At 42.7% G+C, this 72,089-nt stretch overlaps 3 protein-coding genes and 1 pseudogene across 5 annotated transcripts in view; 3 read left to right on the forward strand and 1 right to left on the reverse strand.

Moving 5' to 3' along the window:
• Positions 1-7,780: 7,780 nt before the first annotated feature.
• LOC133909940 (uncharacterized) lies at positions 7,781-10,235 on the forward strand. The gene is made up of 2 exons (XM_062352466.1): positions 7,781-8,757; positions 9,875-10,235. Exon 1 carries the CDS (start codon positions 7,899-7,901, stop codon positions 8,751-8,753), a length of 855 nt encoding a protein of 284 aa, XP_062208450.1. The 5' UTR covers positions 7,781-7,898; the 3' UTR covers positions 8,754-8,757; positions 9,875-10,235.
• An 8,677-nt stretch (positions 10,236-18,912) lies between these two features.
• Positions 18,913-19,913, reverse strand: LOC133903809 (uncharacterized; annotated as a pseudogene).
• Positions 19,914-36,662: 16,749 nt separating this feature from the next.
• On the forward strand, positions 36,663-37,445 carry LOC133903819 (uncharacterized). The gene has a single exon (XM_062345281.1). The coding sequence runs from the start codon at positions 36,663-36,665 to the stop codon at positions 37,443-37,445; it is 783 nt and encodes a 260-aa protein (XP_062201265.1).
• Positions 37,446-68,385: 30,940 nt separating this feature from the next.
• LOC133903485 (protein IQ-DOMAIN 2-like) overlaps positions 68,386-72,089 on the forward strand; it is a 4,639-nt gene continuing 935 nt past the window's right edge. The window contains exons 1-6 of one of the 3 annotated variants that reach the window (XM_062344896.1): positions 68,386-68,593; positions 68,652-68,786; positions 69,152-69,439; positions 71,510-71,725; positions 71,816-71,935; positions 72,032-72,089. The exon at positions 72,032-72,089 is cut by the window's right edge and continues 935 nt beyond it. In XM_062344896.1, coding sequence (XP_062200880.1) covers positions 68,712-68,786; positions 69,152-69,439; positions 71,510-71,725; positions 71,816-71,935; positions 72,032-72,089 — 757 coding nt within the window. In that variant the 5' untranslated portion in view covers positions 68,386-68,593; positions 68,652-68,711. Of the gene's footprint in view, positions 68,787-69,151; positions 69,440-71,509; positions 71,726-71,815; positions 71,936-72,031 lie in introns of all 3 variants that reach the window. The other 2 variants (XM_062344905.1, XM_062344888.1) reach the window with 2 other exon arrangements.

A 72,089-nucleotide genomic window follows, 5' to 3' on the forward strand; every position in this document is an offset into this window, starting at 1 on the left:
ATTCTCCAACACCGGCTTCTATGACCACTTTGAGTTGGCGGCAGTCATCTTCGCATCACCTCCTACTAGTTCAGAGATCACATTCGGAACAATCATATTGCTGGGATGATCAAGGTGAACTGATCCATACCAGTATCATCAAGTCCAGCCCATTGGACACATACTGCGAGGTGGGACACCTCGAGTGGGATCCCAAGGAGTCTAATGTTCTTCAGTTAATGGACACTGACAATGAAGGTGGAAGTGAGGACAGTGATGACGACGATGACTCCATTGATAGCCAGAACAGCCGAACATATCGATTCATGTTTATGGATAGAACCAACGGCACATCCATCGAGCAAAACTTGGAGGATCCATACGCCATGATGAATGATGGTGATAAAATCCCCGAGGACCCAGTAGCAGCAGCTGGGGTTCTGTAGGCCCCCAATACCACCCATCATCAACGGGTGGAGGAAAATTATGGAAACCATGATATTAGACATCAACTTGACCTGGGAACACCTAGTATTCAGGTGGTGCCCCCACCCGCAACGATTCCAAGATCGAGGAATGAACTCCCTCAACATAGCAAATTTGGAGCAACATCGTCTCGACCACATCTAAGTTTGGGCAGTTGTGTTTTTAGTCTTGGAAGCTAACGTCAAGGGTGCTCAGATGATTCTAAGGTCCTTCCTCGAGTTGGATTTGACGAGTCAACTAACCTCGATGGTCAATCAGCTTAAGACTCTGCTTGATGTGACTCAGATATAGGCGACTTGAGTGAATAACCATAGTGCCTCTAGGCACCCAGCTAGTAAGGCATTGGTTCAAGGAGTCATAGACACGGATATCCCCATGTCATGGGATCCCAAACATGAAGCTCAGGTGGTCGAGCTTGAGCACAGTTTTGTAGGCTAGACTGTAACTGCCCCATCCATATGCGCATAAACCAAGAAGACCTAAGGAACTGCATCCCTCACGATAGGCATGACCTATGGAGAGTGATAGATAACTTTCATGAGGAACGCCGTGACGACGGCCATCGTTATAACGATTGTAGACCTCCGAGATGAGACAGTCGATATGAGTCCCCCATTCGAAGGAACAGGTGTAACAGTCATCCTCTGTCTCCTCCTAAAGAATTCGATGGAGGATGTGAAGCCTTCGCACCCGAGCTCTGGTTGAAACGATGGTCCAAAAAGTTCAAGGCAGGTCTGATCCAGAAGTACGACGGGAAGCTCAACTCCAATGAGTGGTTATAGATATACAACACTGTTATTCGAGCGGCCGGTGGTGATAATAGGTTAATGGCCAATTAGCTACTAACCGCCCTTGATGCACCTGCAAGGTCCTGGTTACTGAACCTGCTGCCTAACTCAATCTGATCACAGGTCGAGCTGAGGGCTCAGTTCATCACCAACTTTGAAGGAATGTTCGAGCGCCCAGGAATGAAAGATGATCTCCATCAACTGAACCAAGGTAAGGACAAGTCTCTTTGGGACTTCATTCACAAGTTCAGTGATAGGCGTAATACGATTCTAGACATCTTTGACAGCTCGGTCATCATCACCTTCAAGCGAGGTATCAAGGACAAAGATCTGGTCAGGAAGCTTGCTACCCAGAAGATCAATATGGTGAAAGAACTCTTTGAGCTAGCCGATAAGTACACAAAGCATGCAGAAGACCAGGCACATGCCAATAATCCTCAGTCTAGAAAGGACAAGTCCGAGTCCTCAAAGATTGAGGGGAAGTAGAACACACCTGGTGACAAGTGCAAGGGTCTGGACACAACCTTGGCTGCGGTCAATAGGAGCAAGTTGTGCAGCACTGAGGATAATGAGGGCCTGAGCTGTGGAGGCAGAAAATGGTGTCTCGTCCATTGGACCAACCAGCACAACTTGATGAATGTCACGTTATAAAAAAGAAGCTCGATAACAAGCTTAATGTTGCTATTGTTGAGTACCAAACTAAACAGACCAAGCCATACGCCAAAGATGATGAGCTCGAATTCCATGGGGCAAACCAGAGCTTGGCGCACATTTTCGGAGGATCCGCCTCATACGAGTCTAAGATGCAGTGCAAGGCGGTCGAAAGGGAGATCAACGTGCGGTGGTCAAGTGCGACAAGTAGAGCCTGGATATGGTCGAACATTTTGGTCAAGCGGCAACTACCTCGAGAGGCACGGAGTCTAAGCACCAGAAGCACCACGCTTCCCTCAAGGTCAAGGATTCCAAGCTCTTAAACCTTGCTAATACCTCCAGATTTGACGACACCACCAAAGGTGAGAACAATGACAGTGCTAAGGACAGGAAGGCAGGTGGTGGCATCAAGGCAGTGCCCCTCAACCCATCTGAACCATCCAAGATGGTCAAGATAGGGGTTGACCTTGATCCCAAATAGGAACTCAAGGTCATCGCTTTTCTCCAAGAAAACCAGGACGTGTTTGCATGGCAACCGTCTGACATTCACAGGGTCCCTAGGGAAGTGATCGAGTATCGACTAGCTGTGAAACTCGGCGCCAAACCTGAGGAGCAGAAGCAGCAAAGATTTATGGAGGATAGAAAACAAGCCATCCAAAAGGAGATCGGCAAACTCCTTGAAGCAGGCTTCATCCGAGAGGTTTTTCATCCTACATGACATGCTAATCACATCCTTATGAAGAAAGCCAATAGCAAATGGAGAATGTATGTTGATTTTACTGACCTAAACAAAGTCATGTCTACTCGGGGGCGCCAGGTCTTGGCAGGTCGGGTCGGGACACTGTGGGTCGGCCTCCTCCAAACCGGCACCACTCGCAGAGCCGCTACCCGCAATCGCCTCCTGACCCCCAGTAGATGGGTCGCTTCCCCGACCTAATGGGTTGGGGTCGCTACCAGGTCGATGGGTGTCCAGGGCAGCAATATGCGAAGGCGAGGGCTAGCGACCCTCACGTTCAATCTCCCGGAAGGCCTCCTCGATCTCGTCGACTATCAGCCACAGGACATCTACCTCGGGGAGATGCTGGAAATAATTCAAGCCATGAGACCATGACCTAGGAAAAGGCTCGAGCAGAAAATTTTGAAGAAGTGCTAAACATACCAGTCTTATTCGAGCCCTCTCTGGCAAGGGGAGCTCACACAGGGGGACATATGGAGGGACACCCTTCCTGGCGGCTGCCATCATCAACGACCTGACCCGTAGATTGACGATCTCGTCGGGAAGATCTGATCAAAGGGAATAAGACACTGCTTGACTAACAGACAATGACAGAAGGACGACTGTGATGTTACTTGCGGAGCTCTCTCGGGTGTCATCATCCCTCCCAATATACAGATATGCTAGATGGTCTCTCCACCACAAGGGACACAGCCGGCACTTGATGAAGTCACGAACGACGTCCGACCCCAACAGGCTGGCTTCCGCAAGCGTCTTGACCCGGCCGGTAAGGAGCAGCAGTTCGGCGATTAGCTTGGGGGAGCTCCCACAACTCTCTGTAAGACATTCCAACGCCTCTGGCACGCGGAGGTTGTCTAGGGAATCATCTGTCGTGAGGTAGAACCATTCATCCCTCCAGGCTGACCACGAAGATTTGAGGTTCATCTGTAGATAAGAGCTCGCGACACTGTCACAGAGATGAAAGCCGCATCTCCTAGTGGCCGGCCCAAGCTGTGCCTGGACCGTGTAGAAAAACCGGAAGAGATCAAGGCATGGCTCAATCCCTATGAAGTTTTCACACATGTGAGCAAAGATGCTCATCATGATGATGGAGTTGGGATTGAGGTGGAGGTGGTAGATGTCGTAGAAGGAGATGACGGTGAGGAAGAACTCAGAGAAGGAGGGGACGAGACCCACCAGGAAGAACGAGGTGAAGATCACGATCTCCCCTTGGTGGGGAGCAGGGACATCCCCCCTAGGGCGATATCCAGAAGATAGGCGGCGCGAAAGGAGGCGATTCTCGTACATCTGCTTCAGCTTCACGGCGGTGCACTTTGACTTGGGAAGTCAGGCTCCTTTCCAGTGCGTGGCACCATGGGAGCTCAACGGTGGTTTTCGCAGGAAAGACGGGATGTAGTTGGAGGCGATAGGCTTTGGCGCAGAAGCTTGGAGTGCGAAGGGGTTTCCGGGGTTTCTGCCTTTCGATTTATAAGATCAGCTCGGTCTCACCGCCACGGAAACCGACAGCCATCAAGGTTTCTCTCCCCCACGATCTCTCTCTCTCTCTCTCTCCCCCACAGTTAACCTCCCCTCGGGATGTGGTTTACCAAGCCAGACACGGTGGTGGGCCATATCACCGACCACTCCCTGGGCAGAGCTCTTGTCCACCCAGGGCCCGAGTGGTACGACTAGGCCCGACCTCAACATGACAAAAAATAGCTCAGATCATCATATCCGTGAGGGAGATTGGGGGCTACTGTCGATGTAAAGAATATAGAGGTCCCCCACCGGGATGACCCGCAACGGTCAGCTTGGGCAATGCCCACTTTTGTTCTTTGACCCATGACCCCCGCACGACCAGTCAACACCAGCGCGACCATGGTTGACGCAAAGTCCTTACTGGTCGCGGGGCAGGTACTCATCTAGGCTAGTCAAACCTCATTTAATGCTTCTACTCACGTCGTTTCCCTTCCCCAGGCAGTCCACTCCACCTGAAGCGGCATGGTTGATGCTAAGTTACCTTATCCCATCCCACAGACATTAATTGTTGTGGGACGGGCACGCAGACGAGACAGGGGGTGCAATAGGCGCGTGTGGGAAGCCTGCGACAGGACAGGGCAGGCCGGGCGCTTTAGGCGAGACAAACGGGGGTACAACCGATGGACGGGACGACCGCCGCAGCGACCCAGGGCAGGCACAACGAATGTAGGATTGTAATGATTGCTTATATCGTTTCTCTAGGACAGGCATGGATCTTCTTGTTGGGCCCACTTGTAAGACTTCATCCTTTTGAAATATAAAGGGGGATATCTTCTATAAAAAAGAGGATGGATGAAGAAGAATACACGGGATGTAGGGCTATTACCTCACGAGGGGCCTAAACCTGGATAACTTTGGTGTTCTTGAGCAGCAAACACACACATATTCTGTAGGCACATCCGGAGCGTCGATTACGCACCCACTGTCCAACATACCCCAGAATCATTGTCAGGGATTTACCCTCGACAAAGACACTAAGAAAAAACAATATTTTAAATTGTAGAATAGACTAAGAAAGTTATATCTAGACATTAACCAGTATCACCTACATTTATAGGTATGTTGTTACACTGAGTTAACCAATAATACATCCTTTTTTCGTAGTGAGCAAGAATTGTCCTCTTGGGGCCAAATTCCGGATTTATCATTATCCGCTCTCATTACTAGCTGGGCACAACACAATTGACAGAAAAGCTATGTGAAAGAAGCAAAATTTCCCCTTCCTTTCCCTCTCGAAAACCCATTGCAGCATCTTAACTACCACCCTCAATGGACAAAGCACTGCTTTTTTGTCACTAAAGAAGCTAATGGAGCGATTTGTAACACAAAAACTCTAAAGCAATTGCTCAAGAAGAGGGAAACTTTTTCTTACTACACTCTACAACTTATTAACTGAATCAACATCCATCCTTACTACACTCTAATGCTTATTATCCAGCACCCATAGTTATGCCAATTCAATCAGACGCAGGAAACAATAGCATACAAGGAATTAAGGCTTACTTCTCGGCATAGTGGAGGAGATAGAGGTAGACAAGCTTCTTCATCTCCAGCGATTGCGATGCCACGTTCTTGAACACCTAACGATAAACCACATTCTTAGCCCGGACAAACTGAGCACGAGCCCAACATGAATCCTGAAGGAACAACAAAGAAGCCAATGAATCAGGGGAGGGGAGGGGAGGCGACAGGTGACCTACGGGAAGAGGTGGGAGACATCGACGCTTTGGGTGAGGAGGGCGAGGAGGTGCTTGAGTGGCGTCGTGGGCAGCAGCGATGGGGTTGAGGAGCCACCCACATAAGAAGAAGAGGCCAACAGCGGCATCGGTCATCTTCCTCCTCGGTGTGGCGGCAATGCGGGGCATCGATGGAGGAGGTGTGGCTCGACGGGGTGGAGGCGTGTGGTTGAGGGCAGAGGGTGACGACATGGGGGAGGGGGTGGCGAAGACCGGTGGCCTGGTGCTCGAAGGAAGCTGGAGGTGGTGGCGCTAGTTAAGGCTAAGATTTAGGCAAAATGACACGGGAAGGACTAGGACTTAGCCTATATAATGGTCATAGGTGACGAGTGAAGACTGTCACCTGTCACCTATGATAACCACCCGTCACTTATAATAAATCATAGGTGACGGGTGAAGAGTATTACCTGTCACCTCTGACTTGTAAATGACAGGTGAAGAGTATCACCTGTCACGTATAGTCATACACTTTTGACTTAGGTTGTACGTTGATTGCAAGTAACCACCTAGCTGCAGGGCCTGATATACATATATCACTTTGAAAGAAATCTTCCAAATTCAAATTCATAACTTGTTATGTGAAATTTTACACTTCATTCAAATTCAAAATCATCTAACTTGTTATATGTAAGCAAACACTTAATATATGGAATTTGACACTTAATTCAAATAACTTGAAACCTAAAATTTCTCAAATTCAAATTCATTACTTTTTATATGTAATTTGACACTTAATTCAAATTCAAATTGAACATGGATATTACAAATTTGACATTAATATTATAAATTTAGCACTCAAATTAAAATTCGTTATTTTCGTGCTTTCTTGACAGGATCTTTTCGTTATGATTAGAGCGAAACTGAAGAAAATCATCAGAAGTTGACGCCACGGTCGCGCTCTATAACTGCTAGGCGCGCAATAGCTAACAGAGCTGAGTCATCAGTGACAGATTATAATAGTACACATCACTTATGACTTGTTATCAGTGACGGATCCTTATATAACCCGTCAATTATGACTAGCCAAGAAGACCCATCACTAATACCAGATCATAAGTGATAGATCGTAATATAACCCGTCACTGATGACTGATCCAAGAAGATTCATCACTAATGTATTATACATTAGTGACGAGTGTAGTTACGCTTCGTCACTAATGTCATCAGTGACGGTTAACTTTATAACCCATCACTGATAACTATTATCTGTGACGAGTCATGATCCGATCTTGATTCAAAGCTACATAAATAACGGATCGTAGAAAAAACCTGTCGCTAATTTTTTGTCTCGTTTCAGGTAGTGTCTGCAACACAACTCCAGCCTTGATTCAAATGCACACAAGGCACCATGAACATTGCATTTGTGCTATTGTGTTGGCGGGTGCTAGCTGCTACTTACACGATTTCTTCCCGTTTATGAACTGCTATTGAGATTTTGACACCTCAAGGTCACACAGCGCGTCGCGCAAATACTCCATAGTTTTCACCTTCGGATCCTTCAGATTATTCTTCGTACTGCCAATAATATAAAACCGTAAAAACATAGTTTGTGCACTCATGGAGACCACATAATCCATACTCTTTGAAATGAGTTATTACATGGACATGGGCACTTCTGGGAGACTGGGACTATGGTCGTTCCATGCCTTTTTACCATATGGCACAGCTGATTTTTTAAAAAATTGTTTTACAAGTTCACATATTCTAGAAATTTCTCTTCTTTCTTTTCACACGGGCAACAATTGGGAATAAAACAGACCATGATCTGCGTTACTGAGATTTTTTTTTTAAATGCATAGGAGAATAAAGCAGGTGCATTTTGCACTGACGTTCACAATATCCACGCTCAATTCCGTCAACTCATTCGGTTTCGGCCGTCAGGCCCCAACACAGTTTGCGTGCGCGCGCACGCCAAATACTCCGGCCCCACCCTGCTGAAGCCAAAGCCGCGAAACAAGGAGACAACTCCAACCACTTCGTCTCCGCTTGCTCCGGGCTCCGACCATGTCGCGCTTCCTCCGCCGCGCCGCCCTCGCCTCCGCAGCGGCTGGGGGCCTGTCCTCGGCAGTATCATGGAATTTCTCCTTCCCCTTCGCCCCTCTCCGTCTCTCGGCTTTCCCCTCCTCTTCTCCGTCGGCTCACGACCCCAACGCCGCAACCGGCCACATCGCCCTCGTCCGCGCGCACCCTGGCCTCCGCGAGCTCAACGCGATGCTCAGCCCGGCCGCCTTCCTCGTCGACGCCACCCAGGCGCTCCTCGCAGGCGCGCTCCGCTGCGCGCCCATCTACCCGGGGACGCTCCGCCAGGCCCGCGACTTCCTCACCGCACAGATCCTATCCGCGGAGTCGGAGGGCGACGCCGCAGCGCAGCAGGCGGCGTCGGCCCGGATCAACATAGCCCTCCTCGACGCGCGCGACGGCCGCCTCGAGGACGCGCTCGACGCCCTCGCGCGCCTCGCCGCGGAGCGCCCCGGCGACACCGCCCCTCGCCTCTACGCCGCTGCGCTCAGCCACGTGCTCGGCCGGCGCGAGGAGGGGGCCCGATGGCTCAGCGACGCCGTGCCCGACCTCTCCCGTCTCGAGGACAAGATGCCGTTCGTCGAGGCCGTTCTTGTTGCCACGCTCGGTTGCGCACCACGCGCCGTGGCGGGCTCCGAGGAGCTGGTCTTGGCCACGACGCTCGGGCTGGTCGAGATGTCGATGTGGTCCGCGTTCAAGGACGGCGACCTGCCGGAGAGGCTCCAGGTGTTGGCGTTGATGACATTCTTGCGGGGCGTCGTGGCGAGAAAGTTACACAATGATGATGCACCAGCACCACTGGAGGGATCTCAGGGCGCCACGCCACCCCAAGCTACATAGCTAGGTGAGATGAATTAAGTCAAGAATTTCACTCAGATACTTCGATTCATTTGTATCATATGATTTGGATACCAGTACAACCAATCATGTGGATTCGCATTTTTCCATGGAATTTGCCAATTTGGTGTGCTTCTAATTTGTGTTTGCTTGTTGAGACCATGATCATTGTCCATGTTTGAAACAATCAGCGTTGTGGATCCATAGACCTCGATATGTTGCTACAGTGTTCCATTGTAGTGATAACTGATGAAAAGGTTCGGTGAAAGATGTATGCTCTTTGGGCCGAAGAATTTGTAATAGCGTTAAGAGTTAAGACGAATCGATTTTAGGTACTATGACAAAGCAGCTCTATGTCAATTTACCATTTCCGGCACATCTGTTCTATTCCTCTATGTAAACCATGACACCTTGTATATGCGCCTTTTGGCAACAACTACAATTTTAATTGAGTGACATTGAGCTTGATGGTAGAGGTGACTGATTGAACACTAAGTAGTTGCATAGAGATGAATTCAGGAAACTTATGTTAAATGCATTTTCTACTCAAGAGCAATTGTTCATTGTTTCATATTTCCTTGGTAATAGACAAATGAAACTATATAATTCTTGTGTGTATTTGAGATCTGACGGTAGATACAGCACCATGTACTTGATAATTGATATTGTGTTGGTAATCAAAAGGCCAATGACAAAAGATATCTCACAATGCAATGTTCCCTTTTCTGTTCACTGTTAAGGACTGATGGAAGATCCATACAAACCTGAAGTTTTGCCATATTTGCTATGCAGTGTGCAGATTAGCTGGAAATAAGTAGCTAATCATCTGTTCCTTCTGTTTTTAGAACGCTGAGTGCACATTAAATACATGTATTACATACATGTATAAACGGATTGGAAAGTCATGATGTTCCTATATTTCCTTTTCTTGCTAGCTTGTGTGGACGCTGACATGTCTACCAGAAATTATGTACTGAGAAACTTTTACGATCAAATTGTGTTTCAGTGCCTTTTCTTCATTATATGTTAATCTGATGTTCTGAAGATATGTATATTGTGATCCAGTTTGCCCCTTTTCTTTAATTAAGGTGGACTAAAGCAACAGAGTATTGTTGTTTGTGCAGGTGATTATCGTCAGAAGCCCATTCGGATCCAGGTGACCTACTTTCAGAAGATTCCATGGTGAAGACTGAAGATTCGCACTGAATGGCTAGTCACTAGCTATTTTGGAACTGTTGTTCGGCGTTTTGAATTAAAATCAACAATCGATAGTCTATTGCAAGTTTACTCTTTAACCTTACGTCCTTACCTTTCAGTCAAAAAAGCCTTACGTCGTTACCACATTTACTTTGATCTTGATGCTATCAAAACATGAGTGATAAACTGATGCAAAAATACTGGTCATTCTGATTCCCCGATCGAGTAGTGAACACCAATATGGCGGCTGTATGACATGCTGAATTTGCAATTGTTTTTCTGCTCGGATATGCTGTGAGAATGTTACTCTTATATCTTTTAGTATTATAAATATAGTATTGATATTTGGCAGTTTTAAATATTTTTAAATAAGTATGACTCTGTTATGGTATGCAAACTGAACTTCACTGTGTGCTCTTCGTCTCAAATTTCTTGGTCATTTTTCTTTGTTTTATATTAACTTGCTGTGATTTTGAATTAGGAAGCTGTACCCAACATCTTGGTGATTATTAGATGTTTTTGAATGCATATGTTTGAGTGGACTAGTTCTGATTCCAATGGCTCTTTTTTCTCTTAGTGTCAATAAATCCTTTTTTTTAGCTTGGTACCACAACTAATGTTCATAGCAAAGTATAGAATTTATTGAAATTCCAAACAACATGAGGTGTTCCAACTTCTACCACCGAGATAGGGATTTCAGCTATAGATCCTGCTCCGTCCCTTTAGGAGTAATAACAAATACAGTGACATTTATGTATATTGCCAAATTGCGATTTGCAAATCAAGTTGCATTGACTTATGCTAGTAGTAAAGCTAAAAGACTGACCACACGCTTTCCTCAATGAAGTACATCAATAGATTCAGGTGCAGTTCATATAGCGACCGATAGATTCCTCCTCCTTCGTCCCACCAACCCTTCTTCCTAGCGACACTCTACTAAGTGCTTCGGGTGTTCAACACAAGTTCCACGAACATCTCCCCTTCAAGGCGCCTCTCCATGCCCATTGCCTCTCACGATATGACCCTCAGTCTAAGCATCTCTTCAGGTTTCCATCCAGTCTCCACTGCCGCTAGTCGCGACCTCCCATAGCTCTATTGACACAACAACGTTCATCACCTACAGGCTACAGCAGCCTAGTGAACACAACATGAGCTTCACCAGCTGATTGAAGCCCCGGATATATTTGCCATGGCATCGTGAGTTTCCCCTCCATGGGATCCTTTTCAGCTACGTACGTCGCTGCGGCTTTTCCTCCTGGCTGCTGCAAAAGTGAGTTGGCAATTGTTGCACACATCTTTTTCAACAGTTCGACGATCATTTGTTTTTTGTAAGAAGTACGTGTACTCTGCATATGATCTTGTTGCAAGTGTTTCTCTGTCAAAAATCCAAAATAAACAATATATGTGACTGTATTTATAAGAAATAGATAATATATCATCGTATTTACAGTTTTAATATCCATATTCGGCACTTCATTTACCAAAAACTGACTTTTGGTATACCATATGCCGAAAAAATACGAGCCCGATCATATTCGGCATACGAGGTGCCGAATATGGCACTGTAGCCCATATTTGTGTGCCGAATATGGCATGGCTCGGCTGCCGCCACTTTGATGCTGTTATTTTATGCCAAGAAGTGCCGTGTCATATAATACTTCGTGTTTGTTATTTTATGCCGGGACAGGCTGCATCACGTAACGTTCGCCGACAGAGACAGAAAGAGGCGTGTTGCGATTTCATATTTTAAGCTCTGTTATGTGGTCACTTTGTGTCTAAAGATAGAGTCAGGATAGAGGTGTTATCATTTTATGCTTAAAGCTCTGGTCACTTCTTATCTAAAGGCTGAGTCAAAACATAGGTATGAACATATATCGATCATGGTTTGAGGCTAAGCACATTAATGTTACCAATTACCAAGTATCGATAAAATTAGAAATTATTTGCTAATTTATATGTACATTTCAAAATTCTTAGTTTACCATATAGTCTTAAAGTCTGTGAGCAGCCTTAACACTTAGCCATGTTTGAAGATGCATAATTTAAAATGTAGTAGTGCAATATGTCCCCTTCTATCATTGATCTCAAGATGCATAGTGCATAGCTGTTGATTATCTAGATCATTTCAAGATGGTGGTGGAAAGTGGCGACGTAAACTAGAGAAAGAATGCCAGTTGTACTAGTACATACTATCAGGGTAAGATGATTGTCGTCACCGATGTGGTGATTGGAAGTTATGAGGATGGGTAGAAGCAAATCCACCATAATCTTCAGAATCCTCAGTGTCCTCCAGAGATGAAGACCTTGGAGGGAGGGGTCGTTGTGGTATGAAATCATTGTTGTCCCCGTCATCTTGAGCTATCACGGTAGGAGTACGTCCTATTTCTTTGTTGGTCATACGTCATGTCGATATGGTGCGTGAACATCCTCTTGCAGTGTTCCTTGAACCTTCTCCTGTATTGCTACTGGAACATCGAGGCATTTGCGGTATGAAATCATCGTCCCCATCGGCCTCGTCATTTTCTGGTTCAATAGTAGAGGGCACCCTTGTACCTCTTAGGTTCGTTGATCTTCGTCATCTTCTACGCAAATCAGGCATCACACCCTCGCCAAAGAGCATATACATCACCAAAAAGTTTGGGATTTATTTGTTGATCAACTCAGCATCTTCCGGGAACTTCTAACGCAAAAGAGGAGCATCTGAATCAATGGAAAAAAGATAAGCAGGGTGACCAAACAGAAAATAACGAACTTGGATGTAGGATGTATACTGCTTGGGCAACATCACCATCTTTCTTTGCCTCATAGAGAAAATTAGCATAGAAGGATGATCGGCTAGTTCACACACCTTAAGATATATTTGACGTCGCTCATGCAAGAGGGCCCTAAGGTCATCGTGGTTATATGTTGGAGCAGAGCGGTTAATGCGGAACATAAGGGTCTTACATGTAATTTGGATACGGCTTGTATTAGGTTGTTTTCCTCGAAGGGATCATCATTCCCTCCATGCACAACCTGCAATGAGGCATTTAATGCTATATCGATCGTTATAGGTGTCTATGAAAAACCTATAGTAGAAGATCCTGCCATAGATTTATTGCTCCTTGACTACAACGTTCTGGCTCTACACCAAAGCACGAATCCCACACTATTTAAGAAACATTAAATATCATAATTAATATGTAACAATGCTTAACAAATAAGTAATAAATAAAGTTATGTGCCATAATTATTTGACAAATATTAAATAAATTAAAAATAATTACATTCACAATACAGTGAATAAGACATAATAGAGATGACTATGAAAATAAAGTGAATAATACATGTGTCATGAAAAAGTACAAGTGCATTGCCTACTCAATGACGACGATACCGCACGCAACCCCCAAGAGTGTAAGCGTCTAGCAGGTGTGTGACCCTCATCCCAGCGACATGCGCTGGCCCCTGCCACGTGGACCCTTGCTCGTCATCGTCATCATCCTGCCCTGTTGGACCCCCACCGAACGTCTATCCAGACACACTAACTCGGCCTCGCATGTATCGTGATGAAGGATCCTCATGTGGAAGTGTAGATGCATGTAGTACGTGCTTCGATGGAGTCCGGTGCGCCAAAGTCTCACCATACTGGTACCACTGCGAACCCCTAGGTGCATCAGGATATTAGGGGTACTAGCCGCTTAGAATCTCAGCAAAGCTATCAGCCTGCATTGCAGCAGCCTAGTCAAAATCATGTGGGCCGCTCCAGTTAGGCATCTGCTGCGTGGAGTCGATGACGTCCTCGTGATGAGTTGATACTACAGGCGGAGGTGTCATCATAGTCTAAGGAGGTTGTGTCCACTACGAGGGCTACGGACCTAGTGTACACTACTCGGCCTCAGGAGTCTCCATGCACTCTTCAACTTTAGCACCGAAATGTGACACATGATGCTCCACAGCCGAAGGTGCTTCTCACGATTGTGCCCGAACAGGTTCCTCATAGGCACTGGACGAGCGCATGCTATGGGAGGCACGGGACAGGTCTATGGCTGGTAGGCCGTACCTCCTCGAATGCGGGGCACAACCACCTAGACCACGTAACGCGAACAACAAGCGAGACCCTCTGGTTCTCATATAGTCCCGGAGAGGGTTCCGATCCCTTCGCATTGATGACCCGCTTACTTCCCCACAAGCTTGTTTCGCTTGCGTATGCATTTCATACGCTGCTTCTGTCTGTATAAGATGAGAGTCATGTCAGTAATACATAGGTTTAACTAATGAAAATCGTTATAAGTACCACATCACTTACCACAACATGAAGAAGGTGGGCATGATCCTCGGGGAAGGGTCTAGGGGCTGGCTCTACAAGTCCACTGAGTAAGGTGGCACACGTGCGCGAACGGTACCATGAAAGGTACTTCCAGTGTGTGTCGTCATCGTATTGTCTAGTAGGAACGACGACATCCATCGTGGCTGACTTTGTCCACCTGTTTATGTGCTTTGCATTAATGGATGACCAGTCCTGCATACCTGCGGTCTCTTGTGCGCTCCTCCTGTACGTGACATAAACAGTTATAATTTCTTAACATGGATCACTTAAGGTAATAATGGTACATACAATAACACACTTACTCGTGCGCCCGTCTAGCTTCTCGTGGGGGAGGTACTGGAACCAATTGTTGGTACCCGAACTACCTCTGTACACGCTCAGGAGAATAAACTTTCATATTATTCATATACAACAAGAAGCATTTGATTATCCATAAGTGTGATTCACGCAAACAAGAGGATGCGATGAGGCCTCCAGTCACAATTTCGGCCACTCATGCCATGCACCATGGATCCTACTCCACGATATCAGCGCTAAGGACATCTAGATCACTGATTACCCGGGAGTAGTTACCATGGTCTTGCTGCTAACTCCATCTCAGTCTGGCATGAATCGACCGGTACCCTATTGTAGGCTTCATGTTATCTGCAACGTCATCAGAGATGGGAACAAGATAGTAGCTCTTGCTCACCCAAGGTCGATAAACCGGGAGGTACTCCCAACTCCATAGCTGTAATTGGTGCAGGTAGCCTGAAACAGATCCCTTCTTCTTTGATCGCTGGGTTGCGGCACACAATCCTCTGTACGTAGCAGCCAGCACAGCCTATCCCCAATTGTAAGATATCGGTTCATAAGGACGTAACGTGAGCTGATGTGCTAACCATACAATATGAGGGAGGACATAATCATCTGTCGTGTTACAAAACATGATGCCTCCCAGTAGGATATACAAGTACACCTCATAATGCAACATAACTGTAGCCTCGTCCGTATCTGGTGGGCATGGACCGAACTGTGGCAAGACATGAATCGAGGACATGGAGAGGCCAACATCATTCATATCATATTGCACACCAAACCTACAAAATGCAGAGGGTTAGTGAAGCATGAATAAGTGAATTACATAACAAATAATTATCTTTGAACGTAACTCTTCCACCGCTCCTTTTGTTGGTTGCAAAATTCCTAACGAGACACCCTGATCGGTAGCCCAGTCAGCATGGCCACATCCCTCAATATTATGGCCATATCACCAAAAGGAAAGTGGAGCGTGTGCGTCTCAAAACACCACCGGTCCACAAGAGCTGTGAGCAGTGACACCTCAATTGGCGGGAGAGGTGTCCTGCCACCACCCACCATGGAAGCTTCGGTCATCAAGAGAGCGAACGGTAGTAGTCCTCTTGTCATAGCCAGGTTGTTTGCAAATTTTGCACTTGCGTAGGCCGTCAACAGCAACTGTTGCATTCATGTCACCTTGTAGCCTCGTGGCTCTAGGCCTTCTAGGATCTATGCGTCATGCTCGGGAATAAAGTACCCACTTAAGCCCCTCGATCGCTTTGTAGTTGCTTCCGATGTTGATAGAACGCGTCTTTGGAAGCCATGTGCTCCTCAATGCATCGATCGTGATCCGTCATTTCCGCTCATGTCCCTACAAGCGGTGAAGATATGGGAGCATGTGATGTGGTACAGTTTTGGCTTATTGCATGTGCACTTCACCTCGTGAGGCCCAATTTGATATTATTGCACGGTGTCCCTCGCTCTTTACCCTAAAGCATACCTACGGCGGCACATGATGTTGAATTCATTGTTGGCCAGGTCGTAGATCCTAGTCTGATGAAAGTGTGCCTTGTTCCTCCTTCTGGATATGATTTTCTCCACCTTAGGTGCAAACCGCGTGCTGTACTCCATGGCAGTTATATCACGGTCTCGAAAGTAGTCTGTCGTTCTATAGAATGTGAGCTCAATGATGGCACACAACGAGAGACCCCATACACCCTTTAGAACATTGTTGAACGTCTTCGCTATGTCCATTGTCATGATGCTGTACCTAACATGGGAGGCCATAATTTTAGAAGGGATATTTGCATAACAAAGGGTAGAATATGATCATTAAAATGTTATGTGCTAACCTGGCACCGTGAGTGTCGTGGAATAGAGCCCAACGTTCCACATGCTTTCTCGCTATCCACTGGCTAAACATAGCACGTGAACGGCTAACAATAGTTTAGCCCCCCACCATTTACGTCCATAGATGGTACTCATGTGCTTCCTGCTCTGCTATTATCTTGCGAGTGGCCTCATTTAACTCTCTTCATATCTCATTGAACTTCATCTGCTGGTTTTGAAGACGCAACCCTTTGAACTTCTTTACAAGAGCCTTATTGTGGTACCTTGTGTACAGGTTCGCACCCAAGTATCGCATGTACCACCTTCTCTCCACATGAGGCCATGCAATGGAGTGGTTTGTGCTGTCATGCAGCATGTCCAACGCATGCAGAAGGCCCTTTGTTGCGGTCTGAGATGATACAAACTTGTTCCCTATTGGTCATGACACGTGTCCTCACCAAGGTGAGGAACCACAGCCAGCTATCATTGTTCTCACTCTCATCCATTGCAAACACGAGAGGAATGATCTGATTGTTTGCATCCACCACCATCGCTGTCATAAGGTTACCATGGTACTTGCCACTAAGAAATGTGGCACCCATGCATACAACCGGCTTGCAATATCTAAAAGCTTTAATGTACTATCCAAAGGACTAGAAAAACTAATGAAGTATCGGTCAGTGGTGTTGTATGACCCATCCTCTAGCTTGATCGACTCATACGCCATGGCCCACTAAGTCCCTAGATTCGTCATGGCAATCTTCTGCAGTAGCCTTGGAGCATAGTTGTAAGACTCTTCGGAGCTTCCAAATAGCATATTCAACGCCTTCTGTTTCACTCGCCATGCAGTGCAATAATTGATCAACATTCCTATCTTAGTTTGCACCTCCTCCATAATACATTTTGGTGATAAACATATGCTCGTGCCAACAAGGATGATGAGGAATTGGGATATGAATCTCGTATCAACGGTGCGGCTCACATTCCTAATAGCCTTTTCGCTGCATGTATGTGAGGTATGCCTACTGAACACAAAATAGTTCTCATATTTTGGCTTATATGCTCGTACGAAGTAAGGATAATTCGGGTGATTGATACAACTGACCTCATACTCCGTAGGGTTAGACCGGCCGTACTTATGGTCACTTCTTGTGATTACAGCATAGTTACTAATAAAGTGGATGACCTCCTCCCTGTTACGAAACTGTTGTCTGACCTGTATGTCACTATTCTGGTATCTCTAGTTGGATAGGGTGTTATACTCAACGATAGCACAATCCAGCAGTCTAGCATCACGAAAGTACTGAATCACCGGCACCAGATCATCGTCATTAGCAGCTTCTTCATCCCCACTACCACCGGCTTCATCATCCATGTATCCTGCATTTTCCTCAGAAGGGTCCACTTCAGCTCGCTCTGTACCGGAACTGCCCTCCCTGACATACCTTTCCTCCTCTTCATGCATCATATGCTGGCCTGAATCTTCCACACTATTCACTGCATCACCTTATACCAATCATGACACTATGTTTATGTACACTCCCATTTTAAAGTTCTTATCCAATGCCTTGCGTGAGTACAAAGCGCATGCATTGTTTCTTCTCATATCGAACAATGTATGGACCAAGATCGAGCTGTTTAGAACAAGACATAGCCGCAACATAATAACAACAGATATGAGACATGAAGAAAGAAAAGCATTAGACTGACGCAACTTGAACATATATATTTCTCAGTAGAGACTTGCTTAGGCATGTTGCCCTCCACACATGCTGGCAAGAAAAGTAAATACAGGAATAGCATATATAAGTTCCCAGTTCTAACATGCATGTGCATTGCATTTTATATGTAACACAAATAATTTAATGTGATGTCAAAATTGTAAAAGTTTAGAGCGAGATAATTTCAAGGTAGTCATCACTCCACATTGCAAAATATCGCAATTCACGTTTATATGGACCCTTTTGTTGATCCTTAACATTGGACAGCAAAATGCACTTCTGGAGCCCCATTCAACTTTTGTAACATGATCAGTAACGTAAATTATGGAGTAAACGTACAGCTATCATGCAAAGTACCATTTATGCACTATGAGATATCTATTCAAATTAATGTAACTTGCTTTTGATTACCATCACCCTAGCAATTATCAAATACATGGTGTTGTAGCCCATCCCTGTATTTCAATTATACACAGAGTACATATTTTCATTCCATCTGTTACAACGGAAATGTGCCTGCAGTGGAAGAGATGGATAAAGTAGCTCTGTCAAAATGCTTGAAATCAATTCTTCGTAACACTACTACAAACTCTTGGCCTAAATTAAAAACATGCATTGGTCACTGAACTTATTCACCACTTGAATTCAAGGAACCATGTAGCGACTCAGATCCATCGGATAGAATTTCTTCAAACTAGCACAATAATCACGATCTGAACAAGCAAACTCAAGTAGCAACAAACCAAACTGGCAAATTCTACAGAAAAGTGCAAATCCGAAAGATTGGTTGTACCCAAATGATATGACATTAATGGACTGGAGTATCTGAGTGAAATTTTATAGTTGATCTCATCTCACCGAGCTAGGTAGCCTGGGGTGGCGTGCCGCGTCCTAAGATCCCTCCAGGGGTGGTGGTGCATCATCATTGTGTAACTTCCTCGCCACGACGCTCCGCAGGAATGTCATCAACGCCAACACCTGGAGCCTCTGCGGCAGATCCCAGTGCTTGAAAATGAACCCATCTCCACCAGTCCGAGCGTCGTGACCAAGACCAGCTTTCCTCCGAGGCCGCCACGGCTCGCGGCGTGCAGCCGAGCGTGGCGATCCACGAACGGCATCTTGTCCTCGAGGCAGGAGAGGTCAGGCACGGCGTCGCTAAGCCAGCTGCCCCCCCCCCCCGCCCCCCTCCTTCATGCCGGCCGAGCACGTGACAGAGCGTGGCGGAGTAGAGGCGCGGGTCGGTGACTCGGTGTCGCCGGGGCGCTCCGTGGCTAGGCACGCGAAGGCGTCCAGCGCGTCCTCGAGGCGGCCGTCGCGCGCGTCGACGAGGGCCATGTTGATCCGCGCCAACGCCGCCGGCTCCGGGGATAGGATCTGCGCAGAGAGGAAGTCGCGGCCCTGGCGGAGCGTCCCCGGGTAGAAGGGCGCGCAGCGGAGCGCGCCTGCGATGAGAGCCTGGGTGGCATCGACGAGGAAGGCGCTAGGGGTGAGAATCGCGTTGAGCTCGCGGAGTCCCGGGTGCGCGCGGACGAGGGCGAGGTGGCCGGTGGCAGCAGCAGCGGGGCCGGGCGTCGGTGGAGTGGAGGAGGTGGGGCAGCCGAAGAGCAGGAAGGGCGCCGAGGAGGGAATCCACGTCGCTGCAGAAGACACGCCTCCGGCCGCTGCGGCGGCGAAGGCGGAGGAAGCGCGACATGGCCGGTGCAAGCGGATACGAGGAGGTTGGAGTTGTCGCTTTGTGTGCTCGCGGCTCTGGCTCCTGCCGAGTGGGGACGGAGGACTTGGCGCGCGCGCGCGCGCCAGCTGTGACGGTGCCTGACGGCTAAAAGTCAGTTAGGGTGTAATTGGTAATCTGCATAAGTTTAATACATAGGTTTAATAAAATTATATTTATTAAAAATGAGGAGGGTTTGATTAGTAATATCTGTTTGGACAGACTAAACAGAGTTTTTGTTTGGTTGATTGAATATAAGATCGTATGAGCTGATATAAGAGTTGATATGTGATTAGTTGTCCATATAAAAATAATTTTATGATACTGACAAATGTACCTAACTGTATGAGTAAATGCAGGCTCCTATATCCACAGATCAAACTGCAGATGTATATTTATATCTGTCTAACTAGGCTAAAATAGTACATACAAGCAACCAAACATATATTACCTTAAGATTATATGCATTCATCGAGCCAGTATCTATCCGTACGGACAACCAATCAAGGAACCACCCCTTTCATTATGAATAAAATACTGCTTATTCTGGTTTGGCAATCAAGGATGAACATCAATATGAAAGCTGTATGACTTGATGGATTTGCATTTCTATGCTTGGATATGCTTTGAAAATATTAGAATCCGGTTTTTTCAGTACTACAAATCATAGTGCACTATCAGTTTTAAATATAGTTTCCACATATAGGACTTCTGTTACGGTATGCCAATAGAGCTGCATCTTGTGTGCTCAAATTTCTGGTATCATTTTTCATTGTTTCGTATTTACTTGGTGTGACTTTGAGTTAGCAAGACGCAACCACCCCTTTCATTATGATTATTTGTTTTCTAAAGGCATATTTATGGTAGGCTCATTCTCTATTTTTCATGGATTGAGCTAAACTATTTTTTCACGACTGCATGAAAAGATTATTTTTAGCTAGACGTACCAAGAATAATGGGCGAAGCAAATTTTAGGAATGCTCCAAGAAGAAAAATACGATAACACTTGGTGCTAGAAGTTCGGTCCACTATATGTGTCTTAGAGCAACCATAATGTGGTAAAAATATCAGTTACTGTCGGCGGTAAGCTAATAAAATATATTATCTCTATAGTGCTACTATCACTTGATCCTAGATCTCACCTCTAAAACCGTACACATAAACATTGTAACATGTATCATAACTACTACCACCTGATCCTAGGTCCCACATCTAATACCGACAAAATACATTGCCCTTGTTCTTAGTCAGTCATAGTCATCTCAATTTACCCCAAACAAACATATCTCTATGCTTTCTCCCCTCTTTCAAGGATATCCAGGTACCTTCGCTGCTAGCAACACTCCTCCCTACATGACATTATCTTTGCTAACTACAACTTACTCCTAAAGGCTCCTCCTCAAGACACCTATCCATGACACTATCTCTGCTAACACGTCCGATGCCCCTCTCAATGACCCCCATCTGCAACGCCTCTCTCGATGGCACCAGTTCCAAGCATCTCTCTGCAATACCATCCGAGTTTTGTCACTGTCAGCTAGACATACACCGTCTATAGCGGCCTAGTGAACACTATGGACACCATGATGACATGAGTTCCAACACCATGGGACTCCACTCCTAGTTGTAGCTCTTTTTATTGTGTGACAAGATAATGTCTTGCTATTTTTTTTTTCAAAAGCTCAATATCCTTTTATTTTTGTTTGAAATGTCTTCTTCGAAGTCCAAACTGTCTTGTTGTAAGTGTTATCTCATTTATTGCACACATCTTTCATAGGAGCTGCAAAAGATATTGTCTCCAGCAAGGGTATGTCAGCTAGCTATAAGAGATCCATGTCACTATTTGTCCTAGGCAGAGGAGAGAATGATAGATGAGAGATAAAAGATAATTACTCCCTTTAGTTATAAATAAATGTCGTTTTGCACATCGACACGGTCCCTAAAATACATCTTTGACTACTACTTTTTGGTGCAATATCTTTATAGAATATAGTAATGTTATACTGTTATGAAACTATTTTTTGAGATAAATCTACCCGTATTATTTTCAAATATCCAAACTCAATACATAAAGAGTAATTTGTAACCAAAGCTTAAAAATGTTGACTGCACGCAACTGAAAATGGCACTTATTTGTGACTGAAGGTAGTACTAACTAGTAGTTAGTCTATAACGCACTTCAAGATGCATGCAATCTTTATAACCCTAGTACATGTGGACCCATATTAGTTTTGAAGGGCGTGTTATAGCTAGTCCATTGGAGAGGTTATCTATTATGCTATCTACCGTGACACGGACAATATTATAGCTAGTACGTTTACTATATTGTTGGAGATGCCCTAAGCAATGTTCCGAACATTGGCATTTCACATTTCTCTTATGTGCAGGTAGATGCCTGTCATTGGCCCTTGAGATGTATTCGTTGGCCGATAGAAGAGCTAGCGTGATCAGCAAGATGTGCAACCACCTTCGATTCCTTAGGGTGTGTTCGGTTCCTCGGATAAGGTTTCGTAGAGCTACATCGTATAAGCGCTGAGGGGAAGCAAACTGAGCGGAGTCATATTTGTTGAAAAGAATAGTATTTGGTTGGTTGTATCTGTTTGGACAGGCTCAACTAATTTTCTATTTGGTTGATTGAATCTGAGGCACATGAGTGGATGCAAGTATTTAGATTGTGATTAGTTACTTGTATGAAGAAGATTGCCTATATCCATTGAGCCAGACTACGACGAGGCAAGATAAGACTGTATATTTGCATCCATCGGATCAGATTAAAACAGTAGATACGAATAACCAAATATGCTTCTTATTAAGATTATATGCATCCACCGAGCTAGGCTAAGGAGATTCGGGCAACCACACACCCTTAGGATGTGTTTGGATGGTTGAGGGGCGCACAAGGGATGGGATGGCTAGGAGGCAAATATTCCACCAATATGTGGGATGAGCGGAACCGCTCGAATGGGTCGGATGGAGCTGCCCGCAACGGATGAAGCCCATCACGTGAAACGCACGCATGATTCCCCTCACCTCCCGTATATAATCATGCCCTGCACCGCATCCCCATTGCAAACCCTACCTTATCCTCTCCTCCTTCCCATCGAGAGAAACAGTGACGGCGCACAGGGTAGATCGGGGAGGGATGGTGGTGGCACACAGGGTAGATCGGGGAGGGACAACAGGCAGCTTAGGAGAACAAACAATGGCTGCTGCAGAAAATCTTCCTCGTGCATCTCCCTGCACCACCCCTCTCCCTGCACCTTCTTCCTGACCAAGCACGGCTGCATCAAATCTTCCCCGTTCATCTTCTTCCTGAGCAAGCACCGCTCCTTCTCTGACATTCTCCTCCAAAACTGAGGTAAACCCTTGATTCTCTGCATTTGTACACGTATTGATTCCTCACCAAGTATTGATGTTGGCAATACTAGTGAACAAATTAGTATTGCTTGCTTCTGTGATTATGTTGGTTTAATTCTTGCCATCAAAATTTGTTTGGCATTGTAGATGGAAAAGAGTACAAGGCTTTTGATTTTATGGGGCTACATCATATATGCTTCTATCAATGATGGCCACGGTTGTTGAGTCTAGAAAAAGAAGAATGGTTGCAAGGAGGGAAGGTATTAGTTATGGACAAATAGATGAAAGGGATATGATGAGGTTTGAGTATCTAAACAACAAAATTTGGAAAATGATACAATATGTGTGAACATGCTTAGCCTTGGAAGAGCACCTTTCTTCTGTTTTTGTAAACTCTTCATGGATCGTGGTTTGCTTAAAGGTACTATACATATGTTTGCTGAACAACAAGTAGCTATGTTTTTAAATACAATTGGACACAACCTTAGAAACAGGTTAGTTGGAACAAATTATGATACATCCGGTGAAACCATGAGACATTATTTCAACATAATCCTCCATGCTGTTGGTGAGGTAAGGAATGAACTCATAAGGCCACCTTCAATGGCGACCCAAAAGAAAATAGAAGGGTGTAGGATCGAGAGTGGCAACTAAAGAGGGGGGGGGGGGGTGAATAGACGCCTCAACGAATTTCTTGCGAAATTGATGCCCGTCTCCTATTCGATCAACCAACGCACCACTAAAACAGAATCACAACAGAACGTAACATAAATATATAGCAGAAAAACTACATCTATCCAGAGAGTTCGGAGACTCCGGAGATGGGACCGGAGAGTCTGGAGTTTCCAGAGAGTCCGGAGATTGGACCGAAGAGTCCGGAGATTCCGAGAAAAATCAAAAACCAAACTTGAAGATCCAACAAAAAGTGGATCTCATAGTTGGAATCAAAGACTAGGTTCCACAGCAAACCAATCCATAACTCATCCCCACATAAAGGTTGAATCTTGAGAAAAGATCACTCAAGGATCAAGAGATGAACACCGGGTGAAGAAGATCTTCAAGATGATGGTCTAAAGTCAAGGGAATTTAATACCCTATCACATATGCATGTGTATATGAATTTTATGCTATTAGCATCAAGAAGAACAACCTCCCAAGGTGTTAAAGTTTCAGCTCAAAAAGAAAAATGAAAATCAACATTGAAAAGGAAAAACTTGCACATAAGGCAAGGGAACCAATAGAGGAAAACTAGAAGGAGGGGAATTCAAGCATATGTAACAAAATAAACTTCATTACTCAAAGAGGTTAACCCTATTTTAGACGGATTACAAAGATTTTTCTCTCAAAACTCTCATCTATTATATAGGCTAAGCACTCATCCTTCTCTCATCTAAAACGCTAGCACAATGCTCTCATATGAGTGAGATAAGAGTCTGAAATGGCTAGTTCTAGGTTCTCTCTAGCCCTAACCCTCTATTTATAGGTCAAGAAAACTTGACCCCCTAACTTTTCTAGCTTTTTTCTAAAATATCCCTCTTATGTAGTACATTCATATCTACCACTAAGGATATTTTGATCAATTTGTTTATCCATTCATCAGACAGCCACGATGCTTTCACAACTTAGCTTTGCCTCGACACAAGCTTCACGATGGTGCCACATATTCCTTCAGTCCTCTCACGATTTTTAGGCTAAACAGCGAAACCCTCTACACACTTCTCAAAGCATGACACGCCACTTGCTTACATTAAGCAAGCGCTCTGATATCGACGCGTGTACTCTGTCTTGCGATCCTGACCATTGATAAATCTCTCCCACTCCTGATCCCTCGGACCATCTTGTCACTTGCACCAGCATCCCTTTCACTTGACCTTGTCAACACCTTACTTCATCTATCTTCCAAGCTTTGCTTGACCTCCGCGTGTACCACTAGGATCACCCTTGACTCCGTCCGGTCTCTTTGATCGTCTGGCACCAAGTACCCTACTTGGCCCTGATCACCCGCCGTCGACCGTAAAATTTCATCCATCACCTGCACACTATGAGACAAGCAAACACATATCTCCAACTCCATCTGCAGTTAGTCTATAATAAAAATGCTCAATTGAAAACTCAAATCAACTCAGAGCACATTCCAATCAAAATTCAAATTATGCTCAACTACAGACTCTCCGAAGAAAGGAGCAGACACTCCGCAAAATACAGACTCTCTGAGAAAATGTTTGAACTCTTCGCACATCCCAGTTCACTTCAAAACTGCGGACTATCTGAAGAATTTTGCGGACTCTCTACAAAAGTGCAGACTCTCCGAGAAAATGTGCGGACTCTCTGCACATCCCAGTCCACTTCAAGACTGCGAACTATTCGAAGAATTTTGCAAACTCTTTGCACAACCCAGTCAATCCAAAACTCGACAAACCAAATCGACAACCTTGTTAATAACTCATCACATATAAACTAAGGTATATTTTAACTTGGTTTCTTAATCTCCCCCTTCATGAGTGCATTGACAACACCTTGAAGCACCAAGATTTGGGTTTTAAGAAATGATGCACATTCAAGTGACCAAAACTTGAAAAAGAGCAAAAACATATCACTTGATATAAGAAGGATTGCAAAAGACAGAAGAGAGGCAAAGACAAGCCAAAACCTCAAAAGAGAAAGAAAAACTCAAAAACTAAAAAACAAATGCCCCCCTTGATGAATGCACACTTTTCATTTTTCTTTGTGATTTGTTGTAATTTTTCTCTTTTCTCCCCTTTGAAGCATATTTATGCATATTCTCATCTTTGTGCATATGATCTCCCCCTTTGGCAATGCAAACATCAAGGATACAAGACAATGCCAAAGAACTATGAGGAGTAATCAATATAACTCAAAGGCGCACAAAGTCTCAAAGTGAGTTCATGTCACAAGCACTGGGAGTGAAACAAATTTTGATCATGTTGTTCAGTTATTCAAAAGATGTCACCACAAAAGCATACACAGTTTCATGATCAATGCAAAGATTAGAGAAACTAGTGCTACATCAAGTTCAAACTACACAACCAAGTTCAACCCGATAGGTTATGCAAACACCCACATATCAATCAAAGTCTTAGTTTGACAATATGAAAAATAACCTTCTTAGCACATTAAAAAGCACAAGTTAACTTTCTCATTTGATCATTTAACTATCCTTAAGTGAGAGTTAAGCAACCACATGTTCACTTCTTTGGCAAACCACATGGAGCCTTAAGCCATCATATTGGATTCAATTCTAGCTCAAAAGTTGATCATTTATTTTATTAACTCAACATAGGATTCAAGATATGCAATTCTTCACAAAGTCAAAACAAGTTGTGCCTTTGTGACACTGAACTGAACATGCTCTCTCAAGGGTTAATCATGGGCTAAATATTTACATAGACAAAGGTCAAAGACCCCCAATCCGCTGAACTGAACAAGGCAGCCTAGCACAAGATTTTCGCAGAACTAGCCCTAATTTAAGGATTGATCAAGAAAAAACAAATACTCAAGGGTGACAAGAGATTATGTTCAAATTTTAAGTTTATTTTTAGAATAGACAAGCTTGCTCAACAGATTTTATGCTATATTTCAATAAGAGCCAAAGCTAGCACAAATTGTTATACATCCACTACACTTAGCACAAATTCACAACTAGTACAAGAAAGTGCAAAGAACATATCAGTGAAGCTTGCTAACATGATTATCTTACAAAATACTGTGCAATACAAATGTAATAAAAGTAAGATAGAGGATGTACAAAGGACAACTCTCGCTCACATAAAACCACAGGGATAGCACACACCAAGCTCTACTCTCAAATAGGCAAATCTTGTAGTATCTAGAGGCTTGGTGAATATATCGGCTAACTAGTGTTGGGTATCTATATAGCTCAACTCAATATCTCCCTTCTCCCTGTAGCCTCTTGAAAAGTGGAATCTCACATCTATGTGTTTGGTTCTGGAGTGTTGAACTGGGTTGTTGGCTAAGCTTATGGCACTGGTGTTGTCACACAATAGTGGAACACTCCCGAAATTCAATCTAAAATCCCTCAAAGTAGCAACCATCCACAAAATTTGTGAGCAACAGCTAGCAACAACTACATATTCAGCTTCAGCAGTAGACTGCGTAATGCTAGACTGTTTACGAGAAGACCAACACACAAGAGAAGTATCTAAGAAGTGACAAGTACCAGAGGTACTTTTCCTGTCAATTATAACCAACAAAATCTGCATATGAAAAACCTTGACGAGAAAGCGAAGTGAAAACAGAAAACCAAAGCCCATACTCGAGAGTGTCCTTGAGGTACATTAGAATGCATTTCACTGCTTGGCGGTAGACGTACTCGGTGAAGCTTAGAAGCAAGTACATAAGCAAATGATGAAGTGGATGTTTAGTCTTGTCACCATCAAGTACAGGAGAGAGCCGATCATACTCCTGTACTCCCATTGGTCCACCCCTTTGCCATCTTCATCTAAAACAAGCACGATTGAGGTAGCTATCGGTGTCGCCAAGGGCTTTGCATCACTCATATCGAACTTCTTTAGCAAATCCTTGGTGTACTTCATTTGGTGGATGAATGTATCTTGCTTGCATTACTTGATTTGCAGCCCAAGGAAGAAGTTGAGCCCGTCCATCATCGATATATCGAACTCCCTATTCATAGTTTCTGCAATCTTGGCCACAAGTGCATGAGAAGAGCCACAAAAAATGATATCATCAACATATATCTAAACAAGTAAGAAATTATTGCCATGTCTGAGAGTGAACAAAATTTTATCAGTTGACCCCATCACATATCCATACTCTAGCAAGAAAGACCTAAGCATATTACACTAAGCTCTAGGTGCCTGTTTAAGCCCATACAAAGTTTTTCTAAGCTTGTAAACTCTATGTGGGTATTTGAGATGCTCCAAGCCTGGGGGTTGTCTAACATAGACCTCTTCCTGAATGAAACTATTTAGGAAAGCACTCTTAACATCCATTTGATACAACTTTAAACCCTTGGATTCCGCAAATGCAAAAAGGATCCGAATGACTTCTGGTCTAGCTACGGATGCAAAGTCTCTCCAAAGTCTATCCCCGCAACCTGAGTGAAACTCTGAGCCACTAGTCTAGCCTTGTTTCTCATTGCAAATCCATCCTCCCCCTATTTATTTTTTAAAACCCATTTGGTTCCTATGGCGTGAATATTAGGAGGTGGCTCCACAAGGACCCAAACTTGATTTCTCTCCAAGTTTTCAAGCTCTTTATGCATGACATTGACCTAACTCGAATCAAATAAAGCATGTCCAACATCATAGGACTCAAAAGAAGTAACGAATGTAGAATCAGTAAAATGAGCATGAGAAGCGATCTTAGACCTCGTTACCCTCTCATTAAGATCTCCGATCATCATGTGTGGAGGGTATCGCCACTGAATGTGTTGAGGAGCCTCACGCCTAGAGGTGAACTCCCCCTCAACCTATGTTGATGCACGCTCGAGAGCAGCTGAAGTGGAAGTAGACACTGCAGGACCCTCTGCTGGAATAGAAGAAGCAGGTGACAGCTCTAAAAGCAGGGGTGGTAGGGGGAAGTAGTAGATCATCTGTGTCCTCATCGAGAGCTAGAAGGTCGTCATCTACAATGATGCTCTCACTCATCTCATGATCATCTGCACACTCAAAGACAAAACTAGCACATGGGGTTGATTCATCAAATTTCACATCATATGACTCCATGATGGTGTTAGTGTTAAGATTAAAGACCTTGTAAGAATGACCATGAAAAGAATACCTCAAGAAAATACCATCGGAAGAACGCGACTCAGACTTATCAAGATTGTGACGCTTTAGGATGAAGCAACGTCAACAAAAAACTCTCAAATGTGAAACCTTTGTCTTCCTCCCAAAGCGCAACTCATAAGAAGTCAAATTCAAGATCAAGCGCAAGAACATCTGATTGGAGATGTAGCATGCTATGATAATGGCCTTAGCCTAAAACCTCCTAGAAATCCTATGCTCATTGAGCATCGTCCTAACCATCTCCACCAAAGTGCAATTCTTCCTCTCAACCACGCCATTCTGCTGAGGAACACATGGGGCAGTAAATTGATGCTCAATGCCATGATCAAGATAGAAAGGATCAAAGAGATAGTTCTTGAACTCATTGCCATTATCACTGAAAATTGCTTTCAATGCACCAGGGAGTTCCGTGAACAATCTCAAAGCTAAGCTCCTAAAGTGTGAGAACACTTCATCCTTGATCACAAGAAAGATAACCCAAGAGTAGCGAGAGAAATCATCAACAATGATAAGAACATACCACTTCCCATCCGCTGAACGAACCCAAAAAGGACCAACAGTGTCCATATGGAGAAGTTCTCTCTGTCGTTCAGTCATCATCAGATTGACTAGTGGGTGGGAGGCAGCAACCATCTTACCATACCAACAGCACAAACAAGATTTTTCTCAAACTTGAGTTTGGAAAATCCTTGAATCAATCCTAGGGCACTCAAATGAGTAAGTAAATCAAAGCTCATGTGCCCTAGTCTCCTATGCTACATCCAAAGATAAGAAGAAGGTTGAGCAATCAAACAACGAGAAGAACCAAGAGACTAAAAAAATCAGCTAAAAAAACTCTACCACTCAAGAAATCTTGCAAATCAAAGTGCTAGAAGAATCGAGAACTCAAGAAGTATCACGTTTGGAACACACTTCCAAGTTCTCATCCAACAACTGAGATATAGAGAGAAGGTTGTATCCCAGCTCCACCAAAGCTACATCCTTGAGAGTGAAACTCTAATTTACCCTTACCATACCTTTGGCTTTCACCCTTCCTTTCAGATCATCCCTAAATGTGATGTACTTGTGTTGCTTTACAGGGGTGAGGCTGGAGAACCATGATGAATCTTCGGTCATGTGGCACGAACAATCGAAGTTAATGAGCCACTTGTTCTCCAGACCTCCGCCTACCACCTACATATGAGAAGAAGAATAGGTGGATGGCTCTGTACTGGGGTTAGTCATAAACCTCTTGGGAATCTAGTACCGGGTCATCTGCCCTGAAGTGGTAAAAGTATATGCAGGTAAAACAGGTCTAGTACGCTGAGAGAGAGTACCACGATGAGAAAAATGTGGTCCGCCAAAGCATTGTGACTCAAAACCTTTTACACGTGGACCAAAACTATTTGAGTCATGGCAAAATCCATACCAGGCAACACCTCTAGGAAGAGACTGAAAAACGCTAGAGACTCGTGAGTGGAAACAAGAAAAAGGCTCATGTACGCCAACATAGGGGCAGTACATATCTTGAGTGCTCCACTCCCACTCACGCCGCTCATCTCTCCTATGACGAACGCAAAACCCAACCAAATGACCCTATCTCTGGCAGTAGGTGCAGTGGTAGCGTCTCTCGAGAACTCAACTGCCGGTCACTTGAGGCTCTCTCATCTTAGGCTATGGAGCTCTCTTGTGTTGTGGTGCGGGTTTCTTCTTTGTGGATTGAGAAATGGGTTTCTTGATGGGTTGTGGTGTGACATTGATTTTAAACTTCTTAGCTTCTAGGGTAGTAGGTGGTGAACATAGTCTTACTCTCCCTAATGTAAGCCACCATCTCAAAACTCAACCCAAGAGCCAAACCCACCTTATCAGCACATATCTTGATCTTGGCCAAGATCAAATTTATTTTCCCTTTACCCTTTAAGCACTTCTGCACCAGAGAAAGGAGGTACTCATTCTTAATCAAAAGCTTTTGAACCTACCTCTAACCCAGCTAAGTTTGTCTTGAAAGATGGTGCATGTGGAACAATATGGCTGCACATCCTTAGAACTTTCAACACTCTCCAATCTAGACTCTAGCTCCTTCAGGTGCTTTTCTTTCAGTTCAACATCCTTTGCAAGCAAAGGGCAATTCTTACAAGTACCTAAGAAAGTAGACCTAGACTCCTCCTCAAGAAGCTTCTTCTCGGCACTCTCAAGCTAACTGGTGACTTGAGCATGCACATTACGAAGCTCGGCAAGTTTAGCCATGCAATTAGGCAACTCTCACACACCTTAACATCATGCCTAGATCTAAGCAATGCAAGTTTAATAGAGACAAACTCATACTTAGGCCTAAGATCCTTCGACTCACGCAGAACTTTCTTAAGTAACCAGGACATTTGAACTTGAGCCATGCGAGTAGTACGGATCTTATAGTTAGAATCAACTACTTCCCATATTGCACTTCCTTGGCTTAGAAGATAAGCTTCCATATTCACCTTCCAGTACGAAAAATCATGCCCATCAAACAGCGAAATCTTCCCACTTCTCTCCATATCTCCTATGGATCACAAAGCCAGTTAGGGTCAACAAGTGATGAAATCGGCTTTGATACCAATTGTAGGATTAAGAGTGGCAACTAGAGGGGGTGTGAATAGATGCCTCAACAAATTTCTTGCAAAATTGATGGTCTTCTCCTATTCGATCACCCAGCACACCTCTAAAAGAGAATCACAACAGAACGCAACACAAATACAATCTCACAAGGTGTTAAAATTTCAGCTCACAAAGAAAAAAGAAAATCAACACTGAAACGGAAAAGCTTGGACATAAGGCAAGGGAACCAATAGAGGGAAACTAGAAGGAGGGGAATTCAAGCATATGTAACAAAATAAAGTTCATTAATTAAATAGGTTAGCCTTATTTTAGGTGGATTACAAAGATTTTTCTCTCAAAATTCTCATTTATTGCATAGACTAAGCACTCATTCTCCTCTCCTCTAAAATCCTAGCACAATGCTTTCATATGGGTGACACAAGAGGCTCAAATGGTTGGTCCAAGGCTCTCTCTAGCCCTGCCCCTCTATTTATAGGCTTAGAAAACTTGACCACTAAGTTTCCTAGCTTTTTCTAAAACACTCTTCTCATGTAGTACATTCCTGCCTACCATCGAGGATATTTTGGTTCATTTATTTCTCCATTCATAGGACGACCACGACACTTTCACGATGTAGCTTCGCCTCGACGCAAGCTTTGCGATGATGCCACACACTCCTTCAATCCTCCCACGGTTTTGAGGCTAAACCACGAAACCCTCTACCCGCTTCACAACGTGTGACAAACCACTTGCTTAAACATTAAGCAAGTACTCTGATGTCGACGCGTGTACTCCGTCTTACAATCCTAATCGTCGGCAAGTCTCTCCCGTTCTTGATCCCTCGGGATGTCTTGTCACTTGCACCAGTATCCCTTTTGCTTGACTTTGTTAACACACAGTCTTCATCCATCTTCTAAGGTTTGCTTGATCTCCACGTGTACCATTAGGATCACCCTTGACTCCACTCGATCTCCTTGATCATCCAGCACCAAGCACCTCACTTGGCACTAATCACCCGCTGTCGACCGCCAAGTTGCATCCATCACCTGCACACTATGAGATAAGCAAACACATATCTCCAACTCCATCTGTAGTTAGTCCATAATCAAAATGCTCAATTGAAAACTCAAATAAACTCAGAGCATATTCCAATCGAAATTCAAATTCTGCTCAACTGCGAACTCTCCGAAGAAAAGAGCGGACACTCCACAAAAATATGGACTCTCCGAGAAAATGTGCGGACTCTCCGCACATCCCAGTTCACTTCAAAACTTTGGACTATCTGAAGAATTTTGTGGACTCTCTACACATCCAAGTTCACTTCAAAACTACAGACTATCCGAAGAATTTTGCGGACTCTCCGCACAACCCAAGCAATCCAAAACTCGATAAACGAAATCAAGAACCTTGTCAATCAATCATCACATATAAACCAAAGCACATTTCAACTTGGTTTCTTGAAGGGAATCCAAGGTGAGATTCTTACTTTAAGGTATGAGGTTTAGCTATAACTCTTCTTTGGTTTTGTAGGTATAAAACTATACGACCTCTAGTTTTTTTGAGTTGTATTGTTTACCAAATAGGATTATATTGAAGCAATTGATGGGACACATGTAGGAGTCTATGTTTCTAAGGATATGAAACCTTCTTTTCGTGGTAGGAAGTCATATGCTATTCAAAATGTAATGGTAGCCGTAGATTTGGATCTTCAGTTCACTTATGTCTTGGCTGGTTGGGAGGAGACATCATATGATGCTCTAGTATTACGAGATGTTTTAGAATGTGAAAATGGACTTCGTGTCCTATAAGGTAATAGATTAATTTTGTAGCTCAAATTCTACATAACATTTATTTACATCTAGCAATGTCACCCACTTGTCCCTCATATATTAGGAAAACTCTACCTAGTGGCAGTCAGATATGGAGCCAAACCTGGATTCTTGCCCCATTTCCGTTCTATGAGGTACCATTTGAATGAGTGGGGGAACAATCCTGTGCAAAATGAGAAGGAGCTATTCAACCTTAGGCACTCAGCTTGTCGTGTGACCGTAGAGTGTGAATTTGGGTCACTCAAGAGGAGGTTCAAAATTCTAGATGATGCCTCTCCATTTTTCCCTTTCTAACTCAAGTAGACATTGTTGTAGCTTGCTGCATTATTCACAACTGGGTAATAGAAGATGGGGGTGATGAACTAATCATACCAGAGACCAATTGGCTACTTAATCATAATTACGCTTCAACATCAAGTGGCCAAGCAAGTGAGCATGCTGCAATGGTTAATTTCAGGCAAGGACTTGCCAATGCTATGTGGAAAGACCGTCTACACCACTATGGACATGCTAATTAATGTGTATTTGTATTGTTCTCAAGAAATATGTATTTGTATTGTGTGCTCAAAAACTATGTATTTATATTGTGCGCTCAAGAACTATGTATTTGTATTATGTGTTCACGAACTATGTATTTTTATTGTTCTCAAGAACTATGTATTCAGATATTGCTTGCTAAAATTCATTTATGTTGAATTATTGTTTGCTAGAATTATCTTGGTCATACTATGTTAGGCAATGGAAGCTGGGGCAAATGGAGAAAACATGGTAGGACAAATTGATGAGAGTGACCATGTTATATGGACATCTTCAATGTTCTTCTATATGCTTACCTACTTAGCTGGTATTATAGCTAATGGCAACATCCACTGACTTCAAGAAAGTGCACTACAACGCTTGTGCTAGAGAGTTGAATGACCATTTCAGTATTAGACTGACTGGAGATCAGATTTCAAACCATGCTAGAACCTGTAAGCGGAAGTATGCAAGGATAAATGATCTTAGGATGAAGATAAGTGATGGCCTTTGGGATGAAAAGAATTTCATCATAGGTCTTGATCATGAGCATTATACATCATATATTCATGTATCATCGCAACAGCTATTCTAAATTATGCATTGCCTTGCTTTTTGTTTGACTAATGTTTGTTCTATTTATGGCTAAGACCACAAAGCTCAAGTTGAATATTTGAAAAAACCCATTAAGCACTATGGTGAGATGATGACCATTTTTGGCAATAGCTTGGCTTCGGAGAAGTATGCCAAAGGATCCAATGAACCCCTTGCTATCGAAGTGACTAAAGATGGTGCTGAAGATGGAGAGGTGAATGGCGGTGATGCCACCAATGATCTGGGTGGTGCTGCTGCTGACACAAATGAGAAGAATGGTGCAACATTTTCAACCAGCAAAGCCAATAAAGCCAAGACAACCATAAGTGGAGAGGAAGGGCTAATAGGGACATTCAAAGCTGTTGGTGAAAGACCTGCCCTTGCTCTAGAGAAGGTCAGCAAAACTGATAACGAGCTGCCTGAAGATCTCTTTGGCAATGCGCACTGCATTCCTAGTTTTGAGGAGACCAACCTTTCTCACTATCACACACATTTGGTTGAGAATCCTTGTAGTGCGAAGGTGTTTTGTTCTATGCCATTCTCTCACAAGGCGACTTGGGTTGCTACGTATGTTAGCACCATATCTCATGACTAAGGTGGTTTGTGATATTTTGCTTGTACCCTAAACATTGCACTTAGAGTAATTTTTGGTATTGAATTTGTATTTGAGAGTAAGGTATCAAACATTCCCAGCTTTTGTTATGTAAGCTCTAATATTGCTTTGACAATATTATCTAAGCTATATTAAACTCTAGTACCGATCATTGCTTAATACTTGTGCTTGCAAACCTGTGTTAATTTTTAATCATGTACTTCCAAATCTGCACTATATGTTCATATATACTTCCATCGTCTTGCTAATTTATGTATATGTGCTTGCTCTAAAGCTTATTTGTTGATGTGAATTACAAGTTGGGTAATGGTTGTTGTCAATTACAAGTTGGGCAATCAAGGTGGTGTAATGAAGGTGTTTGTTATCTTGAGCAGCAACAAAAAAGAAATTTAAATTACATGCATTAAAAAAATTCGAATTCCATGTATTCTCACAACCTTACAATTTGTGCAACATATGTTTCACCATAATATAGAGAGGTAATCTCACCAAAGGTCATCACAACCACTTGTCCATCCCCATCCTTTCAATCAAACAAAAAATTATCTCATCTCTTCCCACTCTAATCCCATTAACTAAACAATAAATTGCCTCACCAACTCACACAACCGAACAAAAATTAGCTTACTCTAATCATAAAATTTAAGATAACCTTAACCTATCTAATATTTTCTTAAACCAATCGGATCCTTAATGAACAGCATTGAACACACTACTGCAATACAACATGCACAATTAATCCCGCACGCGCTTCCATGATGAGATTCCAAACCAAAAAGCAAGGCCCCTGCTAGCACCCGCACGTCTGATAGAAAATTTCCTATCGGACATTCCGTCCTTCCCTCGCAACACCGAAAAATAACGTTTGTAACATCTGATGTCAACGTTTGCAGCATTGAAAAAATACACCAAACTAATTCATTGTATGTATTCGATTCCGAGAGAAAAATTCCCACCACAACATCCCGTTATGTTGTATGCAATATTTTCGGGCAAACCTATGTGGTGTAGAATTGGGTGCAACATATGAAAATAACTATGACAACAAATTTTTATAATGCCTAAAACATTAAATTTAAACATATGAAATATTAGAGATGCGAAAAAATAGGAATTAACTCAAATAGATAATATTTTCGAGTCCAGATCTGTATGTAAGAGATTCTGGATGCAACATACGCAAATAACTAAGGCAACAAATTTTCATAACTTCTGAAACATTAAATTTGAACGTCTGAAATAATGGAGATGTGAAAACATAAGAATTAATTCAAACGGATAATATTTTCGAGTCCAAATTTGTACGCAAGAGATTTCAGATGTAACATACGAAAATAACTATTACAACAAATTTTCATAATGTCTAAAATATCAAATTTTAACGTCTAAAACATTAGAGATATGAGAATACATGAATAAACATTAGAGATATGAGAATACATGAATTAACTCAAATAGATAATATTTTGGAATTCATGTCAATGGATTAGTACAGTAAAACGTCCGATCGCTCGGACGTATGTAGTCAAGCATTTCCAGAAAAAGCAAAGCACGCACCGGTTCCCTTCGTCACCAACAAACTCGGAAACCACCACCACCTTCTCCCACCCTCCGCCCATGGCCGGCCGCATCCTCCTCCGCGCCACCGCCCTCGGCCTTGCCGCCGCGACGGCGGGGTCCCTGCACGCCGTGTCCAAGTGGACGCCACCCTGGACACTCTCTCCCTTCGTCCCATCCGCGAGTCTCATGCTCATGGAGTCCGCGCAGGGCCTCCAGGCCGCCCTGCTCGGCGCGCACCCGCTCTCCGGCGCGCACCTCAGCGACGTCCGCGCCCGCGCCGAGCAAGACCTCACGCGCATCGACGCGGAGGGCGCCGAGGGCGACCCAACCGCGGCCGCCGACCTCCGCCTCCTCCTCGCGCTCCTCGCCGCGCGTGACGGGCGCACTGACGAGGCCCTGAGGCTCTACGCGGAGGCTGCCCGCGACTGCCCGTTCGATCGCCGCCCCCGCGCCCTCGCATACCAGATCTCCCTCCTCGCCGGGCGCATGGACGAGGTCGCGCGGTGGAACGCAGCCTACCGCCGCCTCGTCCCGATCGACGACTCCACCCCCCCGGGATTCGAGTCCCACGAGACGAGGGAGCTCATCCGCGAGCTGGCGGTCGCGGCGACGCTGGGCGGCGTGTACAACCTCACCTACCCACAGGAGAGGTGGTTCCTCATGCCAGCGGCTTGCGGTGCGGTGGACAAAGGGCTGGTCGCTGCGCTGCAGGACAAGACGCTGTCCACGTCGGAGAGGCTTCAGCTCCTCGCGCTGCACGTGTACCTGCAGGCCAAGGTGCGGCTCCTCGTGAGGAAGGAGGAGCGGGACATGGCCGACGCAGCTTCGGTTTCTTGGTGAGCAAACTCCGTCACACCTGATCAATTGCTCTCACTCATCTTATTTTAAGACAATACTGTCGTGATATTTGTACAGAGAACTAGAAACTAGCATGCTAGTTGTGCAGTGTGTTTGATTAGTTGCTTTCTTGATCAAATTCACGATATGATACAGGCGTACAGCAAACGAATCCAAACATTGATGATGCTTAGTTTGGGGATAGGGCTGATCAAATTCCATGAACATTTTCATATGTGGAACTATTTGTTGCCAATGGACAAGATTGATAGTATATTGTTGCAAGTGTGGTTTTGGCATCTTGTACAAGATTCTGGCTCTGTTTTCCTAACGAGTATAATTTCATGGAAACTGACATAAGAGTTTACTTCAAAATCTAAAGAACTGCATACTGCAACAAAATCATTAGGAAATAGCATGGACATGAATTTGTTGGAAAGGAAAATCTAGGTAACAGTGGCGTCTTTCTGTGCCTATCGCCGCACTAGTCTCATTTTCTGATGCATGAATTCTGTCGAGACTGTTTTCCATGAGCAGGGGTGGGTCGGCCAATTATGCAAACAATAAGAAAAATATGCTACTTGTGCAGTGTGTTTGATTTATTTCCTTGATCTATATATATATACTTTGCATCGCCTTTTCATGCACGGAACTATTTGTTGCTGCCGATGGACTTCATTAACAATGTGTCGGTGGCACGGTGGTTTTGACATTACGAACTGAGTTGAGTACACAGTTGAAATTTGCTATATAATGAAATATGTGTTAATGTATTAAATTCTATACTTCATTTGATCAACACATGATAATTAAGTCTTAACACAGAACAGAGGCTTAGTTTGATGACATATGACCTTGTGCAATGCATGTAATGTGCCTGTAGTCTAGGGAAAATAATCCTATGAGACTGGTCTCGTACATTTAAGGGTTGTATCTAATTTATGGTGTGACACGTGGTGTTTTTTTGTTTTCCTACTTATGATTTTCTCTAATTCATCTATATGTTTTATGGCAACTTATGCCACATGTCACATTATGAATTGACTCCTATCTCTTAAATACACGAAACCATGTCCCATAGGATTATTTTCTGTAGTCTAGTAGCTTATAGAAGTAAAGATTTTCTATTGTGTTGACTGAAAAGGGGCACTAATCGACATCCTGTACGAAAATTACAGCTCTCGTTACCTCGCAGAGCACCGTTTAGTGGAAACTGACATGAGAGTTGCCTCAGGCTTCAGAGTACTGCATGTTGCATTAATCATTAGGAAAAATGATATATGGAAATGGATAATAGCCAATAATGTCTGTTTCTTTTTGTGATTTGCACTTGGTGATCTCTTAATGTTTATAAATTAAGGTACTAGGTTCTTGTTTCAAGTTAAGTCGAGCTGCTTATTGTTGGAACACGGTCTTGCATGAAAAGAAGACATCCATGACCGGCCAGTTGATCACAATGCCTATATATTGCCTTTTGATTAAGAATGTTATCCAGAAAATCACAGATTTTATGCACCACATGAATAAGCATCTACCGTTTGTTTTCTTTATGCAGATTCTAGGTTGATGGAGTTACTTCGAAGATCATGTTCGAACTGAGGCAGCAGTAGCAGTTTTCAGGTTCGCGATTGTCTACTGTAGGCAGCAATGTTCAACTTGCAAGGTGATATGTAAGAAATGTGACGGTAATATTGTCTACTGCTTCAGTGTAAGACTGTTAAGTAAGATGCTGTTCCTAAAGAATTCTCTGTTACAATTCTTAACATCCCATGGTGATATGTAAGAAATGTGACAGTAATATTGCCTCAGCCCTCTCAGTGCTTCCACTCAAGCCTCTGACCTTCCCTCGCTGCACGCCACACCCAACGACACGTCACGCGGCGAGATCTGCTTGCTTCCCCTCTCTTCTCCCCGACCCCGCCAGAGCGCCATGTTCACCGTCTCCTTTGCCGCGTGTCCGGCAAGCGACGCCTCCGTAGACCAGAGCTAGGGGCCTACCCATGTTAAGGTTCCAGATCAAGAATTTGAATTTGAGGGGTTTTGCGGATTCGAAGTTCGATTTTCGAGTAAACATTGGAATTTTCCGACTTGGGAAGTTTCAGAAGAAAGGATAAACGCTCAACTAGGAGTTGAAATTGGAAAGATTTTGAGTTGAAGTTTTCTTTCCTGGACAATAATTTTCTCCGGTTGCAAGTCTGATACATCCTCCCAAATATGAATCAAGAAAGCAGTGAAGTTGAAAGATTGAGCTGTACGCTATCCTATTATCGTTCCGACTGACGTCGCCACAAGATAAAAGTACCGAACCTCCTTGTTCTGTTCACCTCTTGATACTTGCCTACTAATGTACTGTTTGATTGAAGATCGTGGTGATATAGAATGATTTTATTTATATATTTGAGGATGTGATGATTTTATTTATATATGAATATTTATTTGGTGAGTAGGATAGAACAAGTCTATTTTAGTACCTTAGGTCCACCGTCAGTGTCACGTTCGAAGTGGGATGGCTGCGTTCCACTATTTTTTTGAATGGCTCCGTGGCTCCGTTCCGAATCTTTAAATAATATTTCTTGATTCCGAACCATTTTATCCCACTGCTCTCTATCTAAACAGCTCAAAAACGGGATAGATCTGCTCCGTTCTATATCGTCCCACGAACCAAACACTACCTAAGTGACAGGGATTGATAGATCATAGATACACCGCCTGCTTAATCTCTCTCCTAGCCGGGGCCACAGATGGTGGTGGCGACCAATGTCTTGGTCAAATGGAACACCTCCTGAAGCTGGAGCAGCCACTGTGTGCGGGGCGGTCATCGGGACGCATTAGCTGCACTCTGACACGAAGTTCTCATCGTGCAAGCTTGGGGGTGGCGGCCTCACTGTGGCCGGCCACCACGACGAGGACGTTGGGATAGGCGAGAATACGTTCTACATGTACGACTCCTCTCTCTTCCACCGCTACTAGGATGATGCGTGGTGCTCCTTCCACGCCATGCTGGCGCCCATGCCGTTGCTGTAGGTAAGGGGGGCAATGGGTCTGCCCCGTCGGGTTTGGCTAGAACATACTTGACTCGAAACCTGATTTTTCAAACCCGATCCGGCCCTGAATCGGATACCGAGTGCAAAACAGCTGCTTGCCTCGGCCATGGTGGGGACCCGAGAGTGGGCAAGGAGATAGCCGCGGATGAGGAGCAGCGCGGGTGAGGTGACGACCGTGGAGGGCGTGCAGGTGAGGTGGCGCTGCGGCGACCGCGGAGGGCATGCAAGTGACGGGGCGAGGTGGTGGCCGTGGAGCAGCGGGGGCGGGAGAGGCGGCAAAGGGCAGGTGGGTGAGGTAGAGCGGATGGGCGAGGTGTAGCGACAGCGAGAAACCAGGGAGCAATGAGGGCGGTGGCCGGACAAACGGACGAAGGCCGAGCGGCTAGGCGACGGGCGATAAGACGGACAATGGTGGGCTACTGGACGGATGGTGGCCGGGTGGGGCGTGCCCATGCGGGCAAGTGTGCGCGTGCCCATGGGCTGGCTAGCAGGATAGGCGATTGGGCCACCTGGACTCCTCCGCTCTTGGGCCCATCGGCACATTTTTGGGTCCACAGGGCTACGCCTAGGGGTAAACATAGTCCTACCCCAAACCCGATTCGTGTCTGCCCCTGCGGGGCTATTTTCTCACCCGAACATGCCCCTGTCGGGTCTAAAATCTACGAGGACCTAACCTGATGGGGGTAACTACTATCTCTAGCTGTAGGGCTTCGACCTCTCATAAGAGAATTGGCTTGACCTCTTTATCCCTGGAGCGTCTTACTACTATAGAAGAGATTATCACTGTCGGTTAAAACATGACATCACTATCGATTTTAGAACCGACAGTGATACTCAGTTCCAAATACGACAATAATAGAGTCCGTGATAGTCAGTCCATATCCGATGTTTTTTGTACCAATTTTTTTACTCGACAAACGAACCTTGCGGTTTTTGTTACTTGTTTCGAACCCCCTCGCTGCTTCTGTGGGATCGATTCATCGAATATAGTGAATTACACACCCAAGCAATTTGTGGGAGTCCAACCTATGACCTCACCCCTCAGTGCGAAGCTTTCTTACCATATCACCTCATAATTTTAGTTGATGGCTATGGAGCAATTTATTATTTTGATTTTCTTGAATAAATTTCTAAATGATTATTTGGGCATCTATATTATTTCAAATAAAAAAGTTTTCAAATACAATGTTGTATATCTGGTCGAGTGCTACAATTTTCATATAAAGTCTGCCTCCATCTGACTCAGTATGAATAAGTTATGAATTTCTGAAGACCAATCTGTGCACTGTTCGGTAAAACAACTATAACTTTTACATACAAAGTCTGATTTTGACATTCCACCTCTACTCTCCAAGCTAATTAGGAGGCGTAGTGTTTACACCGGTACTCCTCAAAAAAGGCTCAGAACTATCGACACGACCTCTAAAATTTTTGATCGAAAATTAACCTTCTATAATTTACCTGAATTTTTTGAAGACATAGTACTGCATCTAAAAGTTAGTGTTGCACATACATTTTATAAATCTGCGTTACCAAACTCCCGATAAAAATCTATCAACCTGCAATTTCCAACTTTGTAGCACTATGTGTGACTTTTTCAATTTTGCCTATTAGTGTTACCCCAAATCTGACAGTTTAATTTGTGATTCTATGTGTAGTTTTTTCTTCAAAAGTTTTGTAGAGTTAGTTTCTGAGGTTAAAAAAGAGTATTTTTATTATGAAACCATGATCTCACCCCTAGTGCGAAGCTTTTTTACTATCTTACCTCACAATTTTAATTGATGGCTATAGGGTAATTTATTTTTTTGACTTTTTCTGCATAAATATTTGGATGATTATTTAAGCATCTATATTACTTCAAATAAAAAGTTATCAACTACAAAGTTATAGATCTTATTAAGAGCTACAATATTTATCTAACATTTTCCTCCATCTAATTCCGTATGAAAAAATTATGAATTTTCGAAGATAGCCTACATTTTATTGTCACTGCCAGTTAATATAACGAACCGGCAGGGATAATGTATCCATTACTACTGTCGGTTCATAGCTAGAACTGGCAGTGATACTTAATTATCAGTACTAATTTTTGCCTAATAGACTATTACTATCGGTTTTTTGTAAGAACCAATAATGATACTTTATCACTACCAGTTATTTTTGAACTGATAGTACGGTTATATTTGAATCGATGGTGAAAGGAGGCAGAGATAACTTTACTTACAATAGAGTTTCCCCAGCATGCTCAAACGTGTGTGGCAGCACAACGACGATGGGGTCGACGGTGGCCACTATCACTTCGATGTTCAGATGGCGATGGAGGTGCACCTCGTGTATAGCTAGCCCATCAGGGTGGTGGTGCGCACCTACTACCATCATGCAGACCGTCGAACCAGGCGTAGGATCTAGGATACCGACTAGGGGGGTTAATAGGTGGTTTTAAAACTATTTGCTAAGTGATCAAGAAAACTTGTAGAAAAAACTAAAGATCACTAGAACAATAAGAAACAACTAAGAACTATATCAAGGTTTGCAATCCTAGGGTGACATGCAATAATTTATATTCTAGGAAGATAAATTACATAAGGTAAATTGCATGAAAGTAAATAGTTCAACAATAAAGTAAATAGCTCAAGATATGACACTCGAAGTTTATCTCATAGTACCGGTGATTTGCTGATCACCCCTAAGCCTTGTTGAGGTGAGTTTAAGGTTCTAACAGCTTCTCTATCAAGTATCTAATTCTCACACAGAGAAAAGGCTCACACCGAGCAACTTGATCTTAAGACAGAATAGAGCAATAAACTACTTACTACCTCGATTCCACTAGAGTAGCACTTTGCCACTCTGACAAAGCGTGCTCAAAGCGTCTCACAAAAACCATCGTGGCTCCTTCACAATCTTCTTCAAAGGGATCAACGGCGAAACCACTTCCAAGCCGTCTACAAGGCGGCAACCTTCAAGAGTAACAAGTTGATGATGCTTACTTGAAGAATCACTAGTGCCTCAATGCTCAAACTCTTCAAAGTTATGCACTAGATGCTCTCACACTCTAAAGATTGCAACCACTAAGTCAAGAGAAGGAGAGAAGGAGGGCAAGAGCTCAAATGTATTGTGTTGAAGTACTAGAGAACTCCCTTAACTAGCCAAGTGACTATATATAGGCCACACTACAAAATGTGATCATTTCTGTTGATTTAACACCTCCACGACATTGGCGATCAGACCGCTAGCCGTTTAGCGGCAATAAAGTCGTGATGATGACTTCTGACACAAGCTGGCGGTTTGACCGCCAACCCTCTAGGACAGACCACGAGTAGGGAATAGAGTAGCAAAATTCTCTGTTCCCAAGCGGTCAAACTGGCCATGCCTAGCGGTCAGACCGCCAGTCAGAGCAGAGGGTCTGAACCCTTCTGTTCCTTGGTGGTCAGACCGAGCCGCACCACGGTTAGATCAGGACTGTGGTCCGAACACATCTCAAATATGGTTATACGGCGGTCAGACCAGCAAAGCCCTTCGGTCAAGCGACGACTCTTGAAACTTGAACAAAACAATCTTTTCTATACAGCGGTCAGACAACCACAACTTAGAAACACCCCAAATGTCATCTTTATTTGGTTTCTCTCAAACTAAATTTTCACTCTATATGAAATGCAAGTTTGAGCAATTGTAGCACTATAGATGTCTCAAGTAAACGCACATCAACCTTTCTTAATAGTACGATACTTATCCTATCAATCCGGTTATTTTTCTTCTCTAATCTCTTTTGACCGGCAAAAGAAAGTACCCTGTTATTATACCTTTGCCTTGAGCTAGCCATTTTCATGTTTTTGACACATGCTTCTTTTAGCTTCGCAACACCTTTGTGACTAACCTTTTCATAACTCAAATAAACATGTTAGTCCACAAATTTCTTATTGTCGTTAATTACCAAAACACGAATTAGGGGCTTAGATGCTTCAATCTCCCCTTTTTTGGTCATTGATGACAATAACACTAAGAAGTGATATGAATTATGTTTTAAGCCCGCTTTTAGCACATGGCATAGAGAAAACTCAGTGATGAGTTTCCATAGCAAGAATTTCAAAAGTATGAAATTAAAGGATATAAATGCTATCAAAAACTCATGTTAAGGTAAGCTTCCCTTACATATGTGCCCATAAAATTAAAGAGAAGATACATGACACAAATTATTTAGATTGTAAAAAAAAAAAATTGGTGAGTTTACCTTGATTTTTTGGATCCGAGGAAAATGATATAATCAATGAGATTTCTAATACAAATATATATTCAAAACAAATATAAACATAATTCATCATATTACAATACTTAAACATAGTCCATCACATAGTTCTCATGCAACCAAAATAAATAAAGATGCAACATAGTTCATCACATTATATGCATGATAGAGTCTTATGCATAGAAAAGATGAAAAAATAGATTATCTGTTGCACAAGATGAAAAGATAGATTATCTCTCGCTCTCCCTCTTTCTCACTTCTTCCAACTTCTCCTCCTTTGGCATCAAGTACCAAAAAGATCTAGTCATCTTGAGGAGGAGATGGAGGAGGCCTTAAATAGATATTGTAGAAGTGATCAAAGAAGGTGTTAAACTATTGCTAAAGACTTTGCTGTCCAAGAAGTAAAGTATTAAACATTTCATTCAAATCTTGGTTCTGAACATTCAAAGCTGCAATGTCTTCACGAGCGAGAGCTATGTCCTGCTGAGTAGGATGATAGTAGGTCTATTGAAAGTTCGCCTGAAAAGCATCCAAGCTCTGCTGAATACCTTGCTAAATAAATACCATATATGAATCAAAGAAACCAATTAGAGATGCCCACTGAGGAGGAACTGGCTTTGGAGCTGGTTGAGCCTGAGGAGGAACATAATGCTGAGGTTCCTCATTCTAACCTCCCTGAGCTGCAAGAATACCCTGACTCCCTTGATATCTATGAACAATGCACTTTGATAGGCTTGTATCCCATACATTTATATCACAAGATGTTTGGCAGAAATTTGACTTCAAAAGAATGAGAGACATGATATATGGAGCAGAGTGTAGATTTAGAGCTATGCTCACTATGATATCATCAATAACCTTCAACATATACTTGATCACATCAATTTTTCTTCTATTCATGATATGATTGATGATATTCCAATAATGATCCCGAATAGCATTACTGTTTTCACTTTTTGGAGCAAAATTGGCTCTCACTATTTTACTGGTAGTTGCAGGTAGCACTTTTAACCCAGTCACTGTCCCAAGGGTGACTTTAGAGACAACACACAATGGCTCATAAAAAGTTCTCCAAACATCCTCTGGCAAGCAATCTTCATCATTTATATCAATAGAGCCATAAAACCACATCATAAGGGATTCTCACAGCACTTGTAAAATCCCTGAAATATGCTTCATATTTTCTGGACCCTTTCATCCACTCAATTTTCTGAGACTCATGAGAAATCTCAACTGTTGCATAGAATTGTTTGATGATAGTTGCATTCCAATCACATTAAAAGCTCACAAACTCATGAAGACCTAGCTCTTGAAAGATATCAGCTAAACCATTCATGCTAGGCTGACTTTTCACATAAACCCAATCAATCCACTTTTGTTCATAGATTTTCATATGCAGAAGATGACCATAGAAAGTATCTTGTTGAACCATAGTGTAAAAATGTGGTTGAGTAGCATTATTATATAGAGCATACTAATAATGTTTCTAGCTCTAATATATTCAGTTGAAGTCCAAGATTTTTTATACCCACCATAAGCTTGATGATTAATTTCAAGATCCTCATCACTGATATCTTCCATGTCATGATCAACATTACCAATAAAAGACGAGGTTTCTTCACCAATATCCTGAGAAGGCATCCAATTGTAGTCCCAACGATCATCTTCAGAATTCGATTTCGCTAATCTTTTCTTAGCCTTACCTCAACTGGCCACAATCTTTTTCAACCTCCCCTCAAGGTTACTTTCACTTTTACTGATCATAAGAGATGTCACAAGGAATTAGATCAAAGAAAAGGAACGATACATGATGAAATAGTGAAAGAAACAAATTCTGCTGCTGCTGGCGATCAGACTGGCACAGGCCGCGGTCTGATCACGAGCGCGCAGACATATCCAAATGGTGGATTTTGATTAAAATTGAAGTTCCAACTGATCAAACTTTGAGAATAACTCAATTTAGATGCTAACAACTTATTCCAACAAATTTCATCTCAAATCCATGCCTCATATGATAGATCATACCCTTCAAACCCTAAGCTTCAAAAGCTTAGAAATACATGGTAAAAAGGGAAGGAATCGAGAAAATATCGAGAAGACATATCAGAGGAGTTCATTGTTGGATCGGGGATGGTTTCAGATCGATCGAGGACGAAGGATTTGAGTTTACTTGAGTTGGCACCGAGAGCATGTGTTCGTGAGAGAGAGAACAAAAGCTCGGTTTGGTGAGATGGGGACCAGAGGAGAAGATAAAGAAAGAAAATGATTCGGCCATATCAGGCACTGGTGGTCAGACCGCGACTTACGGCGGTCAGACCGTTGGAGTCCAAAGGCTAGAAAACTCTTTATATAGATTTGGGGGTCAGACCGGGCTTCTGGCGGTCAGACCGCTGGAACCAGAAAACTCAAAACTTCTTGGACTTGAGCTAGGAAGTGAAATATTGAGATAACCTATGATCTTTAGAGATGAGATATGGGATTTGAACCATATGCAACACAATTCAACCATAAACATAGATGAAAAAACTTGAATTGAAATATTGCAACAATTTAGCATGTTCAAGAAGTAAATAACCATAAGCAATATGAGCATGTAAAGCATTGTATGATTACTAGAACATGTAAATGCACAAACATTATGTGCCTGTTGTTTCAAGAAACATTTGAGAAGTCAATGACATTGAGCTTATTTCTCAATTTGCAAAAACAACTCTCATCTAAAGGTTTAGAGAAGATGTTCACTAATTGGTCTTCGGTCCTCACACTATCTACTAGGATATCGCCTTTGCTTATATGATCCATAAGAAAATAATGGTAAATATCTATATGCTTGGTTCTAGAATGTTTGTGGGGAACCGTCCAAATAATATTCTAATTAATCACCAGGAGGATCATTATTTATAATCACAACCTCAATGATTAAATAAAATATCATCCCGGTAGTCCCGGCACGTGTTTTGTGCCCAAGGATCGGAACACATGCCTTCCAACATGTACATCACAACATGGCTTAATAAAGAACGAGTAATAACATTTATATTAATAGTATTAAGCATGCAACTGAATTCAACAATTTACAACAAAAGCGAGCTAGGAGGAGACAAAACCCCTCAACTCCCAACCACAAAAGAAATTCGCAGCGGAAAGTTAAACTATACAACAAAAGAGAACGGCGCCGCATGCCCTTAGGCACCGTCTCAACACCCCACCTTCAGAGTAGGATGCACTACTCTTGCCCACCACCCTGATCGGCAGGCACGAAGTAGCCAAACACCAGCTCTTCCTCACCAGCAACACCTAAAAACGCAGGCATGAGTACGAAGGTACTCGCAAGACTTAAACCATATAGAGCACATATACATAGTTCGACTCTAAGGATTATGCATTGAGCCATTAGCAAGGAAAAATCACAAGGTTAAGTTAAACATAAGCGGTAAGCAAACTAGTCACATATGTGTGAGCAACTAACTTAACCAACAACAACAACATAACTTTAACCTACCATAACCAACTGAACATGAATAAAAAGAACCATTATGAATATACATGTAACAAAGGACCAACTCAACCATCTCCCACATATCCAACTATCAATCACAAGCGAAAACTCTACGACCGATGCAGATGGACATAAGCATGCTCATGACTGAGAGTGCGACATTTCAAAATATTTTTATACCCTGCAGGGGATACTCCTGGACCCACTCAACTTGAGGACCATACAATGACCACACAGATCCATACAAGGGGGTACTCATATCAACCTTTCCCAATAAGCCCCGATCATTTGAAACATGCATCGCTCGGCGCGGCAGTACTAGAACTACTCCTGGAGCAAACTATTACCACTACAAGCCCACCCGCTCACACTGTCGATGTTCAGGTCCCAAATGACCACAGTTACAAAGGTATTTGGCTCGCCTTACCATTAGATCGGCATGTGGTGAGTATGATAAGTGCTAAAGTCGACTACACCAACGATCAGTGCTTAAACGACGCAAGGGATTTACGGTGTCCGGTTTCCTCTCCTGCCCTACCTAGGGGAACTCCGCATCTTGGCAGGATAAACACCTCCTAACACCGCCCACATCTCGTCTCATACTCACTACTCATACAACCATCATCATCTCATATCCAACATTGATATCATTATGAAAGTAAATAACGCCTATGCTCACGAACGATGAGACAATTCACTCCTCGACTTCTACCGGTGACCTATGCATTGCCAAGCATTTCGATTTAACTTGTAATCTAGACATCAACAACATACTCAAGGCTACAAGAAAAGGATAAACAACATTTCAAGGTAGAAGTAATGCATTCAACATAGGATCTACCCACTTGTACCCAATCTCGACTAGACGCATGCAAACGTACATAAGCATAGTTTATCAATTTTAGACTTCATTTAATTGAACAAAGGTGCAATATGCTTAGTTGCTTGCCTTACTGCTCAGGTGGCTACCTACAATTACCCACGCAACACTCGTAGAAATCTGGAGGACTAGAGTCGTCTTCAACTGCAACCGCGGCACGCTCCGGCTCTTTATTCACTAAACAAGAACACGTGCAATGATGAGCATGAACGAATGCAACAAGGTATGCCACAATGCTCAAAAACATGCTGGAAGTATAAGACATGCGAATCAATGCAATTCTAAATGATCTAAATGAAATCTAAAAAATAACAGCCATCTGGAGTATCCGGACTGGCTCGGAGTATCTGGGTTCAAACCCTCCGGGTGAACCTCTGGAAGAGGCGCTCGGTTACTGCCTTTTTATTTGACTGGCCCAGAGTATCCGGGTGAATCCATAATATCCGGGTTCTGGAGTATCCAGGCCATCCTCCGGGGAAGGCTCTCGGTTAGCCACTACTCTTACTTAACCCGGAACCTCCGGGTTGGTCCGGACTATCCGAGATGTGCTGGACACTCCATGTGAGGCTCCGAACAAAGCTCCTAGTTACTCGATAATGCAATTACCCGGAGTCTCCAGGCTTATCTGGATTATCCGAGTGATACAGACTTGGGTTCCTCACAACTTTTCCCTTGGGTGATTCAACTCACTTTACAAATCTGTGCTTCACAAACGTGCATATGCCCTATCCAAAAGATTCTAAACTAATCTCGCACCCTAAACCCTAACTAATTTTGAACACAATTCAACGGATAATTTCTGTTAAACTCGGAGTATCCGGGTGAGTTCGGAATATCTGGGTCAGCCCAGAAAAGCTGTTCTCGAGTGGATTTTTGGTCGATTCGAGTTGCGATCTTTTCCAAGCCTAAAGGGAACATGTTAGGGGTAGTTCAAGGGTCCTGTAATTTACTCATCAACTAGCAACATGACTCTAGAACTCATTTTCTACCAAAACTCTATTTTTTCTCCAAAAAGCTCAAGAACGTCAAGAACTTCAAGAACTACTCGATTTTTCCACGAAGACGAAAATGGATTGGATTGATGAGTAGCTCATGAGCTAGAGAATGGCAATGGTACCATATGCATACCTTGAATCCTCCACTTGAGCTCGGATTTTGGGAGAAAGGGAGATGGAGCTTGAGTGGGAGAGGGAGAGGGGCTGCTGCAGCTGAGCTGCTCAAGTGAGGGCATGGGGAGTGAGGGAGGAGAGAGAGGGAGCAGGTGAAGCTGCCCCATTTGGTGGTTGGGATGGTGGGGCCACTTGTGGGGCCAATATATTAGAGAAAATAGGTATTTTCAATGCAATTTCTATTCTTTTCTCTCCCAATTTTCTTTCTTTTATCTAAATAATTTTTGTAAAAATTTCTCTAATGTGCCAAAATAATTTTCCCTCGAATTTAATTATGACGCTAATGACACATGATTAAGCTTAATCACGTGATTACGGATTTTGGGATGTGACATTGTTGGATTGTATTTGTGGCTATTTTACAGCACTTTCATTGTCACACAAAAGAGGCACTATTTTGAACTCGACTTTATAATCTAACAAAGTTTGCCTCATTCATAGCAATTGAGCACAACAACTATCCACGGCAACATATTCCGCTTCGGTAGTAGATAGTGCTACAGAGTTTTGTTTCTTGGAAGGCCATGAAACTAGTGATCTACCTAGAAATTGGCAACTTTCGGAGGTGCTCTTTCTGTCTACTTTACAACTCACATAATCGGAATCTGAATATCCGATTAGCTCAAACTTAGCACCTTTTGAATACCAAAGCCCTATACTAGAAGAGTGTTTCAAATATCTTAAAATACACCGAACGGCCATCAAATAACATTCTTTAGGTGATGCTTAAAATCTTACACACATGCATACATTAAACATGATATGGGACCTATATGCGGTAAGATAAATCAAACTACCTATCATGGATCTATAAAGCTTTAAATCTACCAGTTTACCTCTCTCATTAAGATCAAGATGACGATTTGTTGCCATAGGAGTCATGATAGGCTTCGCATCTTCCATACCAAATTTTTTCAATAGATCCTTCAAATATTTTGATTGGCTAATAAATTCCTATCTTTGAGTTTCTTGATTTGAAGTCTAAGAAAGAAATTCAATTCTCCAAATATAGACATTTCAAATTCCCTTGATATCATTTCTCTAAATTCCTCACAAAAATCTTTGTTAATAGACCCAAAAATAATATCATCAACATAAATTTGATATACAAAGAAATCATTTGCAATAGATTCAGTGAACAAAGTAGTATCAATTTTCTCAACTTTGAAGCCTTTTGAAACAAGAAAATATCTAAGTCTCTCATACCACGCACGTGAGGCTTGTTTAAGGCCTTAGAGACCTTTAGAGAGTTTATATATATGATTTGGCTTTTTAGGATCTTCAAAATCTGGAGGTTGTTCAACAAAGACAAGTTCACTAATTTTACCATTTAAAAGGCACTTTTTACATTCATTTTATATAACTTGATATTATGAGATGAAGCAAAAGCAAGTAAGATTCTAAACATTCGACTTAAGTATATCCTTGTGCAACCAATCTTTCTTTATTTCTCACAACAATTCCTTCTTCATCTTGCTTATTCCGAACAACCCATTTTGTGACAATCACATTATGATCTCTTAGTATTTCTACCAATTCCCATAAATTATTGTAGGTGAAGTTGTTTAACTCTTCATGTATTGCATTCACCCAATCCGAATCATTTAGAGCTTCTTCTATATAGTTAGGCTCGATAGAAGATACAAAAGATAGTGTTCACAAAATAAAGGAATACGAGAACGAGTTTGAACATCATTACTAAGGTCAGTAACAATTTGATCAATGGGATGATCCTTGACAATGGCATAGTGAACTTTTGGATGAGCTACCGGCATTTGTGATGGAGTTGATGAAGTGGTAGCTTGTTATGATTGATCATCTATGTCTTCCACATTATGAGCTTGAATTTGATCATTTGTAGTGGAAGTAAATGGAATAGCTTGAATTGAGGTAGATGAATCATCCTCTTGTTCATCTTCCTCTTTTGGCTTAATGTCACCTATTGCCATATTCTTGATAGCACTTCTCAAACCATCATTACCTACGTCATCTAATTTTTTTTCTCATCTTGAGAGCCATTAGTTTCATCAAATTCAACATCACGTGTCTCTTCAACCAAACCGTAATTTTGGTTGTGGACACGATAAGCTTTACTATGAGAAGAATAACCAAGTAAGAAACCTTCATCATATTTTCTTTGAAATTTTTATAAATGGGTACCTTTCTTTAGAATTTAGCATTTGTATCTAAATACCCAAAAATATGAGATGTTTGGTTTTCTTCCAATAAGTAGCTCATATGGAGTCTAATTCAACAACCGGCGTCAATATAACTTATTTGATGAATGGCAAGCGGTATTGATAGCTTCGGCTCAAAAATTATCCGAAACATCAAATTCCAAAAGCATTGATCTTGCCATATCAATAAGAGTCTAATTCTTCCTTTTAACTACTCCATTTTGCTTCGGAGTGTATTTGGCTGAGAATTCATGTTTGATACCCTTTTCTTCACAAAAATGCTCAAACTTTGTGTTCTTGAATTCACAGCCATTGTCACTTCTCACTTTCTTAACCTTGAACTCGAATTTGTTTTTTTAGCTCTTTTATCAAAGCTTTTGAATGTGTTAAATACAATAGTCTTATTATGTAAAAAAATACCCAAGTTTATATAGAGAAATCATCAATGATGACAAAACAATAGCTATTACCTCCAATACTTACATATGTGGTTGGACTGAATAAATCCATGTGTAATAATTTCAAAGGTCTTGAGGTTGACATGAAGCTTTTGTATGGATGTGAGTTTCCCACTTGCTTTCCGGCTTGACAAGCACTACAAATCTTGTTCTTCTCAAATTTCACATCCTTAAACCCTACAACTAGATCATACTTTAATAAATAATTTAGTTAATTCATACCAACATTACCAAGCCTTATATGCTAAAGCCAACTTTTGATGACTTTGTAAACAAACATGTGCTTAGGCTTGCATCATTAGAAGAGAAATCAACTAGATAAACATTACCATATCTAAAACCTTTGAAAACTATACTATTATTCTTCATGCTAAATATTATCACATTATTTGGAGAAAAGTGCATGAAAGATCAAGATCGCATAATTGAGTAACAGATAACAAATTAATATTTAGAGATTCAACTAGTAAGATATTTGAGATAGATAAATTATTTAAGATAGTAATTTTACCTAATCCTTTTACCTTTCCTTTGTTATTAACTCCAAATGTGATTTTGTCATATTCCGATCCATCATTGCTCATAGAAGTGAACATCCTTTGATTTCTGATCATGTGTTGAGTGCATCCACTATCTAGTACCCAATGTCTCCCACCGGATTTATAGTCCACCTACAAAACAAATTTAAGCTCTTTTAGGTATCCAAACTTATTTGGATTCTTGGATGTTAGTCACCAAGGCTTTAAGCACCCAAATAGCATTCTTTTTAGCACCAATTATAGGAATGACAACAAATCTAGCTTTAACACTACCATTAGAATATCTCTTAAGAACATAGCATGAATCAAAAGATGCATATGAATTATCCTTGACATTTTTGCAATCGTTTTCAACATACCCGGTATTCTTGCATTTCATGCAATAACCACTACCTTTCATAAAAGTGGTTTTATGATGATGAATGCTTTCTTACCCTTCTTGGGAACATACCTAAGACCTTCCTTCTTGATAGAAAACCTTTGACTATCCAAAACTTGTCTATGTTTGGATTCTCCAATATAGTATCTCGCAAGATCATTGGTTAGTTTTTCAGCGTTTTTTTAACATGATATTTTCATCAATAATCAAGACATCATTGCAAGCTATAGCTTTAGTCAAAGTAAGCAAATCATCATGCGAGGTAGATGAACACATAAGAGATGAAGTTGATATATCATCAAGAATATTGCAAGATATGCTCACATCTACTTTTGTTTTATTGGTTTCATAAGCAATGAGAGAGTCATGAACTTCCTTACGCATCTTATGAGTTTCTTTTAGACCCTCATAAGATGTCTTTAGCTCCTCATAGGATTCATGAAGAGAGGTGTGTCTTCTCTTCAATTCCTTAAACTTTGCTCTTTATTTGATCATGAATTTATCAAAACCATTTATTAACTCAACTAGATCATCATATGAATATTCATCTTCATCACATAATATCTTAGAGTCTACTTTTGCCATGAGGCAATAAGGTGTGGAGAAGAGTGAATGTGCCTCCTTGATGTCTACACCGGCAAGACTCTTTTGAGATGGCTTCTCATTATTGGAGTCGGAGCTTGAGATTGCATCCAAATCCCACTCAACATAGCATGTTTGACTATCCTTCTTCTTCTTGTAGTTTTCTTAAATACCTTCTTATCATCACTCTCCTTCTTCTTGGTATACTTTCCTTTCTTGTTGCAATTTGTGGCAATGTGTCTCTTTTCACCACATTCAAAGCTTGAGCACTTGCAAGAGTAATATCCGTATCTTTAATGGTAAGATTAATAAAATTAAGAATTACATAATCCTTATCCACTATATCGCATAACTTACCGCTCATAGCTTTAAGATAGACGGTCATTCTAACCTTGCAATAGGCATAGTTTGACCCCTCAAAGAACGGATGCTTCCCCACATTGACATGAGCGTCACTAGTCATAACCCTACTCCGGGATGGTTAAATCCGCTATAAAAAGGAGTTCTATGCTTCAATATCACTTGTAGGATCTAGGATTCCGACTAAGGGGGGGGGGGTGAATAGACGGTTTTAAAACTAATTGCTAATCGATCAAGAAAACTTGCCGAAAGGATTACTAGAATAATAAGAAAAATCTAAGAGCTATGTCAAGGTTTGCAATCCTAGGGTGACATACAACAATTTATATTTTAGGAAGATAAATTGCATAAGGTAAATTGCAAGAAAGTAAATAGCTCAATAGTTGACACTCGAAGTTTATCCCATGGTATCGGTGATTTACCGATCACCCCTAATCCATGTTGAGGTGAGTTCAATATTCTAACCGCTTCTTTATCAAGTATCCAATTCTCACACGGAGAAAGGGCTAAAACCGAACAACTTGATCTTAAAACTAGAATAGAGCAATGAACTACTCACTACCTCAACTCCACTAGAGTAGCACTTTGCCACTTTGACAAGACGTGCTCAAAGCCTCTCACAAACACCATTGTGGCTCCTTCACAATCTTCTTCAAAGGGCTCAATGGTGAAACCACCTCCAAGGCATCTAGAAGATGACAACCTTAAAGAGTAACAAGTCGATGATGCTTGCTTGAAGAATCACTAGTGTCTCAATGCTCAACCTTAAAGAGTCGTGATGATGACTTATAACACAGGCTGGCGGTCAAACCACTACCCTCTTGGTCAAACCACGAGCAGGGAACAGAGTGCCAAAACTCTCTGTTCCTGGGTAGTAAGACCGGTCGTGCCCATCAGTTAGATCGCCAGCTAGAGCAGAGGGTCTGAACCCCTATGTTCCTTGGCGGTCAGACTGAGTCGTACCACGGTCAGACCAGGACTAAGGTCCGAACACATCTCAAACATGGTTATACAATGGTTAGACCAGAAAAGCCCTTCGGTCAGACCGTGACACTTGAAACTTGAATAGAATAGCTTTTGCTATACAGCGGTTAGACCGGCCGTTCTGGCGGTCAGATCACCACAACTTAGAAACACCCCAAAGGCTATCTTTCTTTGGTTTCTCTCAAACTAAATTTCCACTCTATATGAAATGCAAGTTTTAGCAATTGTGGCACTATAGATGTCTCAAGTAAACGCATATTAACTCCTCTTAATAGTACGACATTTATCTTATCAATCTGGTCAATTTTCTTCACTAATCTCCTTTGACCAACAAAAGAAGATACCCTACAATTATACCTTTGCCTTGAGTTAGCCATTTTCATGTTTTCCACACATGCTTTTTCTAGCTTTGCAACACCTTTGTGACTAACCTTTTCATAACTCAAATAAACATGTTAGTCCACAAATTTCTTATTGTCATTAATTACCAAAACATGAATTAGAGGCCTAGATACTTCACCAGGCTCCATATGCATGGAGCACTTTGGGAGTGTTACCGCGTGAACTTGTATTGCTCCCATGCGTGAATCTATTTTCTATATATTTTTTATTTTTTTGAAGTTTATAGTTATTTGTTTCTATTTTTTGAGTGCTACCGGAACGGCCGTGCCATGCTCACCGGGCCCCATCGTGCCGTTAGACCGGCCATGCATCGTGCTCGCTGTGCCGCTGGGCCCAACATACCACAACTGTGCCCGGACTAGCTTGACACGGCACAGTGGCTAACGGGTCGTGCCATGGGCCGAGGATGTGGTACACGAGTTGACACGACTCGTTAACCTTATCAGGTCTGTTGGGCTATGCCTAGCTTGATTTGTACCAAGCCGACCGACAGGCTTATTTAGACAGATATGCTTATAGGTACATTAGGAAAAGTTGTGATAATTTCAATGTGAAAGGATCGGTGACATCCTAAGAGGGAGGGGGTGAATTAGGACACTTAGAACTATTTTGGATCCAAAAACAATACAAGATAAACCTATATCAAAATCTATCTAGATGTGATGTAGGTTTATCTAGTGTGTCTATTCTGCCGATCAAAGCGCTTGCAACCTATAATAAGGTAAATTGGAAGAATGTAAATGCAGAAACGTAAATAAGGTAGAGAGAGCAAACTCAGCATAATGATTTTTTCTGTGGTATCGATAGCATGAATGCCAACCCTAGTCCACGTTGGAGCTCCACAAAGGATATGTTCTCGGTCAGCACCTGGTCATAGCTCTTGAGCCACTATGTCACAAAGACAAGGTCTCCACCCAAATAAGCCATCAAGCCACCAAGGCAAGATCTCACCACTAGCCTCTCTTCCGGTTCCTTAACGCCATGATTACTTTGGAGCTTGAGCCACCAAAGAAAGGGTCTCATGTCCCCGTACACGCTTCTCTTCGCTGCTCCACACTAAGTCGGAGGGTCAACAAACTTGTCGATGAGTCACCAAGACTACAAGGTGCTGGCGTACCACTTGGTACAAGGTTAGATCACTCCTTGATCCACTCTCTAGGTAGCAATTACCTAGCAACATTCACTCTAGGCCTATAAGCACTAAACACTCTCTAATCTTGTGCTTAATCGCCTTGGATAATCACTTTAAGCACTTTGGTGGCTTGGATGTCATCTCAGGTGCATATGAACTTCTCTGGACTCCAGCACCTTCAAATGGCTAAGGGGGTGGGTATTTATAGCCTCAAACTCGTGCACTAGTCATTAACCCAACAGTTCAGAAAAGTTGTTAACACCGGATGATCTAGTGAGAACAATAGTACTAACACCGAGTCATCCGGTGAGTATCACAAACTAGCCATTGGAAGTCCACTTAAGCCTTTGTGAACACTAGACACTTTGGTGTTTACTTTATCTCCATCACTAGACTATCCGGTGAGTTATCCTAAGCTATACGAGCCTTTCCTTCTTCCCTTACCGGACTATCCAGTGAGTTGACTTCAGCCAACCGAGCCAATGCAACCCTCTCTGGAAATAATGCTCCGGTGTGCACAACCTTCATCATCGAACCATCCGATGCGTTGAACTTCGTTCTGCCTTTTTGCACTGTTCATTGTCCAGTGTGTGCAACACATTGATCACTGGACCATCCAATGCTTTGATCTTCAACTTCAATGGATACAACCTTCTCTGGACAAAATGCTTCGATGTGTATCTTCTCTGATCACTAGACCTTCCGGTGAGGTCTTCAGGCCTCTCTCCCCTTTGTCAATTATGCTTTGGTGAGTTTAACACCTAGAGCACCGGACTATACGGTGAGGCAAATCTTCCTTGTGACTTTTCCAATTCAGTCCAACTTTATTCCGACTGCGGTGGCTTCTTCATGTATTGCATCCATAAAACCCACTAACATATATTCTTGATAAACATCTTAGTCCCATTGACTATGTTGTCATTAATCACCAAAATCACAATCATGACCTAATAGGATCATTTTCGCTACAATCTCCCCCCTTTTGGTGATTGATGACAACACAACCAAAGCAATCAGCAAATAATAAATGATACCTAATGTAAAGATCATAAGTGAGCACAAAGTCTTACCGCATTTTTTGGATGTATGTTCTTACCACTTAGTCCCCCTTTGTTGTATTTCTCCCTTTCTCCATTGTCACTATCTCCCTTGAACGACCTATGCAAGAGCTTCTCTTTTATCAATTTAGCCACCTAGTATCTTTTCTTCACCCCCTTTGCCAACTTCGGGATTCCTAGATGTCTTGCTTGTTGCCACAATCTCATCGCATTGTTCATCTTCCTTTCATCTTGCTTTGATCGTCAAACTTCTCCCCCTTTATCAACAATCTCCTAAAAAGGGCTATAAACACATGTTGAGCTCAAGGGAAAAATATTAAAGCATATGGGACAGAGTTTCACAAATCATGATCCAATAAAAAGATATCAGTTGTATGGATATCACTACAAATGAATGATACCAATTGTAGGCTATGAAAGCACATGGATCATAATTTATGAAACTCCCATAATATAGTCTAAACTCCCTCTATACGTGCATATATACAATGAGAAAGAAACATATGCACAACTAGACAATATGTCTAGATAGGAAGTTTAAGCTATATTATGTATGGAGATAGCTTAAATGAATAAAATATTTGACAATGATACTAATTGAAATATTTAAGCATTGCATACCTCCGGGGATATGTTGATTGATCCATGAGACTACAAAGATGTCACTAGAAACACATGTTAGTCTCAAAATCACAACCTATAGGATATAATCCCCTAAATATGTGCATAAAAGTGTTGAATACTTATGGGATATATATGCATTTTTATTGATAACAATGAGGATTTATCCTATAAATTGGATCATGGTACATAAACGATACAAATTGCAAAAACTAGTGCCAAGAAATGAACCTACTACTAATAAACTATGTAGGTTGCTCATGGGTTAGAGATAAACACAAGCAACCTACCATATGAAAACATACACTAGGCACTGCAATAAATTGAAATATGCATATGCAATCGTAGACGAGGCAAATAAGCTAGAAGCAAAAAAAAAAAGCATGAACATAAGTCTAGCTACCATTTACCTCTTTTACCTTTAGATAAGAATTTGGGTATACGATGATCATGATTTTAATCAAAGCACCCAAACTTATATACTTGACTTCTTTGATTGAACCTTGTCTGAAGGAATTAGGCGTGGTTGAGGTTCCAGCAAGATGCCCGATAGACATTTTGTCATCACGGAGGTCGATTTAGTTAGGGAGCCCATAAAACCTTTAGATGTGCTCGGGCCATTCAAGATAGCATGTGGGTGTCTCGTAAGGGACCATGTCGCAATCACTTATAGAACTTGGAGAGGCAAACAAGGTGACAAGTGGGCGGTCCCTGATACTATCAAGGATTTCATGTGGGACAAGTTGTCACAAAAGTTCAAGTACCCTGAAGAATGCAACATGGCCATAGCGAAGCATCATGCCTTAGTCATAATGGGCAGAATTTTAAGAATTTTAAGGGTGAATTGTATAGAGATTATCACTTGAAGGGGCGAACGCCGGACTGGGATGATTATTCAACAGTGAAAATTTTTTGGAATGATTTTGTGAAGTACAAGGATTCAGAGAAAGAAAAAAAGATAAGTGAAGCGAACAAGGTCAACTCCCAAAAAAACTTTAACCCCCACTGAACTGGCTCACACGGGTACGTTAGGAAACTTGATGAGTGAGAGAAGATGGAAGAAGATGTAACTAAAAGTAGTGTCACACCTGTGATGGTTGAGTGGATTCCACGAGCGAAGAACTACCCATATGGGAGAGGGTTGACTCTTGAGACTTATGGAAGCTTATGCTTCAAAAGTGAACGAGAACTGGAAGTCACGCAGAAGATTAGAGATGTCCACGCCTAGTGTTCGTAGGGCTCTTTCCATGCAGACAAGGAGAATGATGAGCTAACATTGGCACTGAGAAACAAGGAGAACACTGGTCGCACACGCGGCAAGGGTTTGAGGCCTTGGAAGGTTGGATTCGAACAAAACGCCGACACTTACAAGAAACAAAGAAAAGAAAATGAGTCAGAAATGTTGGCCTTTCTAAAAGAAGAACTTGCAGAGGAAAGATGGATGATAGACGCCAAAATAGAAGTAGCTATGCAGCAAGCAAGGAAGGAGGTGTTAGTCATCGTAGATAATGCTTTGGTGAGCCCTGGTGGTCCCCGGAGCAGCTGTGCATCTACAGGGCTTCCAAGAGAAGCCTTAATCTGTCACCCTGTGGACGATATCACACAAAGCACACCATGCAAGCTTGTCGCGCCAGTCTTAGGTGTTCCCACCACGGTGGCTAGGGGTTTGGCTGAGCAATGGATGAAAGGGACCCTCTTCAATGGTCGTTCGATAGCACAGGGATACGCCAGGGTACACGTGGATAGTGTAATACATAAGTACCATAAAAGAAAGCCGGATTACCTTGGAGAGGCGAGGGAAACAAGGCTCTCAAAAAACATAGGCCATTATGTCCTATGGCGCAAGCGTAACATATTGTTTGGCAAAGACACAGACAAGTCTGGGTCTAGTTCGGAGTCATTGGACACACTCGGAGGATCTCCGCCTCCTCCGCCATCACATCCATAGCCACCCAGAAGCTCTCCAGCTCCTCCGTTGTCGCCTCCAAAGCCATCCAGAAGATCTCCACCTCCACCGTCGCCTCCACAGCCACTAAGAAGATCTCCAACCCCTTCACCGCCACCGCCTATCCCACTTCAGAAGTTGATAGCACCTGCACAAGCTACGAAGTCAATGTCAACTCAGAAATCAACTTTTTCACAATAGCGAGCAGCAGCTAAGAAGCTGCAGTCAGCATCTAAGAAGCTGACATCTCCTCTGACTTATGATAAAACTGATAAATAAATCAAAAGGAAAGTAAACACCGATGTCACTGCAAACTTCAAACGTACTGAACCAGAAAAGAGTGCTATCAATCCAGTAATGGTCACCGAGTTTCTTCAGACTTTGGCAAGACCTGTGGACCCACCGTTAAAATCTAACTACACGCGCATCATGGGTAAAAAATAGTTTAGGAAGGCGTCAATTGAGAAGGTAAAAAAACCAAGAGCGCTAGAACAACATGAAGAATTAGAAAGAAACTTTCTAATTGAGGCTAGAATGACAAAAGAAGAACCTTATGACGAGTCCAAGGTTGAAAAAGCAAAATCTAAATGGTGATTTAAGCTTGGCGAACCACTGGTCGAGTCCCTGTCAGAGCTAACAACCCAAATACGGAGATTTCATGCCTAGTACTTGGAACAGTCAAAGGCCAGTAGAGAAATATTCGTGTTCCAATACAGACATTATGATTTCCTCCACGGGGACGATAAAGTCTGGATTCATTTTGATGAAATGTATCAACTGTACCACCAAGACGCCCTCAGCGTTCAACCCATAAGTATGTGGACTCTGTAAGTGTCTTATATTTATAATTCACAGTATATATTCTTGTACCATTAGACTGAATATCTTAACTTCTTGTGTATGTAGAATGAAGATACATACATGCTGTCAAAAGGGTATCACTGAAGTAGGATTCCTCGATCCAATAAAAATAAACCAGACGATGGTCACCACTCAGCCACAGGCAATTGAGAATTATGCACTTGAATTTATTCAAATATACCAATTAAAGAGATATATACTTTTACCTTATAACTTTGGGTATATGTTTCCCTCCATGTTTGTACTACTCTTTTTTAGCATCACGATGTTAGGACTTAGGACTAATTACCTACGGTGACATATGTGCAGATTTCATTGGCCCTCTTTGTCATCCAAACTGACTATAGCAGTATCATTGTCCTTGATGGGAAAAGAAATCCAATAGCCGAATACCAACCCGTCATAGACTTGCTACAAAGGAAAACTAATCATTTCATTAACGCTTTAGTAAACTTCAAATTGATTGAATCTAATTCTAGTTACGATCAATATTCACACACGTACAGGGTGCACGTGCGCTACTTCAAGAGGAAAGGACGTCACTTTCTATTCTGAAAGGAATGGAAAATCGTTACAAACATTCCTTGTAGGCTTCAGACCTAGGGCAACAATTTATGTGGCTTCTATGTATGTGACTTCATGTATGGATGGATTGAAAATAATTATAGTACCATTACCAAAGCTGAGGTAAGTGGTATACATATTGATGATTAATTTTTAGTTCCTACTTGTGTTCAGATAGATTGATTTCTTCATTTCTGGTAATTGCAGGATCTCGAGCTGGAAACAGGTATCGTCATGCCATAGAGAATCAATGCAATTCAAAAACAACTCTACAGATTCATCAATGACCAAGTCATTCTAGAGTCTGGGTGGTACCATGTTTTCAAATGGTGTTGTTTGCAAGACGTCCCTTCAATTAGCACATAGAGTTTGTTACCTGATTCTTCTCAAGACAAAAAGTGTAGTTCAGGGTCTTCGATCAACAAGAACAATTGAATGACATCGCTTCTTACCCTTCTGTTGCATACTTCTGTTAATTATGAACTTTTGTTGCAAACTTGTATTAGTTATGTTCTCTAGTTAATGACATGTGAAATAACATAGTTACGTATGCATGAATGAGATGAGATGTGAACGAATTGTGTATGTGCATGATATTATATGTGTGAGATAATTATATGTGCGTGTGAAACTTGAATGCATGTTTATCTTGTTGTATGTGTTGTATGTGACATTATTTGTGATGTTGTCAGCAATGGCTAGATTCTGTATAGGGAGAGGGGCCACCAATGCCAGCTCATGACAAAAATGGCACTGATACGGAGACTATTAGTGCTGGCTTATACCAAAAACCAACACTGATAGTTGAGTATCAGTGCCGGTTACTTGTTATGAACCAGCACTGATAATCTCAATATTAGTGTTGGGTTTTTTCATGAGCCAGCGCTAATGCTCATTATCAGTTCCGGTTAACAAACCGGCACTGATAGTTCGTGACTATCAGTATTGAGTAATCAGTGCCGGTTCAAAAACCGCCACTGATGGTGTTTTTGAGCCGGCACTGATGACCATTTCTATAGTAGTGTTGATCGATGTTATTTTCAGAGTCCAAACTTGTTATTTGCCTCTCATCTTTTATTTTCATAATGTAACACTTTAAATTGTTCAACTTGTAATGACTTTAAAGACTTATAATCTATTTAAATTACTCACTCTTTATTATTTATTGATGTGATGAGCTTGTTGTAAAGGTGTGTTTTTCGATCTTAGGCATAAAAGCACATACCGAGACAACTGGGATCGGATTTGATTTAATCATTTAGTGGTGCGATGGTTGCTTTGAGATGTGGGTTAGCACATGGCACGTTGAGGGGCAGGCATGTGCTAGCTCTCATCTTATTGGAAATTTGATTAATTCAAATACAATTTTGATGGTTCTCATAGAAATGAACTAATTTGTTTTATACATAGAGAAGGCAAGCTCAGAAATGGATATGTGGGGCTAGGCCCATGTTAACTGGGTAAACTCAGTGGGCTTGGCCAAACTATGAGAGACCGAGGGAGAAGGCGGCCATGGCGGCTCAGTCGGATGAGGTATGGGGAGATGTAGCACAAGGTGAGGAGTTGATTTGAAGCAATTTCGGCATCATGTAGTGGTTCGAGCGAGGTTGGTGTCTGCCATGGCGGTGTGGTGGTTCAGTCGTGCATGGAGAAGAAGAATGGAGGCATGGGAGGACGAGGTTCACCTTCACCCTAGGGATCTTGCTGGAGCACATGTTGGCGTAGAGGAGGACTAGAGCAGTCAATTCACCAGTGGGGTCAAGGAGGAAGCCACTAGCGTTGGGGAAGAAAGCTGTGGCTAAGCTCAATTCCAGCATGGATTTGGTGAATTGGAGGTGGGATTCAGTGGAGGAGACTTCAACGAGCTCCAGTTTGGCTAGGAGGCGGCCTGGTGGCTCCAGATTTGCAATGGTAGTGTTGCTGCTTGGTGGGGAAAATGTGGAGAGGAGGAGAGGAGGAGATGATAATCCTTGCAGCCAGTGAGGGAAATGAGACGAAGAGAGTGAAGAGTGGAGAGCATAGAGGGATAAGAGCAGCACGTCCTCACTCACTTGAGCTGTTGGCGCAGTGTGCTACTAGTCGGCGTGGGTGACGCTAGGAATCGGTGACCATGCAACAACAGTGCTCTGAGCTCAGTAACAGGAGGGAGAAGGTGGGATCACTGATGTGTGGGCCCCGCAGAATAATGAACAGAGCACAATAACTACACCTCCCTCTCTCTCTAATCAAACGGATGACTTAGGTTGCTCCAAAAATTTGGAAATTTATTGTGGACCAACTAAAATTCAAAAAGAACCCATTTGAGTTAGATTCATCAAAAAGTCTCCTTGCACATTGTATGGCGATGTAGATTATGATTGTCCTTCTGATTGTGTCTAGATGGCTCTCTTCTATTGTTCTTGGATCTGCCCTCCGTGGGGTCTGCCAACTCCATATATAGTGGGTTACCGTGTAGCATCCGGACTCCTTTCCAAGTAGGATCCTGTGTCACATCCCAAATTTGTGCATACTCATATTAACATGCATTACGTAATCATTCATGAGCATTTTGATGAATTATGTCCATATTTGAATTGGTTTGGATTCTAATTGAATTAAAAGAGAAAATCACATGAAATGATAAAAATACAGTAAATAGAGCATTACAAAGGAACTCACTTTTTTTTATCATATAATCGAGGGTTGGAAATAGTTTTAGAAATAGTACATCACGTGACAGGAATATTAGTGAAATTTCCCAGATTGTTGGGAATTTATTTGAGGCCTTAAGAATTGCTAGAAGTATTAAAAGTAGCCTTGTTTAAAGGATTTTAGATTGAAATCTACATGGGCTATTGAGGTGAATCCTTTTTAAATAGGTTCACTATGATTTATAGGAGCCACATAAAGAGTTTAGAGATTTTTGGAGGTCACTAGCACCTTGGTTTGAGCAGAAAGGGAGAGGGAGGGAGTTTATCGTCTTTGTTAATTTCTTAGCCAGACCACCTGTCACTGGCTTCCATTTCCCTTCGCATTGCCTGAGCAGCACATGCATGCCAAGTGGCCACCACCAGCTGAGCACCACCAAGGTCATCCTACAGGGTGGTTGCACCCCTTCGGCCTTATCCCCTCCCCTCTCCTCCCTCTCTATCCCCTCCACTCTCCTCTGTCGCGCACTACACACTGAGAGAGGGACATCAGCGCACCAAGCTACACAGTGTCACCTCCACCCCAAATTTCACCGACCATGCGCAGGATCCACGAGGGCCATGTCACGAGTAGCTCGGAGAAAGGTCGCAAGGAGCACTCCCGCGTGGATCCCATCATTTCCCTATTGGATTGAGTGTCCTAACATCGTCCAGTTCAGCTCTGGCAACTTACTCAACAACCTCGCCATCGAGCCGCTGCATCAAAACTCCTCTATTCAATCCAAGCACACGGTGAGAATCCCCGTTCCACATGCATACCTTGGCGTGTGTTGTTTTGGTGGTGGCCTGTTGGTGGCATAGCCCTCCACAACATCCGATGATCAACATATTAGTGAATAAATAAGATAGATATCAACCGTAGAAACAAAAATGCTTGTCACTTTTGTAAGACCCCTTTCCTGGGATCTTCTATACCTCTTGTATCAGTACCTAAATCAAGTAGCTGATACGTATAATATAACAATTTTGACATCACAGTCATACATCGTACATAAAAGTATTAAGGTTTACAATAATACAAAGATCTTAAATCATACAGTATTACAAGCCTTGGTCAACAAGCCAACAAAATTAGAGCAAAACAACAATCCAAAACCACAGGCCGCTAGAGTGCGAACATGACTACTAAATCTACTTCTCATCCACGCCTTTGTCTCCAGCGAAGTCGACATCTGCTTCCTCATCTGAATGATAACAAGAATGAGTACGGAAGGTACTCAACAAGCCCTATACTTACTTCAAAGTGTTGATAGATGTATAAAGGATATCTCAAGGACAAGATTTTATGGTTTAGTTTTAAGCGTAAAGCAGTTTGATGGAGATATTTTATTGTATTCTCTATTGTTAACTTTGAAATAGATCAAACAAGATAACAAGGTATATCGGGGGGTTTTTTGGTCTTGGGAGGGGCTACACGTTGCTCCACAGCCTATATCATTGTTTATGGTGTACCTCTAGTACCACACAACTCCTGGAGGACTGAACCAACAACCTCATCGCACGAGCATCTAGTCCACACACTCAATCATAAAAAGTATGCATGGCCCTGAGTATAACCAACGAGGTCATTACTTTGCATGTCCATGATGGCTATCTGAAAAGATTTACAGTCTGCATAGGTTGTACATTGTACCCACACGATATGCTCAACCTCCAACTGTTGTAAGCGGAGGAGAGAATCATACTGAGATGCTTCAAAAACCTTCGTTTGTCGAACACTAATTTGAGATATCCCAAGTGCTCCAGGTCTCATATAGAGTGCACTCCCCCACTAACCATCATACATAGCATGACTGGGTCAGAAACACCTACGTAGAGCACTGATAGATGCTTGGGTCCTCGTTGCTCACTCGGCCCTCCTAGTAAAATATCCAGCTTGGTCGAGAGATAGAAAAGTCAAGTTCTACCCGTACAAGATGCATGGTTGCATTAGGGTGGCTTAGCATGAAGGCACAATAATTCTATACTTATATGGCCTGGGCAGGCATCTACAGCTGGCAATGAATACCACAAAGGTAACTCAAGCCCCCAAGAGCATCCCCACCAGAGGACTACTCTATACTTGCCCTCAGCCAAAACGGTTTTCACCTATTTTACACACCACCCGCCATATCCCACACTATATAAAGAATTTCACATTCACCAAAGATTCATGTCATATGAGTTGAATTGATTAATTAGTGAAGTGACATCTCCGAAGAGATGTATTCTATAGTGATATCTCCAAAGAGATGTATTCCATCCTAAGCATGCTAGATATCATGTCATCGTCTGACGTTAATATAGATAACGACAGGTAAATCCTGGGGTGATACGTATTCTAGATAAGACATTTAAGGCATGGCAACTATTGAATAAGATTTAACTACTGCAAGTAGTTGAAATAGCATAATACATAAAACATGCGATAATAAATTCAGTTTTAAATTCATCAATTAGATTATTGAAAACATGGGTTCAAAATAGTCAAGAAGATAGGACTAGCCTTCTCCAAAGTCTTCCTCTAACCTTTGGTCAAAGTTAGGATCCCCTAGGTCTTCATCAAATTCCTCCAGTTCTACAAACACGATTACAATTAACAACGGCCTATACTAGAGAAGAATCAAATAACACCAAATAGAAGACCAAATGAACCCTAATAGATATCACATTATGATAGAAAGATAGATCTCGGATTTAGATGGATATCACATGAATCCCAACGAGCCCTTGCAGCTAAATCAAATTTGGTAGCAATTCAAATCGATTCGATCACACCACATGCCACACACATAATCCGCACGCCATACAGTTCGTGCGCACCAGAGATCACGCGAAATGAGCAGCCAGATCTAAGCAGGAGCAAGCAACCAAATCTAAGTGGGAGCAATGAGAGCAACAGGAGGGCATAAGGGGGAGGGAGGTGGAGGAGGAGGCATGGACCTCCCAGACGTAGCCGTACTTGCTCTCCTTCTCGGAGTCCTCAAAGGTGGTGATGCGGTCACCGTATGCCATAGCCGACAGTGACGAGGGGGTCGTCGGCGTCGGTGTTGGCATTCATATCGCATGGTGTCATGATCTGATTGTGGAGGGGAGACAATAGGAAGGAGAGCCACGTGGATGAGGTGGATTTTGCGTGGGATACGACGGTGTGGAGGAGGGATCGAAGGATGGCGTGGAGACCAAACATGATCAGGCACAAGTACGATGCGGAGGTCAGGGCAAGGTTTTCATAGATGATGGGTATGACAGGTGGTGTCTAAATAGATCGGGAGGCAGCGGAGGGGCGAGCAGGATTACAATATGGACGGAGGAGATGCGGAGAATGGAGAATCGGGATGCAGAGAATTAAGAACTTTTTAAGGAGCGGAGATTAGTTCGTGAGACGTTTGGGCCGAGACCGTCCGTTTTTACAAGCGCGGCCTAAAGACCCAGTTGCTCGGGTCTCAGGGAAAAAAAACGTCCCACTCGCTCCTCCACGCCCACGGGCAGGGGGCTCCCGACCCATCGCCGCCGCTTTCTCCGGGACCGCCGGTCCTCCACCCGCCGGCCGCCGCTTCTCTCTCGGCCTTCTTCCTCCCTGTGTTGGTTAGTAATCCTGGCTTGCTTGGAAGGATTCCTTTCTTCTGATCCGGGTGGACTGCAGATCTGATCCGGGTGGCTTGTTCCTCGCTCGTGATTCTTTCTTGGTTAAGAGCTTGGAGCCATGGGGAAGAAGGGGAAGTGGTTCGGCGTGGTCAAGAAGGTGTTCAGCCCTGAGTCCAAGGAGAAGAAGGATGAGGTAACGGCTCTTGAAGTTCTCCTGCCCTGGGCTTTGTTTTGGATTTCTTGTGTAGTTTGTGCTCGGAGTTGACCAAGATCTAAATATCCTCCCCTCCTAATTGCAAAGATTTTAGTATCTTGATTTCAAATGTTCATGATAAAAATGTCATCTTTTCACTAATAGCGGTACAAAATCTAATTTCTCATTCATGGTCCTTGTTTCGATTGGGCTGTCGTGTTTGTAAAAAATAAAAGAGTGCTTTTTTTTTTGTTCACATTCAGTAATTCCAGTATCACCTTCTCTTGCATTATTCTTGTCATACACTCTTACTCCAATGTGGACTGAATTGCTCACAAACCAAATTTTGGCCGTGAAATGAACAGAAACTGCGGAAGAAGTTAGCAGCTAGCAACCCAAGTCCGCTAGATCTTACCCCATGTGCCTCCTTGGAAGTCAATGTTTCGGTGCCACCCCCTGCTGCTCAAGCTCCTCTTCCATCTCTTGCCGAAACCGAGGAGGTTAAGGTCCCTGAAGCTGAGCAGGAGCAGAGCCATCATGTCAATGTGGAGGCGACCCCTGCTGCCCCTGCACAGACGTTGGTGTTGCCACCTGGTGTATCAAGGGAAGAGGTCGCTGCAGTCAAGATCCAGACCGTCTTCCGAGGTTACCTGGTAACGTGAAATCAGTTCTGAATTCAGCTATTTCATGCCATTAAGAGCTATGGATGCCTGGTAATTTTCTTGAAATGTTTAGATGAAGTCATTGTTACAGTTGGAATATTTATTTCACTGGCTGCTTTCAATAAGAGCTAAGTTGGTAAAAAAAAGGCGGAATAGCCAATTTGGTCCCTATAGTTTGACCGGAGGCTCAATATGGTCCCTGATGTTTCGATTTGCTCATCCTTGTCCTCATACTCTCTTCCTCAGTCCAATATAGTCCCTAGGATGACATGGAGCTCCGCATGTATGAGACAACTCAGCGCCCAGTTACCAACCCTATGCAAAATGTCCTTGCCCTTGTGAAGTCCAGGGCCGGAAAAAACGTAAGCTTGTAACCTTTCTATTCTATTTTTTAACGCTTGAGCACCTGCAGTCGCTTGAGCCGGGCGAACCGCACGTCCGTTTTGTGCCCAGTTTGAACCCTGATTAGGCAGCTTGTTTCGCTAGCCTCTTGTGTACAGCCATCTTTTTAGCAAGATAATTGGAAAATGATGGGACTGCAAGCTGCAAACATGAATCTAGATGTCCAGACACCAAATTGTACACGATTGTTCAAATGAGTAAGAGTAGCACACAAATGTAAATGACCATGTTGTTCAGGCTCTCACATCACGCCACCAACAAAAGATAGGATATCACACTGTTGTCCAACAACTAACATACTAGCACAAAAGCTTGTCACACTGACATTTTGTCCTTGCTAGTGTCTAACACCACTAGTTGTTTGCCTATTTTTGACTGAGAAGTGCCAATTGATAGTTGCATTTGCAGCTGCTACCGCATGGCCAACACTTATCTCCATGCCAGCAGCTGATCTCCTCGCGCCATGTTCTCTGTTACCCCCTTGGATCTAGGGCTCGCCCGCACTTGCCGCCGCCATCCAAAAAGAGCCAATTAGGTGTTCCAAGAGATGGGAGGGTCAGGACATGCAAGCGAAGAAGCGTTACGAGCGGTGTCGGGTGTTTTTTCTTTTATTGGGATTTATACTTCACATGGGCAAGAAGGACATTTCGCATATGGTTGGTGGCTGGACGTTGAGTTGTCTCGTGGAGCTCCATGTCATCCCAAGGACTACTTTGAACCAAAGAAGAGAGTTTGAGGACTGGGATGGACAAATCAAAACTTCAGGGACCAAATTGAGCCTCTGTTCAATCTTGTGGACGAAATTGGCTATTCCACCAAAAAATTATATAAAGATGATCGCGTTAAGTGTTTGTTTCTGCTAGCAGCTGATTAGGTCTTTGGCTCTTTGCGTTAAGTGAACAGTTCTGTTTTTTGTATGATTTTCTCTCCACATCAACATGACTGAACATGCAAGCAAATGCCTGTCGGTAGCTATCCTGAAAATTTCTATTATCCTTCTCTAAGTTTTAGGTACCGACAGCTCACCAACCTTGCAACTGATTGTTGGTTGGCTCCTATTATTTGGAAGTGAGACCTCTTAGCTGTGTACAATTCCTGTATTCTTTTCACAACGTTGTGTGGTAAATGAGGTTTTTATAGGTTAATAGCAAGTTTTCTAGCTTCAATTGCACTTGGAGGAACCGCTGTCTTCTAGTTTAATGCCTCTCCTTTGAAGTGGTTGTTATCCTTTTTGGTTCATTTTACTGTTTGTTTCTTTCAGTATATGTTTGTTGCGAGGGCCTAGAAATTAATCTTGCCAGGTGTTACAAAAATATTCATGACCAACTTGCAGTTGGTGGCAGCTACCTTTCATTATCCATTTTGTTTCTCTTTAATCATTTTTCTTACTTTTTCTTACACTGATGGTTTTATCTGTCATGCTATTCTTGTATCCTTGATACAGAGATAGAATTTCTTTAACATGACTTTTCTGCAGTGTGCTTTGTTCCTTGGGAAACATGACTTCAATCCTCATGTCCCTTTCAATAAAAGTGGAGAGTAATCTTTTCCTAAAAGGAAAACTTAATAACTTCATGCAAATTTGACTTGTTTAATAGTAAAGAAGAATATTACTTTTTACCATAAATGTACTGAGAGTTCCCTTCATTGATTATGCAGGCAAGGAGGGCATTAAGAGCCCTGCGGGGCCTTGTTAGATTGAAGTCGTTGGTTGAGGGTAATTCAATTAAGCGTCAAGCTGCAAGTACTCTGCGCTGTATGCAGACTTTAGCACGGGTGCAATCACAGATACGTTCAAGGAGACTGAAGATGTCGGAGGAGAACCAGGCTCTCCAACGCCAGCTCCTACTGAAACAAGAATTGGAGAATTTCAGGGTAGGTGAATAATTTGAAAGTCCTACACCTCCAGATAATCACAGAATGTTATTGAGAGCATAAACATATTCCTTTTGTGAATAAAACCAGATGGGTGAGCAGTGGGATGACAGCACTCAATCCAAGGAGAAAATCGAGGCGAGCCTTATAAGCAGGCAAGAGGCTGCAGTTAGACGAGAGAGAGCGCTTGCATATGCATTTTCTCATCAGGTAGGCATTCTTTGTTCTTCACAAACAGATGCCAATCTATATTTTGTCTCATAGTACAATGTCATGATTATTATGCTTCAAATTTGTTCTTTGCAGTGGAAGAGCACTTCGAGGTCTGCGAATCCAATGTTTGTCGACCCGAACAACCTTCAGT

The sequence above is a fragment of the Phragmites australis genome, chromosome 2 (genome assembly GCF_958298935.1).
Source record: "Phragmites australis chromosome 2, lpPhrAust1.1, whole genome shotgun sequence".
Classification (NCBI taxonomy): Eukaryota; Viridiplantae; Streptophyta; class Magnoliopsida; order Poales; family Poaceae; genus Phragmites; species Phragmites australis.

Bases quoted from the DNA above. Each gene is read 5' to 3' on its own strand.
- LOC133909940 (XM_062352466.1), top strand. From the start codon at position 7,899: ATGTCGCGCTTCCTCCGCCGCGCCGCCCTCGCCTCCGCAGCGGCTGGG.
- LOC133903819 (XM_062345281.1), top strand. From the start codon at position 36,663: ATGGCCGGCCGCATCCTCCTCCGCGCCACCGCCCTCGGCCTTGCCGCC.